The following is a 70,843-nucleotide window of genomic DNA, read 5'->3' on the forward strand; positions in this document are numbered from 1 at the left end:
CGGGAGGAAGGCAGGGTGTGCTGGTCTGGGTGGGAGAGCACACCAGGCAGTGGCCAAGCAGAGGCCCTGGGGCTGCCGAGGGGGCCACAAAGCAGGGGGGGAGGGCATGGGGTGACAGGGACTGTGGGTCAGTGGGGCCTGGGAGACCCCGTGGGCCGGGGCAAGGGGTGTGGATTTTATCCCAGGTGCTGTGGGAGCCTCTGCAGCGCTCGGCAAGGGAGTGACCAGCTCTGGGGTGGATCGGCCAGCATCCCTCCAGCGGCTGTGGGGACGGGCAGGAGGCTCCCAGGCAGGAGTAGAAGCAGGAGGCCAGTGGGCAGGGGACTCTGCCTGGATGGCAGGTCACCGAGGGGACCCTCCAACGGTGGGGCAGGGTCTGAGCAGGACGAGTAAGAGAGTCGGAGGTGCCGCACCTGGGGAGAAGGGCAAATGATGGGGCCGCGACAGCCATCCTGGGGCCGTGCTGTCCACTGACCCGGGAAGCCGGTGCCATCACCCCATGACCCGGCAGGCCGCGCTGGGGTACGGGATGTCCAGCAGGGCCAACCCACCTTGAGGTAGGGCCGGGAGGGTGACCAGGTCAGGCCACCGTGGACCTTGGACTTGGCTGGGGGCCCCGGGGGCAGAGTCCGGGTGGTTCCAGTGGGGAGTGCTGACGGCCCCTCCTCTCCCCCCCCTCCCCCTTCCCCTCTCCTCTCCCCTCCGCTGTCTTCCCCCCTTCCCTCCTCCCCTGCCCTCCCTGGCCTCTGGGGCCTCCCTTCTCTAGGGGTGTCTTCCAACATGCCTTTTACATCTGTCGCTTTTGCAGCCCACATGTTCACTGAAAGCAGATATTATCAACCCCATTTTACATCCGAGAAAATGGGAAATCAGAGAAATTAACTGACTTGCTCAGGGCCATGACCGGAGGAAGATACACCAGGCCTCGACAAGTTCAGGTGCGTGGGCGGGTGACACGCTCAGGGCTTCCTGGGTGGGGGGGGGGGGGGGGCCCGCGGCCCCCAGCCCCGCCCAGAGCTCCGGGAGCGGCCCGCCGCCCGGGGCCTGCACACGCTCGGAAGGCTGCGGGGCCGCAGGGCCGGGCGTCAGCAGGGGCGCAGCTGCGGGGCCGCTCCAGCGCCCTCCACGCGCGCCCCTGCGCCGCCGCATCCGTCTTCCCTCGCTTTTTTTTTTTTTTTTAAGAGAGAATGGAAAGGAATTTTGAAAACGAAAAAAGGGGGCGAAAGACGAAGGAGATGCAGGAGATAGAAGGCACACGTGGCGACAAAGAGACTATGACATAGTCAAATTTTATTAATGGCTCGCCCATATGCATTCGGAGGATAATTAACTATGCACAGGTGAAATTAGCTGATAGGAGTGGCTGTCTTGAGCAAATCGAATGAGCTCCGATTATATCAATAGTTTTCAACCAGTGTCCCTGGTTATCAAACCATCAAATAAATTTGTCCACTCTCTTCCTTTGGGGGGAAAAACTTTAATTATCCAGCCCTGGCGTATGGCAGGTCATTAATAAAACCTGTTATCAGGCTGCAGGTTCCCGAGTTTTACTGTTACCCATCTTTTATCTAAATAAACATTTGGGAAATGTCCTTAAAATTATTATAGATACTTTGCCCCTGCCCCACAATAGGAATTTCTAAGTGGAAGCCGGCTGCATTTGACTGCACAATGCATGGGTCCCACCTGCCCACGGCCCCCGGGACCGGGACCCAGAGCCGGGCTGCACCCGTATTGACGGATCTGGCGACCCTGCAAATGCAGATAAGGGAGCCGCTTCTCCTTAATGTATATTTACGCAGCCTTTATGTTATGCATGCGTTCTGTATTTTCATGCCACATATATCAATGACAAATGGAAGAACCGACCAGCCCGTGCAACACGGTAGGGGTCTCCTGGTCCTGCCTCCAAAGCTGCACGTCTACACAGTGTTCTTTTATTAAAAAAAAAAAAAAAAAAAATCCTTTAAAAAGTCTGTTTTTATTCATCTCCAATAAAGTGATGGTCGCTCTAGAGAGGCCGTTCCGACTCATCTATTCCCATCACTACGCACAGAGTGTGTCACAGCTGTGACAGGGCTTTGCCCTTGGGCCCTGGGCGTCCCAGAGGGGACTGACAGCCCAGACTAGGCCAGGAAGCAGGCACACCGCGCCCACGGCACCCCCCGCCCTGGCCCGGCACTCAGTTCCTAGTTCATGTCCACGGCAGCCACGGGGTTCCGCCACGAGTGAGTGCAGGCACCCCACTCCCTGTGCCACGCGCAAAGATTTTACCGCACCTGTGGCCTGTCCAGCACATTGGCTGGGGACCGAGCAGCACAGGCCACATGAGTCAAATGGTAAGAAGAGCGTGGCCCCCAGTGGGGGTGGAGGTTTGGGGTGACCAACCGCTGGACAGACCAGAGCAGTGGGCTCCGTGCAGGCCCGGGAAGGACGGGCACCTGCAGTGGCCGTGGTGACGCCTCCGCTTTTTCCGTCCGGCCCGGGGCTGCGTGCGGGGAACTCAGCTGTTGGGTTCCATCCCTCCCGCTGGCGCTCAGACTGTAAAGCGTCCAAATAAATGTCCTAGAACCACAAAGGTTCAGTCAGGACACGCGCGATAGGCAGAGTTTACAGCGCACGCTTCAGAGTAATTTTCAGTTTTCACCCCACCCTGGTAGGAAAGCTCCTCAAAAGTCCGAGCTGTCTCCCAGAGTTAACTTCTTTCTTGCCTCTGGAAAGGCCCCTGTCGTGGAATGTTTGCCGGCCTCGAAGGGCGGGGTAGATGTGGTCTCAGGATCTGAAGCGCTCGGGCCTCTGTGGGCCGAGCTCTCCCCGGAGTCCCGGCCGCCCCGTCGTGGTCCCCTGGGCCTGGGCCTCGGCCGCCGCGGCGCCCTGTCCTGAGAGAGGCCCGCAGAGCCGGGAGGCGGCTGCATCCGGAACCCCAAGGTGGAGCCTGGGGCTGGCCCCACACGGGATGTGAGGAGAAGGGAGGCAGGGCCCCGTATCCTGATGTAAACCGCTCTTCCGTGGGAAGTGCTGGACCAGAGAAGTTCATTTTCCTCCCCTTGACGCTGACCTCAAACCCTGCCCAGCTCAACCCTGAATATACCTAATTACCCAGGCGCTTCGGCAGCAGAGACCCCCTGCTTCTCGGGTTCTGGAGGCCGGGAGTCCCGGACCCAGGGGTCAGGATCCGATGCCGTTGCCGGCTACACGGCAGCCATGCTTAAACGTTTTCCTGCAAAACCTCGGGCTCACATCCCCCAGACGGAGAGAGAGGCCTTTGGGGGAGCGAGGGGCTGGGGTGGAGTCCGCGGATCATTTCAGACCCGTTTTGCTTGATCACAGCCTGATTTTCCTCCCCGAGGTTCTGGGGCTCCACCTCCAGCGTGACCCCCACCAGCCGCCTTCGCCCACCTCCCAGTGAGCAGACACTTCTCAGTAGGAACTGAACAGGAAAGCCTTGCTGAGGGCCCCCTGGGCACTCCCCCCTCCCCCTAGCCTTCCAGACCGGCTCGCTGCCCCGCTGCCCCGGGGCAGGTCTGGCAGGTCTGGGTGGGGCAGGAGAAGTCAGGCCGGCAGGTGAGTAAAGCCCTGGGATCTGGGGGCGGAGCCAGGCAGAAGGTCAGCGGAGCCTGCACCCCGAGGTGCCCCGAGCCCCGAGAGGGGAGTGAGTGAGGCTGGGAAGCACAGCGTGCACCTGCCGAGGGGCTCCAGGATGGGGAAGGGTCGGCGGGCCCCTCCCCATCCCCCCTGCCCCCCCCCCCCCGCCACAGGCGGGGTCAGGCGTGTGCAGAGTGAGGTGGAGGGGTCTCCAGCAGGATGAAATCGGAACAGTCCTGACCCCCCCTTCCCCCCCTCCCCCGCCACCCCGGGAGACCCTCATCCAGACCCTCACGCAGGGCGCATGAGCTCCACACCCAAACCACGAGGGTCACGAGGGTGCCTGCCTGCCTCCCCGGGAAATAGTCTGCTGTAGGTCCCATTTACTCAACCGGCTCGGGGTTGGTCTGAAGCCACTTGAGTCTGAAGCATCTGCAGCTCCCGGGTCTAGACCGGCACCATCAATATGGCAGCGGGAGCCCACGCTCCCTGGACCCTTTGAAACGCACCTGGTCCGAACCCAGAGGTGCCGCTCCGACCTCAGGCAGGAAAGAACGGAAGTAAACTCTCAGTAGTAGTTGTCTAGTCATTATGTGCCGAATACTTTGGATGCACTGGGTGATATAAAATGTATTACGCAATGACTTCGCCCGTTTCTTCTGGCTCAAGTTGCACACGTGGCTCACACCATGTTTCCCCTGGACTGCAGGGGGGGGGGGGGGCGTCTACACCCTGGGACACAGGACACCTCCCACTCAGCGAGCAGAGGAACCAGAGCCCAGTCGCCAGGGCGAAACCGCCATGGGGAACCTAGCCCAGGACTCGGTGGGCAAACCAGGAAAACTGCATACTTCCCAACATGGTACCCAAATGAGGGGGAAGGGAAAAGTGGGGTCGATAGAAACAGACAGAGAGAGACTGAGAAGTTGCACAAAACTCATCAGGGGGTCAGCAAGGCTTTCTCAGGCTCCTTACTCCCTTCCCCTCAGTCTGTGTCCCTAGAGGAGGATGCCAGTGGGAGGGGGAGCACACAGGTTTATGCAAATTTATCTTCCCATAATTCCCTAGGAGGCCTGGGGGCAGCTGCAGGCCACAGGTGATCTCCCATCACTGGACTCAGGACAGGGGACAGGGGAGGGCACAGGAGATCTCCATCACTGCACTCAGGACAGGGGACAGGGGACAGGGGGAGGGCACAGGAGGTCTCCATCACTGCACTCAGGGCAGGGGACAGAGGGAGGGCACAGGCGACCTCCCAACACTGCACTCAGGACAGGGGGCAGGGGGAGGGCACAGGCGACCTCCCATCACTGCACTCAGGACCGGGGACAGGGGAGGGCACAGGTGATCTCCCAACACTGCACTCAGGACAGGGGGCAGGGGGAGGGCACAGGCGACCTCCCATCACTGCGCTCAGGTCTGGCACGTGATCTATCCCAGAAGCCAAGAATGTGTGAGCCCTTCCGACATCCCCAAACAGAAATAACCCTCTGGCCCGGCCCTGTGGATGTGGCTCCTTTTGGTTAGAGGCCACTCCTTCTAGAATTCCGTCTCCCTCGTAACACTTCCTTTTTAATCAATTTGACAAAATTACGGCTGCTTGTGAATGCGGAGTCTACACATTTTGCTCCAGGCTCTACCTGCTATAACCTGGGCACTTACATGTTTACACTTAAGGTCTTGGCTATGTTCTGAGGCCAATCATTTTGTATTTTGCAATTATTTTGCTCTGCTCACTGCATGCTGTCTTTGGTGGTTATATAATTAAAGGGCAGAGATTTTTTTTTTCCCTTGGCTGCACAAGGTGAAAAATGTTAGCTATTTCCACACTTCAGAGAGCCAGCTGCTACAAGCATTAAAAATTACTTAAAACATAAAATTTATGGCATTGTGATCACAATGGATTGTGTCGTTGTAAATGAATTTCACTGTAAATTGCCATTTTAAATTAAAATATAGCTTATTAGGAATGGCAGGAGAGTAATACAGAAGGAAGTAAGGTTTTATGTAATTGTCCCCAAAAGCCTGTCCCTCCAATAAGTGATGGCAAAGGATACGCCAGAAGCAGCTACTGCCTCTCGGCTGAACCAGGTTTGCTGTTGGACGCTGGGGCTCGCGGATTTCTCTTCCCCTCCCCCAACTCCGCTCCCCTCCCAGCCCAGGATTTATTGAGGGTCTACGATGTGCCTCGCTCTGAGGCAGGCAGTGGACCTACAAAAATGAGTAAGACACAACAAGGGGTCTAAAGGAGGGCCGAACACCACATGGCAGACGGCGGGGGAGGGGTGGTGATGGCGGTGCATCTGGGGCTTTCTTTGAGCAACGGAGAAGGAGCTAGCACACTCAAGGATACACACACGAGACGGCAACCTGATTGGCCTACAGCAGCAGGTGTCTAAACCAACTGGAACTCAGCATCTTGGCAGTAGGAGGGGTTGGCACGAGGTCAAACACCGTTCTCTCAAGCACTTACGGAAAATGGTTGCCTATTCCCTACTTGGACACTTCCAGTCGTGGGGAACTTGCCACTTTGTAAAACATCCCCTTTCATTTGGGGACACATTCAAGTCTCCTCCCAGCTAAAGAGCCTGAACATCAAGTCTCCAATTTGCATCCTTCCCCCTGGACATCTCTGGATGAGTTCCAAGCAAAGCTCCAGAATGGACGAGGCACGTCCCACAGGGTCAGGGCAGCCAGAAGGCATGGGCACAGGGGCAGGGGACCCAGCAGGACCGGCTCCTGCACCAGTGATGGGGTGAGGCCGACCCGATGGAGGGCCTTCATGAAAGGGGCTTCGTTAGAAAGGCCCTGCAGCCTTCCTGGAGGTCTACGAGCAGTGGACGGAACAAGTCCCGGAAGCATCCAGTAACATTCATCCACTCTCGTCTTGGGTGGAGGCCTCAGAAGCCATCCAATCCACCGCGGCAGGCTAACAGCTCCGACCGGACTCCTGCTGAGAGACCGCATGAATGCTCACACCCCCAGTGACGTCCCACCAGAATCCGAGCAAGGCTCGCCAGCCACCTGGAGCACTCTTCGTCCGAAACAGCCCCAGCATCGTATCCTCCCTCGATGGAGTCTCCTGTTCCTTCCATACCCTCTCACACCCTGGTCCGAGTGCCCCATCACACATCAGTACAGAAACTTAGATGTAAGTAATCGAGGGGGAAATGCTCATTAACTTATCCCCACGTTCCCCGGACATCTAGTTAGTAACCAATCAATGTCAGACGTCGTGTGAGGCATCCAGGGTGCAGAGAAAAGCACGTGGTTCTTGTCCAAAGGAAGCCTCGACTGGCTGAGCTGAACGGACAGACGAGCAAAGGTACGCACGTAGATAGGAGCATAGAAGCCGCGACCCAGGTCTGCACAGGGGCAGTGGGTCCACAGTGTAGACACCATTCCAGCCTAAGGGGAGATGCTCCAAAAGCCGAGATAGGCAAATGGACCCTGAGAAGTAGTCTTGAAAGATGTGTAGGGCTTGACCGAGAAGACAGGAGCAGGAAAATCTCTAGAGGTAGAGGGAGAGGTGGGACTTCTGTCCCGAGAGAGAGGTGAGAAGTACAGGAGACAAGGAGGAGTACGTGTGAGGAAAGGAGATGCCGGCCTTAAACACATTTTGCAATTCTTCCTCTGAACTCAGAAGAAAGGGTGCAAACAGATGGAAAACAATTTGGGTGCATTTAGCACATCTGGGGGGATTAAGGGAGTCCCATTTTGATACCCTTAATTTTCCCTGGGGGGGGAAATGTTTCTCTAAGACACAGAAGTACTGAGGTAGAGGCTTCGGGAAGAACACTCACAATATCTAGCACATTCTTGAAATACTCCTCTCTTTTCATTCTTTACCCACAGATGATGCAAGTGAGATACATCAAGGAGTTCAGAGTGTAAGGTCTCTGGGGTGCACCGTATTAGGGAAGAAGGAAAAAGAGATACCAAGCAACACTGGGGGACTGAACAATGGTACAGCAACGGTGAACGTGGAGACTGAGAAAACCACCTCCAGGAAGGCAACTCGGGCTTTCACCTCATTACTCACATTTGTCTGAAAACATTTCTTACCCTTAAGATGAAACTTGAAAACTTCTTGAAAAGTTGTTTTTCTGGGTATACAAGAAAAGGCGACAATTATTTAGTGTCGGCACTTTGAAGATGTAGTTCCATTGTCTCCTGGCTTCCATATTTACTGTGGAGAAGTCAGGTGTCGGCCTCGCTCTTTGGTTTATAGCAGGTCAATTATGATAGGTCAATAGATCTTGAAAGTATTTGTCGTTGAAGATCTACTTGTCTTCAAATGTCACTGGATTACATTTACCTGCAGGGTTCTTTTTAGATACTTTGCTTCGAATTTGTGCTTCCTGTGCTAAGGATTCATGATTTTCACCAAATTTAGATAATTCTCCTCTATTAACCCTCTGCATACTGACTCTCCCTCATCCTGTCGGTGATCAATGATCTACTTTGTGAACTCCAACTAGGTAACATATTAGGCCTTCTTACCCCAGCTTCAACATCTGCCAAACTCTATTCCACATCTTTTTATTTATTTGACTCTGTTGGATTCTAGGTAATTTTTTCAGATTTGTCTTCTACTATTTCTTTATCTGTGTCTTCTCTGCTACTCAATTCACCTATCAAGGTTTTATATCTACTGTTACATTTCAACGTTTATAGAAGTATATATGGCTGTTTTGTTTCCAGTACACTTGTTGCTTTCAGTTTTTGTCCATAAAAATAAGCTTCACGCTATGTTTTATCTTACAGCAGCTTTACTGAAAAATAACTGACCTATGATAAACTGTATGTATTTAAGTGTACGATTTGCATGGTTTGACAGAAGAATGGGACCATGAAACCATTATCACAATCAAGATGATGACATATCCTCGGTTTGTGTGTGCCTTCACTTACTGATGGACATTTGGTGTGTTTCCAGTTCGGTCTACACAGATAAAGTTGTTCAGAATACTTACATACAAGTTTTTGTACGGACTTATGCTCTCGTTTCTCTGAGATAAATACCTAGAAATGAAATGATTGGATAAGTTGGTGGGTATACGTTTAACTTCTTAATAAACTTCCACAGTCTTCCAGAATGGCTTCCTTGGTGACTTCTATCAAGTCTTTAAGAAAGAAATTACACTATTTCTACACAAATTCTTTCAGAAAATTGAAGAGGAGAGAATTTTTCCCCAGCTCATCTCAGAGGCTTGTCATTACCCTGATCCTAAAACCACACAAAGCCTTATGAGAAAACTACAGAAAAAGGTTTCTCATGAACCTGGATGTAAAACTTCTAAACAAAATTTTAGCAAGTTAACCTCAGCAATATATAAAGGAGATAAAATGTCATGATGACCAAGTTCACGTCAGTATCACAAGATCGGTCTCCCATTAGAAATGCACCTAAGTCACCATATTAACAACAAAGAGAAACCACAGAAGTTCAACATATCAATTTTTAGGGACCCAATTCAATCCACAGTAGGATACCACTAGTTGAGAATTTTATTTTCTTGGGTGCCAAATATTTTTGTTTTTCTATAGATATTCTTGAGCGGTGTTCAAGATGAAGTTAAGTTGACACAGACTGATCCTTTTGGGTTCCGTGTTTAGGAAGAGTGAGGCAGGACCTGTGCTGTGCGCCGAGGGTCCGTTATTCCCGGCTACCAAGGAAACACTCCTCCCTGCGCTCTGCTTGATGCCCCATGAACCAGGAGTTTCCTCTCTGCCTGGCGGGAACGGGCAGTCTCCCTGGCCCCGCAGCACGTCGGACACTTTACGTCTGATGCCCTCGGAAGTTCTTCCTCTGGCCTCACGCGGTCTCCTCACGCCCACGAGCTGATCAGCACTCTGCTGGACACCAGTGCCGACTGGAGACGACCTGCAGGCTCGGTGCTTGCGCCTGCGTGGACGCTCAGCTCCGTGCCTCCCGCCAGCCGCCCGTGGAGCCCCCTCCCCGCATCTGGGCTTGGAAGCCGTCTCAGGGTGGTAAGCTAAGCTGGAGGGGTCTGTCTTCCCTCCCCGACGTCCAGTGCCCCGTACACCATTGCTCTGTGTACACGGTCGGGTTTTGTTGTTTCCATCTTAACCTCCTTCTTGTTACTCTGTGTTAGCCAGAATCAGTAATCTCTGTTTAGTGATTTTAAACATGGTTTTTGCGGTGACTTTTTGTTTTTCACATCTGCAAATCGTCTTTTATTTACTACACTTGATGTTAGCCAAAAGGCCGAGAAGCGATTGTCTTTTATTTACGTAAACATGTCACACCCACGCGTTCTCTCTGGTAATTCAGTATCTGTACCCTGCTTCTCTAATTCTGCTTCTCCATGCTGGCGATGCCTCTGTTATGTGCTTCCTTTCTATCGTGAGCTCATGACAGACAGAATTTTCCTGGGAGGCATGAGCTGAAGGTGCGTTCCTCGGGATTATTTTCCTTTGTTTGTACCAGGCTCCTGGGGGTGCTAACAGCCCACGACCACTTTAAGTTCAAAGCTTACAATTTTTAAAACACACATGTATAAGAATTCAAGTCACAAACTCGCATGAGTATTAGCATCTGGTTTAAAATTCCAACAGTGTCCTGGGACGCCTGGGTGGCTCAGTCGGTTGAGTGTCCGACTTCGGCTCAGGTCATGATCTCACACTCTGTGAGTTCGAGCCCCAGGTCGGGCTCTGTGCTAACAGCTCGGAGCCTGGAGCCTGTTTCAGATTCTGTGTCTCCCTCCCTCTCTGCCCCTCCCCCACCTGTGCTCTGTCTCTCTCTCAAAAATAAACAGTTAAAAATAAATAAATAAATAAAATTCCAAGGGTGTCTTGCTTCCCCAACATCAAGGTCAAGTCTGCAAATTGCCTCGTGGGACAACTTTTTCATCGGGTTCTCCCTCTTACTCGGGTGTAACCTTCCAGGCTCTCACTCCTGGCCTCTCACGCCACACGGCCATCAAAACGGAAGTTCCAGACCATGTAAGACACACGGATGCCTCAGGGCGGCCGCTAAATCAGACCAGCTTACCTCTCAGAGGATTGATTCATCCCGCATTTGGCTGCTGAGGATTTTCCTTCTTTTCTCACCAGTCTTATAAGTTGGCTGTTTGCAGATTAGTTGGCTGAAAGTAGGAAAGTGTATCAATTTATGTCGTCTTTCAAACTGTCGCAAGTAGAATGTCTACTACTTGGTCTTCCCAGGTGACCCAGAACAGCCTGCCTGCCCTCGAACTCCGGTCTCTCTCCGTCTTACGCTCCTTCTTTAGGAGCAGCATGCGAGCGAGCACCAACACATTTCAGCCAGTGGTCTTCACCAGAAAATTAACTACCGTGGCCACTCGGCCGCCGGATGCCACTGTTTGCAGCCGTGGCTACCGCACCCTTTAACCCCTCTGAACATCTCAACATTTGAAGCCCATGGAGTTTCCCAGGAGCACGTCGAGACCTACTCGTTCAGTAGGGCGGTTCAGTGGACCAAGTGCGTGTTGTGACATTCGCGCACTCTCCCTCCAAAGGAAGCAAGAGGTTCATTTCCAGCTGCACGGGACTCGCTTGTGTAGAACCAGTCCTTCTCCAGGGTTTTCTGTTGCTAAGTCATTACTGTAGTTATTCTACTGTTAAAAGTCTTTTTGGAATTCTGCCTGGTACGTCTACTAGTAAATAGAGTAAGTAGATAAAAGTGGCTAGAGGCACGCTGACACAACATTCCTTCTGACTCTGGGTCTGAGATCTGGTGCCAGTTTTCACGGCTATCTTTGGAAATCTTCTGTCTTCCCTGCAGAGCAACGACAAGGACCTCTGTTCCCGGTTTATCTGGCAGTGACATGGACGTGGCCAGTGTGGCCGTCGTGCGCCTCAGCGGAGGAGCCAGGTTGGCGGAATGAAGAAAGGACAGCAGACGAACTGCTCCACAAAGGCGCTGGATGACCGGGGGTCGCCTCCCCGGGACAGGGGACGTCCACCCTACTGCACTTGCCTGGGCGCTCACAGCCTCCCCGAGGGGCCAGAAGGTCCTCCAGTTGGGGCCCCAAGAGTGAACCCCGGGGGACACCGGGGCTGCCGTCACCACTGTGGCACACGAGCAAGACGAGTTCTGGGCCGACTCCTGTGTTACTTGCCTGACGCTCCTAGGGGCATTGTCAGTAGGTGGGAGTCTTGAGCTGTCCCTGAGCTGTCCCTGAGAGTGAGGACTGGAAGGGGGAGGCTCTTCCCTCTCCCTCGTCTGGGGGCCCCTCACGCCTGCCGCAGAGGACAAAGGGCTGTGACCGGCAGGTCCTCACCAGGCTTTTGGCAGAGGAGACCGTGAGCCGGGTGCGCGGCCACCCCCGCCGCCCCGCTGTCCTCTGCCGACCCTCCAGTGCCCCAGGCCCCCGCCTGCCCGGATGCAGCCGCCCCTGCGTGGGGCTCAGAGATGGCAGGGCTGGACCTGACGAGCACGGATGGATGATGCGACTCCACCTGACTCGGCCCTCCCTCCAGACGCGCATCGGCCTGTGCAGAGAAGCTGCCGAGTGCGTAACGGCCCTCGTAACGGCCCTCCGAGGAGGACGGGGAGCCGCGGTTATGTTAGAACAACAAACAACAGGAGACGAACCTACCAAGTGCCGCGAGCCTTTTGCTGACCCTGGATTTCATGCCTGAAGGACTCAGCCGAAACCACACGCCCAGCTCGCCGCCAGCACCGTGTTTCGTCCGCCAGCCGGCGAGGACCTGGGCAGAACCCAGCCGGGCCTTCACGCTCACTTCCCCACTGGCAGAAAGTTCTGGTTGCTCTTTGGCGATGAGAGACACCAGGTTAGCCTGGCCCTTTAGATCCCTGCCCAACTCCACACTCTGGCACACCACACACGCACACAGCACGCCTCACACACACAAGCCACACAGACTGCACGGACACACAGCGTGCACATAACACACAACAGGTGGACGCATGACACACGCAACCCATACGTGTAACACATGTGGAATAGGCACACGCGCTATCCACATGGAGACGTGATGAGACACACGACTGACACACGCGCCACGCAGAAAGACATGACACGCAGTTACCCTGACACGCCCACACACGCACTCACACACATGCACACACACGCACACATGCGCACGCACATGCACGCATATACACACTCACATGCACACACGCACACGCACATGCACGCATATACACACGCACACACGCACACACATGCACACACACGCACACACATGCACACATGTACACACTCACGCACCCATGCATACAACGCCCACATGCACACACACACATGCATACACGCGCATGCACACATATACACCCGCACGCACCCATGCACACACGCCCACACGCACGCACACACATGCACACACACGCACATGCACGCATATACACCCTCATGCACACGCACACACGTGCACGCACATGCACGCATATACACACGCACGCACGCACATGCCCCCACACACGTACACACATGCACATACGCACGTGCATTCACACGCAAGCAAGCCCTCAAACAGGCATTAGCCCTCAAACGTTTGTCTTCCAAAATGATTTCCCATGAGTCCTCTTAATGTAACGTATCGTTCTCTTGGTAAAGAGAAGAAAATAATGTCACCAGCGGTTAGGTGCCCCTCCTGAGGCAGGAGCAAGGGTGCTGAGATCGGGGGGGGGGGGCCCTGGGCCCCCTGTGTGGACAGCAGGTGCCTGGGGCAAGGGGCCTGTGGCCAGTGGCCGCTGTCCCGAGCGTGCTGGGCACGCCCCTGCCGCCCTTCGCACCCAGACAGGGGTGCCATCGCACAGGGCGTGGGGCCCTGGGACCAGCACACAGCCCCGGGAGATGCCTCCTTCCCCTTCCAGCACATGGCACTGGTCACGCCTCCCAGACTGCCTGTCACCTTTCCCAGCTTCCCTCCCACACCCTGCACCGGAGAGAGCCCCCCCCCCTTTCACGTGAGAGGTTCCGGCCTGTGAGGGGCTGGTCCCCATCTCCGAGTCTGCAGACCCGGCAGGACGAGCGACCCAGAGTGAGTGTTCCCCAGCTGCCCGGGCACAGCCCACGCTGCCGGCCAGGTTTAAACCACACCCGCTGTGCTCTGAACTCCCACTTACAATCAGCCGCGAGGGAAGAAAGGACATTCGCAGCAACACCAGGGTAAGTCAAAGGTGCCGCTAGTGCGTCTCTAGTCCTTCCGCAGCTTCTGCAGAGTCTCGCTCTATCAGGCCAGGCCGGCTTGTGTTGGGGCCGTGGGGCCTCCGGCCGCCTGCCGCAGGGGCATCTCCCTGTGGTGCCACCCCGGGGGCGCTGGCTTAGGGAGTGGCCCCCGGCTTCTCCCAGCACGTGGCCGCCTTTGGCTGAGGCGCAGCCCGTGGCCTCCCGCACACACTGACCCCCCCCCCCGGCAGCGGCCCCGAGCCTCGCTGCCCGCATCCCAGGGCTCCATGGGGCCCCGCGGCGAAAACCAGTGTTTCCAGCCCCTGTGTTCCGAAGCTCCCAGGGGACCTTCCTTTGCAGTGTCCTCATTTACACGCCCATAACAGCTGAGCAACATTTGGCTTTGCAGACGCACGGCCTGGAGTGAGAGAGTGAGCATTTCTCCAGACAGCTCGGAATCGGGGAGTCTGCTCTGCACGACAGGCCACGGGGTGTAAACGGGGGCCACCTGCATCGTTTCCCAGCGACAGCGAGGACCATCCAGAGGAAACCTGCTAAGACTGTTCACAAACAGGTAGATAGAGTGTGCATCCCCGATCACCGATTAAGCAAGCTTACGGACCATCGATGCCTGTCACTTCCCTGGGAAACTCCGGAGAGATCCACGGGAAGGAAATCTTTCTTACTGGCCATCTTATCAACACGGGCCCCGTCAAACTGCACAACGCGGAATGTGCTGGAACCCACTTGCACGTGCCTGGGAAAGGGGCCTGTGTGAGAAACAGGATGTCCTGTTTTTCTAGAAACGGCTGGCCTCACTTAGCGCCTGGCCTTCGCTTCTGGCTGGCAACAGAGGGGGCTCCGCCTGGTTCACTTTATTTCTGCAGACTTGGGGGGCGGGTATTTGGGGGTTCGTGTGCAGGTGTCTCCAAGACCATTGTCTTTGTGGAATTTATACATCAAACAAACGCCATGTACCTGCCAGCTAAGCTAAAACAGCGGAAAATTGGCATGGCCCTGGACATGCTTTCCTACGATCCTCTAACCGCCTGTGTGGGCATGCGTCTCCAAACCTAAATCGTTTCATTTTGAGTCAGCAAGCAGCAAGCAGGCATCCCGCCGTCCATGGCCAGGCTGAAGCTCCTTGCAAGACAAGGTACAGAGAAGGGCAGCTGACCACCTGGGCCCACGTGCCCCTGCGTGGCTTCCCTGAGGGCTGGTCAGAGCAGGTCCCGAGAGCACGAGGCAGAGACAGGACCTATGGGCACTGAACTCTCACAAGCTGGGGTGCTATCTCTCAGAAAGCAAACAAAAACCTCCCTTTTGGAATTGGTACAGAAACACACAAGAATGTGCACCTGCTTCTAGGCTCTTAAAGGGACCCACGACAGTGAGAGGGTCCTGTCTCCACAGCAGTGGAGTGCACGGATCTGTGCGGTGTGGTTTGTACAAGCACGGGGTTCGAGCGCGTCCTGTTTACTGTTGTGAGGTCAGGACCCAGTCCACACGAACCGTGGTGATTCGATGACGCTCATCAAGGCCCCAGAGGAGGCGCGGCTCCCGTGGCAAAGCCACACTTCGCGGGGAGAGCCGGGACGCGGCTCCCAGAGCAGCACGCGTCGAAACGGAACAGGGCTCGCGTGGAAGGGTTCCCAGGCCAGAAACACTCGCCTGTCTCCGTGAGCAACATTGCCCCTGCTTGGGCCAACTCACGACCAGAGTGTGCGAAGCATTCGAGGGGTCCGGCGTGCTCAGAGTAAAAAGCCACAGAAAGGCGGGTCCCGCTGCCCCTGCTGAGGGCAAGTCAGGGGATCTTAACCGAAGGGGCCCCACAGGGCTCCCCAGATGGGGGCTGCTTTGTCTGTAACCCTCTGGAGAAGGACACAGCCAGGTCCCTAAATCGTGGGCACAGCCCACTCATGGTCTCCCTCACCTCCGAGCATCAGAGTGCAGCTGGGGGCTCCCTGCCCCTCCCCGGCTGCTGTGTGGACAGGAGAGGGCCTTTGTTTTCCCCCTGCACTGGCCAGCATTCCACTTCCCCAAGCCTCCGACACACCTTTGGGATCAAAGAAATCTGATGTCAATCAGCCCCGTCATCCAGTCCCGCGGCTTTGATGTGCTTTTAGATCCCGTAACAGCCTCTGGATTCGGGCTTCTCATTCGGTTCCACGCTGCAGAGCTTAGAGCCACGATGCCGGCTTGCCTCACCCAGGAGAGCCCAGAGCGCGGCAGTGGGAATAAGCACATCCGTGCACTCCCGAGGGGCGTGGCCCGCCCTGCTGCACAAGCGTCTCGGAGTGGCCGTGGATGCTCTTAGCTGCTGCAGTCACAGAGCCTACTGGCGGGCCGGTGGTGGGACCCCGTGGCAGATACTAATAGCAACAGACTATTTTCATTTCTCAAGCCCATTTCAAATTAATAAGAATGTCCCTCTTCTGTTTTTCATCCACAAAGAGACTCCCTTTGCATATTCATTCAATATTAAATTGATGGATTAAATTATACCAAGCTCAAAATCAATCCCGCACATATCCATTAGAATGGACTGAATCCCCCCGTGGGGACAGAGCACAGAAAACGCATTCAGAGACACTGATAAGTCCAGGCCCATTATATGTCATTTTAAACAAAGAGCAAAAAAAAGCCCTTTGGAGACGCTCTATCAGCTATTAAACAGAGACACCGCATGCACAGGGAGATTGATGGTTAGCATTTCCATCCTCCAAATGGTTCTCCCCGGGCTGATGATTACAGGGAACTGCTTCTCCGTGTCTCTGTCACAGTTCACAGGCAAGCAGACGCCTGAGTGCTGAGCTCTGCCTTTGTCTTCCCAAGGCGCAGTCAGCTAACAGGTGCCAGGCGGGGACCTCCCACTCTGCACCCGCTTAGCAAGGAGATACACACGGCGTGTGGGAGAATCTTGTCTTTCCATCTCGGGAGGCACCGCACAGAACGTGCAGGTCAGCGGCTGCCTGCCCCGACGGCCCAGGACGGGCGTGCTCAGGCTGCGGGCAGAGCAAGGGGACCACGGTCAGTGTCACGGCGGTGGGGGGGGGGGTGGCTCTCGGGACTTCAGAGGCCGGAGGGACACCCCCGCTTCTATTCGGAGACACCGATTCTGAGTCTAGCTCTGGTGGTGAAAACACCCCGGCATCTCGTCACCTCTTCCTCGTTCCCCATTTGGAAGCCACCACCGTTGTCTTCCCAGACTTTCTCCCGCCCGCAGCTGAACACAACGCAAGAGAGCCAGTCAGGACTGGGACGCGTCACGGTGGCGTGGAGGAGGCAAAGGAAACCAGGACGTCTCCATCTCCCCCATGCTTTCCACGCGGCCCCCACCAGATTCCAGTGCCTCTCCACGAACACAGGGTTTTCGCCATCGGGTGATCCCACTGATTGGCTGCAAGCAATGCTCTCCATCAGAAGTCGCTATATCTAGAATAAGGTATATTTTTTAAAACATCATTGGGACTTTTACTCCCAAGTGAGATGTAGTAAATATCAGCAGGGTGGGGCGCCTGGGGGCTCAGTCAGTTAAGCACCTGACTTCTGCTCAGGTCATGACCCGACGGTTTGTGAGTTCAAGCCCTGCGTCAGACTCTGTGCTGACAGCTCAGGGCCTGGAGCCTGCTTCAGATTCTGTGTCTCTTTCTCTCTCTCTCCCTCTCACTCTCTGCCCCTCATCTGCTCGAACTCTGTCTCTGTCTCTCTCTCAAAAATAAGCAAAAACACTAAAAGAAAAAAATTTTTAATATAAGCAGGGTACATATCACCATAAATCTAGAAGGAAAAAAAACTGGACTAAATGACAAAAATCAGATTTAAAGATTTTAGAGAGCAGTAGAAGCACTTAGAAGCAGATGAACTAGAACTTCAGTGCCAGGCCAGTGAGGTAAAATGAAATTCCCTGTATTTGCACAGCACTTAGGAGAAAAAGTCGCAGTAAAGTGGGGGACTGCAGCTAACATGGCAGCTCTCCTTTTTAAAATGGCCCCCAGATTTCAAATTTTGTGATAAATGTAGAGAAGCAGAAAAAAAATAATAAAAAATTAATAGATAGAATAAAAAATAGAAACATATTTACAGATTATTCAGATTTGGAAGTTATCAAACAAAAACTTCAAAATAACTCTAGGGGCGCCTGGGTGGCTCAGTCGGTTGAGTGTCCGACTTCAGCTCAGGTCACGATCTCGTGGTTCGTGAGTTTGAGCCCCACACCGGGCTCTGTGCTGACAGCTCAATCTGGGGCCTGCTTCGGATTCTGTGTCTCCCTCTCTCTCTGCCCCTCCCCTGCTCTCTCTCTCTCTCTCTCTGTCTCTCTCTCAAAAATAAACATTAAAAAATTTTTTTAAATAACTCTAATAAAAATAATAAAGAAAACAGCCAAATAGATAATATGAGTTAGATACAGGATATTTCAACAGAAAATAGGAATCTATGCAAAAGTATCTAGTTGGCATTCTACAAATGAAAACTGAAATATCTGAATTTAAGAATTAATTAGGAGGGCTTGATAATAGACTGAATAGGGTTAAATACACAATTAATTTAATTAAAAGACAGGTCAATAAAAAATACCATAACTTAAACTCAAGAGACAAGAAATAACGAAAAGAACAGAGCAGAGTATAAAGGACAGTAAAGTGTGTTAAAATGGCTACTTATCAAGTAATCCCAATTCACATGGAGAAAGGGACAGAATGGAATTATATTTAAAGGTACAGTGGTTGAGATTTTTTCAAAATGAATGATACCAACATACAGATACAAGAAATCCCATGAACATAAATATAATAAGTAAAAAGAAGCCCTGGGTGCCTGGCTGGGTGAGCTGGTGGAACATGCAGGCTTGATCCTGGGGTTGTAAGTTCGAGCCCCACATTTGGGTGTAGAGATCACTTAAAGATAAAAATCTTAAAAAAGAGAGAGAGAGAGAAAGAAAAGAAAAAGAGAAAATCAAATCTGGACACGTTACACTCGAACTATTGAAAAACACTATATACTAACTAATTTGGATGTAAGTTTTAACAAATAAAATTAAAAAAAAAAACTGTTGAAACCAAATACAAAGGAAAAAAATCTAAAAATCAGCCAGAGAAAACTGATATGGTACTTTCAAAGAAGAAAAATAAGACTAATGAATGACTTTTCACCCCAAACTATGGAAGTCATGAAACAATGGAATGCCATCTTTCGGTCCTGAATGGAAACAAGAAAAATGACCTATAATTCCATACCCAACAAAATATTCTTTAAATAGTGGAGGCAAAATAAATATGTGGTCATACAAAAAATTTCAGAAAACTCATCTCCTACAGACGTGTATTACAAAGCATAATAAAGCAAAATTCGGGGCTGAAGGAAAGGAAAGGGATTATGAAAATACATGAAGCAATGAAGAGCACCAGAAAGGACGAATTTCAGGGCAGGAATCGATCGTTTACAGCAACAACAGTAAAGACATTTTGCAGTGTTTCTAACAAAGGAGGAAGTAAAATGCAACACCAATGGCCAAAAAGCAAGAGGGGAAACATGATAGAGATCTTTTGTGAGATTCCTCAATTGCTGAGAAAGTTATAAAAGTACTAATTTACGGTAACCTTTTATAAATCAACTATACATATTTTAAACCATTGGGAAATGAAAATTATATAACCACAAAGTCAGTAGAGGAGGGGAGGGAAAGGAAGTAATAAAACACTTGCTTAACACAAAAGCAGGAAAGAAGGAACAAAGAATAGACAGCATGAACAGAAAGCAAATCACAAAATATTAGACAAACCACCCAACTATGAATGTAGTTAAATTAAATATGAATGGACTAAATATTTCAATTATGACAAAGTTTGTCAAACTGATTTTAAAAAACTTTTAATGCTTTTATTTATTTTTGAGAGAGAGAGAGAGAGACAGAGCATGAACAGGAGAGGGGCAGAGAGAGAGAGGGAGACAGAGAATCCCAAGCAGGCTCCAGGCTCCGAGCTGTCAGTACGGAGCCCGATGTGGAGCTTGAACTCACGAACCGCAAGATCATGACCTGAGCTAAAGTCGGCTGCTTAATCGACTGAGCCACCCAGGCGTCCCTATCAGACTATTCTTTTTAAAAGAAAAAAATCCCAATATGTGCTCTTTATAAGGGACATATTGTAAGTACAATAACATAGATGAGTTGAAGTAAAACTCTGGGGAATAAGAAACACGAAAAAAAAGAAAGGCACGGAGACTATATTAGTATATGATTAAAATATGATCTAAGGTAAAAGTTATTGTTAGAAGTAAAGGGAGAGGGGCACCTGGGTGCCTCAGTCAGTTGAGCGTCCAACTTTGGCTCAAGTCATGATCCTGTAGTCTGTGAGTTTGAGCCCTGTGTCAGGCTCTGTGCTGACAGCTCAGAGCCCAGAGCCTGCTTCAGATTCTGTGTCTCCCTCTCTCTCTGCCCCTCCCCTGCTCTCTCTCTCTCTCTCTTTCTCTTTCAAAAACTGAATAAACATTTAAAAAAACTTAAGAGAAAGTAAAAGGAGATATTTCATAAAAATAAATGAGGATATAACAGGAAGATATTAAAAAAAACCTTAACGTGTATGCATAGATTAAAATATGAAAAGAAAATATACAAATAAAGAAACAGACCAATCTACAATCATGGGTAGAAGTTTTAAGGCATATGTCTCAATAACTTATTGGAAAAAAAGACCAAAAATCAGTGACACTGCAGATTATAAATACACAACTAACCAAGAACACAGCACAGACATATATTGAACATTTTACCCAATGACTTCAGAATATAGATTTTGTAAGCAGTGTAAATGGGACAATTGCTCAGACTGACCACATCTGGCCATTAAGTAAGTCTCAAGCTGTGTTTACAAATTGAATGCACACAGAGTATGTTCTCTGCTTGGTATAAGTAAACCAGGAATCCTAACAGTAACATACGGGTCAAAAGAGAAATCACAATGAAAATTAGAATATCTTTTCAATTGAAAGATCATTTTAAAAAGACACGTTGGCGTTTGAGATGCAGCGAAAATACTACCTAAAAAATGTATTTAAGTTTTAAATACATGTATTAAAAAATAGGAAAGAGTAAGAATCCATTATCTAAGATTCTTCCTAATAAAACTAGGGAAAAAACCTGAAAAATAACCCTAAGAAAATAATAGAAGAAAACAAATAATAAAATGAGTAGTACAGATCAATGACACAGAAAACAGATATGCAACAAGAAAAAATAAAAGTCAGAAATTGATTCTATAAAAAGATTTACAAAATTAATAAAACTTATAAAGAGTGGACAAGAAGGAAGAAATCACAAATTAGAAAGCTTGAAAGGGAAAAAAAAAACTATCACTATGGACCCTACAGACTTTAAGAAGTTAGCATAAAGATATTATGAACAAGTTTCTACCACTAATTTTGCAGCGTAGAAGTAAATAGATTGCTTAAAATCACTAACCAAGAGAGACAGACAACGTAGAAAATACCAAAAAACTTCTATCTATCAAAGGTGTTACACAGTTATTTTTCTTTAACAGAATTACTCCAGATCCAGATAACGTCACTGGTAAATTCCTCCAAACAATCTGGACAGAAATAATAACATAATACACAAACTTCTGCAGAGAATGCAGACAGAAAAAACATTTCCAACCCATTTTATGAAGCTGGGACAATCTGAATGCCATACCCTGACAAAGAGTAATACAAGAAAAGGAACCCTAAAAGACCAGTATGCCTCATAAACAAGTTATTAGCAAATCAAATCCAGCAGAGTATAAAGGATATACCAAGAAGGATCGATTTAACAGCAACATTTAATGTTAACACACCATGATGAAGAGGTTACTAGAAATGTAAGATGTTTAACATTTAAGATTCAACTAACTTGATTCACCATACTAGCACACTAGAAAAGAAAAAACAGATTATCGTTTTGCTAAGAAAATAAAAGGCAGGGGCGCCTGGGTGGCGCATTCGGTTAAGCGTCCGACTTCAGCCAGGTCATGATCTCGCGGTCCGTGAGTTCAAGCCCCGCGTCAGGCTCTGGGCTGATGGCTCAGAGCCTGGAGCCTGTTTCCGATTCTGTGTCTCCCTCTCTCTCTGCCCCTCCCCCGTTCATGCTCTGTCTCTCTCTGTCCCAAAAAAATAAATAAAAAAATAAAAAAAAAAAAAAAAGAAAAGAAAAGGCTTTTTTTTGGACAATTTGACAAAATTCTCCTTAAGTTCAGAAACAAGGCAAAGACATTTATCCTCAACACTTGTATTCAACATTATGTATTATTGTTCAAACAACCACTAGAAATTATAGGTGAACTTAGGATACAAGGTCAAAATACAGAATCAACTGTGTTTTTATATGCTAGCAGCAATTAGAAAATAAAATTTTTAAATTTCCATTTATAATAGCATCAAAAATCCCCCAAATACTAGGAATGTGTCTGTTTTATTTTATTTTATTTTATTTTATTTTATTTCATTTTTTTAACTGTTTATTCATCTTTGAGAGACAGAGAGAGACAGAGCATGGGCGGGGAAGGGGCAGAGAGAGGGAGACACAGAACCCGAAGCAGGCTCCAGGCTCTGAGCTGTCAGCACAGAGCCCGACGTGGGGCTTGAACTCACGGACCACGAGATCATGACCTGAGCCGAAGTCGGAGGCTCAACCGACTGAGCCACCCAGGCACTCCGGTATGTGTCTTTTTTAATGTGCAGAACTTCCACATTGTAAACTATAAAACATTTCTGAGACAAATTCAAGGAGACTCAAACAAATGGAGAGATAAGGAGTATTTCAGACAGGAAATTCAACATAACTAAGATGTGATTCTCCCCAAATATATCCATATTTTAAATACAACCCTTTCGGGGGTGCCTTGCCGGCTCTATCAGTTAAGCATCTGACTCTTGATCTCAGCGCAGATCTTGATCTCCGGGTCGTGAGTTCAAGCCCCACATTGGGCTCCATGCTGGGCATGAAGCCTACTTAAAAACAAAAAGATACATACATACATACCCTCTTAAAATTCCAGCAGTCTTCTTTGTAGAAATTGACTGGCTAATTACAAAACTTATATTTAAAAGGGCAAAGAACTTAGAGGAGCCAAAGTACTGAAAAAGACCGGAGTCCCAGGACTGCACTGCCTGCCTTCAAGACTTACCGAAGCCCACGGTAGTCAAGGAAGTGTGGTGCGGGCACAGAATAGCAAGTCGTTGAAGGAAGCTGGGGAAAGACACAGAAATGGCCCTACATTTCCTTGTACATTTGAGTTCTGACAAAGGACTAAAGCAATCTCACGGGGAGATAAAAGACTTTTCAACACATGGTTCAGGAGCAATTGTATATCCACACACACACAAAACGAACCCAGCCTGGCCTCACAGCGTACACAGAAATTAACTCAAGGTGCATCACAGACCTAAATGTAAAAGTGAAAGCCATAAAGCCTCTAGAAGACAGCATGGAATGCCTTCACATCCTGGGGACAGGCAAAGTACGGGAAGCAATAACCATTAAAAATGGATAGTTAGATGTAATCCAAACCTCAACTTTCAAATGAAGAGTCAACCTGTATTTTGGGAGGAAATGTTCACTACGTATATTTGACGATGAGTCGACATTCAGAATGTATAAAGAACAAACAGTATCTGCAGCTTGTAAACAAAGACCACAATGAACATGGCACCCAGTTAAACATCTGCATCACTGAAGCGTATATGAACGGATAACAAGCCAGTGTCATTACTCATCAAGGAGGTGCAAATTCAAACCACAACCAGTCCCCCTTCGGAATGGCTAAAACAAAAAAGTCCAACAATACCGAACATTCGTGAGGTTGGAGAGCAAAGGAATTGGCAGGAAAGTAGACTGGTACAATCGTTTTGGAAATGTCAGACCACATCTTATAAAAAAAACAGACAACGACCCTGTGACCCTGGAACGCACTCGGAGGTATTCACCAAAGAACAGTGACAGCACGTATCCACAAAAGGATGTGTCCACGAGTGTTTACGGTAGCTTCACTCATGAGGGCAACAAGTCACACGTAGCCTCGGTGTCCAGCAACGGGGGAATGGATCAACAGATTAATACACTAGGACAAGAAATACTGCCGGGCAACAAAAGTAATGAGTCACCAACAAACACAACCCCACAGATGCACATCAGACACATGACCTCAAATGACAGTGGCCAAACACAAAAAGCACATGCCGAAGGACGCTACCTAAGTCGATCCGCAGCACAACTTGAACCGTCCTATAGAGAAAACAAACCCCAACACTATTACTTGGGGCCCGTGGGGGGTGGCACTGACTGGAGGGGGAATGGAAGAATCCCCTGTGGTGGAGACAGGATTCTGACTCGTGATACAGGCCTGTTTTGTGCAGACATATGCATCTGCCAAAAATGACTACGTGTGCACTCAAAAATTGTGCATTTGACTCAAAACAAAACCGGACATGGAAATATTTGTACTTAGTTATATACACACCGAGATATTTAAGAACCCAGTGTATGCGTGTCAACTTCCTTCGAAACACATCAAGATTTACAATAAACTGATAGGTGGGATAAAGAGATGGAAATACATGTGACAGACCAAACGCAGAAAAATACCCTAGGCAGTGAGTGCTCATTATACAACTCTTTCTATTTTTTATGTTTGAAAATTTTTATAATAAAACGTTAGGAATATAAACAAAAGTTTTCATGTTAATAAAATAAAGGGGAAAATGATGTAATCAAGCCAACAGATGCAGAAAAATAAAACTCAATACTAGTTCATGTTTCAAACGCCTAGCAAACTAGGAATACAAAGAGAGCACTTCATTAATTAAAGAGCACCTTACACACACACGCACACACACACACACACACTACAGCAGCTAACGTCAGCCTTAATGGTGAAATATTGAACAGTTTCCCCCTGAGGTCAGGAACAGACAAGAATGTGCTCTCACTACTTCCATTAAAAAATTGCTCTATGGGCCCTATCCAGAACAATAAAAGAAAGCACAAATTTAAATTAAAAAATACATATATAAATGTAAAGTTGGAACGTAGCAAAATCGACATCGCTCACATGTTTATGTACATAAAAAATCTAAACCAGTCTACAATATTAGAATTAAATTTGCAAGACCACTGGATACAAGGCCAACATAGAAAATTCAATTAGGAATATTTCTATATGCTACCAACAAAATCACTGGAAAATGAAATTAAAACAATACCAATAGCATCAAAATATATGGCATATGTGCAAAACCTATTCATTTAAAACGAAACACTGCTGAGAGGCATTAAAGATGACCTAAATAAATGGAATCATATAACACAGTTACAGACTGCACAATGAAAGAAAAGTTAAGATATTAATTTTTCCCTATATTTCTCTATATACTGAATGGAATTTCCGTCAGAATCCAACAAATTCTTTTGTAGAAGCCGACAAACTGATTCTATACTTTACGTGGAAATGCGAAACGTCTGGAAAATCATGGCCATCTTAAAGAAAATGAACAAAGCTGGAGGTCTTGAGCTACTCGATTCGGAGACTTCCTACAAAGCTACGATAGTTAATTCAGGTACTGGCAGGAAGATGGGTGTGTAGTCCAATGGGACACAGAGAGAATGTAGGGATAAGAGCTGTCTGTAACATTCGCTTATTGTCCAGCTAACATTTGTAGGCTCTGTAGTGATGCCACCTGTCTCCTTCCCCGTTTCTCCCAGTCAGTCCTGGCCCTTGCTCTTCTCACGGATTATCTCAGTGGGTTGACAGCCTATTGACCTATGAATTGAGTAATAAATTGACAAAAGTTAGCAATGTCTTCGCTGGGCACCCAAAGATTCCAAAAGAGAAACTGAGGGTCCTGTCTTGACTGGTAATCACTCTTCTCGGTGGACTCACGACATACTAATTCTCAGGTGTCATGAAACAGATACATGTCGAAAGGACTCATTATAAAGATACAAGGCTGGGGGACACGGTGGTAGACAGGGGAGGAAAGCCGCCTACACCTGGTGACAGGATGTCCAGCCTCCCAGCGGGGTGAGGGTGGAGGCCGTCAGGACAGGTTGAGGACCCATCCGTATCATCTGTGAAGCACACACTCGAAAGCTGTAACAACACAGCTCACGGTGGCACGAGGCCGTGGTCTCAGCTCATCTGCCACGGGCATCTCTTGACTTGGAGGCGGGGTGAGCCCAGGTTTCTCAGGGCTTGAAACTTACACATTTTGGGCCCCTCTTCAAGAGGAAGCACTGAAAATTATGAACGGAACATTAGGGACTGCCTTGGAAGGGGCCGTGAGAGTGGGGGTCCTGAAGCCTGAACCAGACTGGAACCAGACTGGCTTCCCGGCAAATCCACGTGCAAGGGGAGCCAGGCGACCCCTCTCCCTCATGGCTACTGCACACACAGGCATGCACACGCACCCAGCCACGCCGCATGGGAGTGAATAAGGTCAGCCTCCCTGCCTCCACGGTAGAGCCGCAGTCATATTCTAGCATCTGGGCACGTCCACACCCTTCTCGAAGCCTGAGGAAAATACACATGCCAGGTTCTAACATCTTCCGGGACGCCCGACCCATTGAGACCAGCGGTTCTGCTCCCCCACGCTGCCCACACTGGGGGCCTTGCCAGCTGGGTTAGGGCTTCTCTACGGGTTGGTAGAAAGTGGACCGGAAAAGGGAATCGGAAGAAAGGAGACAGCCGAGGAGCAGTGGGAAGGCTGACTGGTTTTCCTCAAGTCCTTCCATGCGTCGTCACCCAGGGACCGGAGGGCTGGCCTCACGTGCGTCTCAGGGAGCCACCGCCCGGCCACCCCAGTCCCCGAGGCCGCTAGGCTTTGCAGTGTTGATGCAGTGAGTGTTTAGATCCCCAAACTGGATGGATCCCCAGGTTAGGACAACACATCCTACATCCTGCAGAGAAAATGGCCTCCTGGCTTTGCTCTGAGAGAAGTTTCCACGGAGGGACGGACGGAGAGAACGCAGAGCTCACAGACGAGCCAGGGGCCCCCAAGGGCTGACACGCTTCCCTCACTGAGCCTGTGGGTCCGTGGCTTCACAGGTCAGCCCAGATGCAGGGGCACCGCCTGGGCCACGGGGGCGCAGGCTTGGTCCCTGGGCTTCGGGGACCTGAGACCAGTGAGTGACCAGTGACCCCAGCAGACGGAGGTCAAGGCCCAAACCTTGCAGAGCCGTGTTCTGCTCTCTTGGCCAGTGTCTCTTCGTGAGGCTGCAGACACTCCCTCTAAGGGGCAGACTCCACGCACTGGGCTGCGGGCACGCGGCCACAGGGGGTGAGGGGCCCTTGGGGGACCGGTGTCACTTGCATGGGCCACCCTGGGTCCCCTCAAGGGAGGTTAAACACAGGTACAGTAAACCACACTGGAGGTGTGTGAGGAAAATCACTGCCCCCCAACAAAACGTTGTTCAGGGGCTGCACGGCGTGGCCCCACGTGTCACCTGCAGAACCAGAGGGGACACAGGTCTCCAGGCTCTCAGGGTGCCCCCCGGAAGCCGTGCCGCTAAAAGCTTCCTGCGCGGCTCCCGGCCGCTCGTCTGTGGTCTAGCTCGCCTGGGCTCCTAGGAGGAACGTCACCTCTCTGCTTGCGGCTGGGGTGATGGAGCAGAAGAGTGGCTGGTGGGTTATTTATGAGGCGCGGGCTGCACGGCAAGGCCATCTAAGAGAATGCGGTCACCCAGGCGGGCTCCCCGGAGAGCGGGCCAGGCCCGGAAACGGGGCTCGCTGCTGCCGGCTGCCGGGCTCTGCCCTCGTCCGTCCTGAGCTGTCAGAGAGCTGTGGTCCAGGGAGAAAGGAAAGCCCTCGGGGCTGAACGTGCAGTGTGGGGTCCAGTAGCACACCTGCTGAACCGGCCCGGCCCCAGCCCCGGGGGCCACCAGCCCTGTGACACCCCCACCCTGACGCCGAACAGCAGCTCTGGGCCCTGGAGCACTAGTTCATGCTAGACGTGGGCCGCGACGTGCCAGCTGGGCCTCTTCCACCGAGGCCTCCTCGCCCCGTCACCTTGAGTGCTATGAAAATGCCCTCTCGCGCCCTTGGCGACCACAGGCCCCACGGCCACCCTCCACCGCTCTGCTGCCAGCTTGGGGACGCACGCAACGCTCTCTTCCCACGGACGCTGCTCCCTTCCGGAGGCTGAGCCCTTGTCCTCTTCCCAATGGGCAGTTGGATGACCCCTGGGGACCACAGGGAGCCACCGCCCAAGGCTGGCCCACCGCTGTGGGCCGCCCGGCCCCGGGGCCTTGCTGCTCACCACCTGCCCACCCTGCCGTCTCCGGCCTCTCCATCCATCGACTGCTCCCCCCTCAACCAGAGGCTGAGCTGTGCAGGCCACGGGCAGACACAGGTGAGGCTCAGGGGCAGCCCGCAGGCCGCGTGGACGTGGGGTGACACGGTGTGTTGGCCGTGGCGTCGTGGGGCCATGATGGGGAAAGTAGGTTACTTCACTGAATCGCTTATTTCTAGTTCTGCACCAGACTTGCACACAACACCACACGCCTGCGCTCACGCGCACACACGCGCACACACGCACACACGTGCAGGTAGTCAGAGGCGGGAAGGCCCGCACGTTTGCTACAACATTCTATTTCTGGAAGCCCACATCGCTTCTCATTTGACATTCTCTTAATCTTAGTCATTTGTATGCAGTGCTTAAGGAAAACAGAATGTTTAGGATGTGAAATGTCACAGCCAAGAGCCTGCTGCAACGGAGCCTGTCACAAGAGGCCCTGGAACCATCCGGAATTTAAAAGAGGCATTGCTAATTACGTCTGGCAGTTTAACCTTCCCGTGGAGTGCCCAGGGTAACCCCCAAGAAACTCTGCGGCAAAACCACGTCCTCCAGTGGGCGGCTGCATATGGCTTCCTCCAGCTCTTCAGAGACGCACAAAATCAACGGAAGACGCCTTTGCAAATGGCCCAAAAACAGAGCAAACAGTGAAGTGAAAGACTGGGGCAGAACGGGTCTGTCCCCGGGCGCTTTCCTGCGAATTCTGTGAAGCTGTGAGTGGAGCCAGTGCCAGGAGACTTGCCTCTTGCCTTTGCACCTGGGCGTGAACAGGCCAGGTAACGACCCGCAGACGCCAGCCTCCTGTCCCCGTCGCGGCTGCTCCCCTCAAGCCCCCTGCTTTGCCCCCTCGGTTTCGCCAGGTTTTAAGAGATGGTGATAAATGGGTCGAAGCAGTCCTGGGCGCCACCGTGATCTCCCCTGGCCGGTCACAAGACGCCGCGGGCACCAGCCACGCTGTAGCAGTAACGCACATTGGCTCAGCCTGGTTTTCCTGGACGTTACCCTGAGAGTTCGTTTTTAAGCTCTCTGACGAGGGACACCGGGAAGAGAGAGCGTCCTCGTTTGATCTAACGCTCTTAGAGAAGGTGTGATCTAACAAGCTGGGTCTGACTGTGAGTCAGGATTCAGACAAATGGGAAAACGAGTCAGGCGGGGTCTGATCTCAAGCGTAGACACGAAGAACCGCGGCCAAGACGGTCGTTCGAGTCAGAGCAGCGGACTGTGAGCTACAGACCGCGATGAAAACACCTGAAAAGCGCGCACCTGTTCTGAGCCGCGGACGGCTCGTGTTTCCCGCTTCTCTCCGTCGGCTTTGGGGATTCGTGCCTGGCTGTGCATTTGTCCTTTTCACCGAAGCGGCTTAATTTATTGTCGTAATTTCCCACAGTGTGTCCTTATCGATTTAATTTATGAAACATTGTGGCGGTGGCCCCTCTCGCGTTCCTGAGATGGGTAACTTGTGTTCTCCACCTCTTTGCTTGATCAGTTTACCCGAGCCTTATCATTGCATTGACCTTTCCAAAGAACAACTTTTACGGCCATTAATTTTCTCTGGCTGTGTTATTGATTTCTGATTTTACCTTTATTATTTCTTCCTTCTACTTACTTTCAGTTCAATTTACCTTTCCTTTACTGAGTCTTCAGGTGGAAGCTCGGCATTGATTCGAATCTTTTCTTTTTTCCTAATATAGGTATTTAAGGTTATAAAATTCCATCTAAGCACTGCTTTCTTGCAGACCATGAACTGCTCATTACCACTCATACAAAATGTTTTTCATGCCCTTTGTGAGTTCTTCATTGAAACAATGGTTATTTAGAAACACATCACTTCATTCTCAACTGTCTGGGGATTCTCTGATGCCTGTTTGTTCTCGATTTCTAACTTCAGTATTTTGCGGTCAGAGGACACACACTGTGTGATTTCAATCCATTTAAATGTGTTGGGACCTGTCGCCAGGTGTCTGTGTCCCCTCCTCCACGGAGCGTGCCTGTGGACGGGGCAGGGCTGAGGTCTGAGCTCTGGAGTGCCGGGTAGACAACACCGCCCGCCAAACACGGACCTGCCACGGGGCGCTGCTGACCCCACCACAGCGAGAATGGCGGGACCTTCACCTGCAATTCTCTATTTGTCTAGTCTCCTTTTGTCTCCATGAGTTCACAGCTTATGTCGCTATGTACTCAATTTAGTTAAATTCAGTCACTATTTATTCAAATATTTCTGCCCTTCCTCTTTTCCTGGTATTCTAATTACACACACGCCAGGCTTCTTGATGTTAACCCACAAGTCAGCAAGGAGCCGCTCTTTTCTTAGCCCTGGTTTTCTTCTTTCCTTGCTTCAGTCTGGGGACTTTCTGTTCGTCAGGTCAAGTTCACTTTCCTTCTGCAATTTCCATGTTGGGGTTTCGTTGGGATTCTGAGGTTTCTAGACCAGTATCTCCGTGCTGTTCTGGGAAGCCCTGCCCCTCACACATTTCCTCTGCTCCAACCCCTCTGAGCCCTGCTTGAGAAGCTTTGATTAAATACATCTCTCATTTCCTCAGTCACGCAATGAAACTTACCTACTCTGTATTTCCCTTTTTTCTCTCTCTGCTCGGGGCATATTTGGGGCCTATTTTATAATTTACTAGTTCTCTCTTTCGCTGTGTTAATTTTATATTAAACCCATCTATTGGGTTTTTTATATACATCAGTTTTTTAAATCTATCATTTCCAAAAGTTCTACTTAATTCTTGTACAAATTAGCTATGCCACTTGAAAAATTTTCCTGATCCCTGCAAATATTTCCAACCCTGTTCTTGTTATTTTATAATCCATGGTCAATGATTCCAGTTTCCGAGTCCTTTATGGACCTTCTTCTATGGACTTTGGCTGAACAGAGATGTGTGTCTCAAGGTTCATGAGACTGTATGACTGTGGGATCGAGGAAGGACATTTTCCCCGGGTCAGTTCAGAAGAACTCCATTAGAAAGAAGGGAGAGTCCTAGGGCACCTGGGTGGCTCAGTCGGTTGAGCATCTGACTTCGGCTAAGCTCATGATCTCACAGTTTGTGGGTTCGAGGCCCATGTCTGGCTCTGTGCTGACAGCTCAGACTCTGGAGCCTGCTTCGGACTCTGTGTCTTCCTCTGTCTCTGCCCCTCCCCTGCTCACTCTGTCTCTCTCTGTCTCTCTCTCAAGAATAAATAAAACATTTAAAAAAGTTAAAAAAAAAAAAAGAAGAATGAGTCCTGACTCTATTTTTAGGGTCTAAAATGACAATATCAATAGTCGTTAACATTTATGTTGCACTTTTAAATGTCTACAACCATTTAAAATGTTTAATGTCCACAAAATCTCCCCGTGAGTTAGATTCTACTCTCTCTTTCTTGGACAAAGACACCAAGATCTGGGTAAGATGACGTCTTGCTAGATTCCTGCAGGGAAAGTGACAGAGCAGAGAGCAGGGAGAGAGCAGGAAACTCAGATGCGGTTGAGGAAACCAGGAAAGCCAGGTGTCAGCAACAGCAGAGAGCTGAGCCGGCGACGACCCAGGGAACAGGTGTGGCCGCACCGGATCCGGCTGGGCCCGAGCCCCGTCCCGGCCCCGAGTGTTTGACCTCAACACTCAACACTCAGCTACCGTCGACCTCAAATTACAGTGTGCCGCGGCGTTTGAATGATACAAAAATACATCTTCGAGACACAAAATACTGTTTTCTGATCTCAATTTTTTTAATGCTTACAATTTGAGGAACTCCTACCTAAGCTGCTTTTTATCTCCTACTTCGATGTGAAACAAATGGAAATAGGTTTTTCGTGGGAGCCTCTATACGACAAATGCCAAACCTCAAACCTCTCTCTGGAAAACAAACCTCACGATCTCTATCATGGCATAGTCTCCCCTCCACACATGACAACACCACCCCGTCTTCACGGCTGGCCGCACACATCACCCTCTTGGCCGATAAGACCCCCCCCCCGCCCCGCCCTGCAGAGTGCCCGTCCCCCTGAGCAGCCAGGCACTCGGCGCCTGCTTGCCTGAGTCACTCAACAGATGGCACCAGAACGCCTTCCCCGGACACCGCGGTGACCGTCACTTCCCTGCTGGACTATTAGCACCGGGAGGGTGAATTCACATTCCTTTTTAGATGTTCTGCAGGATTTCTACGGCTACTCCCTTGTGAAGAAAGCAGATTTCAGATACAAACTAGCTCTTACTGAGCGTGGAGTGTGCGACAGGCCCTGGGCGACGAGCTTTGCGTATGTTATCTCAGCAAACCCTCACAACGCCGAAAGAGGTGGCATTTCAGGCTCAGAACTCGCCTCACGTAATGTCCTCCAGGCCAAGGAGAGCTAGGATTTTAATCCTGGTGAGCACAATCCCTAGCGCTAGGTCCCGATGACCCAGCGTGTGGTTTTAAAACAACGCGTTTCCGGGGCGCCTGGGTGGCGCAGTCGGTTAAGCGTCCGACTTCAGCCAGGTCACGATCTCGCGGTCCGCGAGTTCGAGCCCCGCGTCGGGCTCTGGGCTGATGGCTCAGAGCCTGGAGCCTGTTTCCGATTCTGTGTCTCCCTCTCTCTCTGCCCCTCCCCCGTTCATGCTCTGTCTCTCTCTGTCCCAAAAATAAATAAATGTTGAAAAAAAAAAAAAAAAAAAAAAACAACAACGCGTTTCCATGACGGTGGATGAACTAAGGAAAGTTATACTATTTCTCAGCAATAGGTCACGGTTCATCACTCGCCACCACCAGCGTGGGGCGTCCCTCCGACCCCCAGGGGGACCCAGCCATACTTTCTAGGATCAGCACCTTCTTAGTAAACAAAGCCCAATACATAACCATCAACAAGAAAAGGTCATCGGTCCCTCGGAGGCGCAGTCACAGGCCAGGCCCTCAGCTGGAGGCTCACCCTCGAGCAGCAGCACAGTGGTGAACAGGTGCAACACGGCGGCTCCTGTGGGCTCTTGGGGGGCAGTGAGCCGCCTGCCCTCTGGGTGACGGCACGTGGGAGGCTTGGAATCAGCCTGGTGGGAGTATTTACACCACAGCATTCAGCAAAAACGACCAATCACGCTTCGACCCAAAGTCGAAGTCAAAGTCCAATTGCTGGAGATTTACAGGCACACTACCGGGGTAGACTAAGAAAAATACCGTGCTCATTTGGGTGATCTCCTTCATAAATTGGGGAAAAAGATAACCAGAGGGAACATATTTGACAAGAGTTGAGAAATGGATAGGGCACCTGGGAGGCTCAGTCAGTTCAGCGTCTGACTCTTGATCCCAGCTCAGGTCTTGATTCCAGGGTCATGAGTCCAAGCCCCACGTTGGGCTCTGTGCTGGATGTGAAGCCTACTTTAAAAAAAATGGGGCGTCCGGGTGGCTCAGTCGGTTAGGCCTCCGACTTCGGCTCAGCTCACGATCGCGTGGTTTGTGGGTTCGAGCCCCAGGTCAGGCTCTGTGCTGACAGCTCGGAGCCTGGAGTCTGTTTCGGATTCTGTGTCTCCCTCTCCCTCTGCCCCTCCCCTGCTCGTGCTCTGTCTCTCTCTCTCTCTCTTTCTCTCTGTCTCTCTCAAAAATAAACATTAAACATTTTTTTTAGTCGATAAACGGAAGAGCGAGAAGAGTAAGCCTCCTAGAAAGCAGAGCTTCAACTCTCAATGGCAGGAACACGCCCTCGGCCCTAGACGCCTGTCAGCGCTTTAACGCTGGGATCCACACGGCTCCAGCAGGGCCACCCGGACCACCGACCTGGGACACGCGGGGCTGCCCCTGGGACAAGGAAGGCTGGGTGATACACGTGAACTGACACCACCAGCCTGTCGAGCTTTCGCTTTAAGAGAAGCTCGATGAATGGTATTCTCTGGCCGCCCTACCTTTTTCCAGCTTGCTGCTGGCTCCGGGAAACAGAAATTTCCTCCAGTTCGACCCGCGAGGTATCAGAGCCTGTCTGGGCAGTCGCTGGAGCTTTGGGGGCCGGTGCCAAAGGCTGTGCCTGGTACTTCAAGCATGAAATCAGGAAAATCTTCTAGCTCGGGTCCGTGACATTATTGGTCAACACTATAGAAGAATTCAAAGCCTCTCTATCTTTTCTAACCACACGGCCCACGCTTGGGCGGTTCATTGAATAATATGGCGACGAAATGCCTTAGCCTCTATCTCTCCGCACCAAACACAGAGCGCTCTCTTGGCGCTAGGACAAGGCTGCTGCGGAGCCAAATCTCACCCGAGAGGGGGAGCCCCAAAGTGCTGCAGGAGAGCCCGTGTCCACCCCACGCGTGCCTTTGCCCATCTGCTCTCCGTCTCTCGGGGATCAGAGAGGCCTATTGACCCCAGGAACCCTTATCCTACCACCCGGCTCATCACGCTAGTCCCAGAGGGAACACACTCGGGTAGGATGAAGTCCGGCTCTGTTTCCCGACTGGGGAGGAACGTGCTTTGTTCTCCAACAGTTGGGCAACAGAGGTGTTGTTTGGAAGAGAGCGCCCCAGCACAACACAGGAAGGCTCTCCAGACGGAGTGTCTCTTCCTCACGAACAAACGACGCCAACCCTCGCTCCTCCCGGAGGGCGCGACGTCACGATTAACTCCGCAAGTGACACCGGGTTTGGAAATACGGCAAAGTATGTCACGAACGTTTCAACTGCCACCCAGTCGAGACTTCATCGTCTCTGAGCAGATTCACCATCACGCGCAGGGCCCCTTTCCGTACAAATAAGCCCCCGGGGGGCGGACTAGAAGCACCGGGTGCCAGGCTGGTGGGAGGGTGGGGACAGCACCTGCGTGGGGGCCGCGCACGTAGGTGAGGAGTTGCGCTCAGTATTATCTATCGTCTGCGTCCCTTTCCTTCAGGAACAGCATGAAAAAATGACGCCGGTTGTCCTCATTCCCGTCTCCCGCTTCCTCTCGCGCTCTGAGCCCGCGGCGAGCTCTCCTTCGGGCTGTCAGGCACCACCCGAGATAACGCGACGTCAAGGTGGGCACCTACGTTCTTACCTGGTGAACTTCCCACGTGACTCTGTGTGCTGGGTCAAAGCCATCTCCGCTTCGAGATCGACGGAAGCAGGCTGAGGATTTCCACAGGCTGTCCGCTTCCCCGCTACGTGCACCTGTCCCCGCTGAGCCTGCGTGTTCCAGCCTCCGGCCACACCGACTCTGCCTGCTCAAGGTGAAGGCAGACACCTGGGGTTGGAGGGGAGGGAAAGGGAGCCCGCTCATCACTTTGTCAGGCTGAGACCGTCGCACGGCCAAAGCCTCCGTAGGACTCAATCCCTACCCTTAAACCTGAAGGCCGAGCGAGGGCCAAGGCACAGAGGCTCCCACGTGGATGGGGGAGGGGAGCCGTGCATCACCTAAGACGTGCAGAGGTCACCCCCAAAGACCCCTCTGTGAGGGTGACCGCCCTAAGTGTGTGTGACTTATTTCCCTCAGTGCAAACCTGGAACAGCTTCCTGGGAAACGCGATATACCTTCGGGTACATCTTGCTCAGGATTACTGTTTACGGTACGCACACCCACTCTTCTGCTAAAAGGAGAAATGTCCGTGCTGTTGCGGGAGCTCCAGGCCTCAGGAGGGACCGGCAGAGTCACGTCCCGGGTGTGAGGCCAGCGCCCCGAGCGGGCTTTTCCTTTCTTCTACAAAGTCTCTTCTAACTGTTCACCCATGCTTCCACAGAACTCCACATCAAAAATAACACAAATTTTAAATACAATGTGGCACTCCAGATTAGATGCTGGAGCCAAAAACGGGGGAAAAAAGATACTCTGGAAAAACTGGCAAGATCAGAACAAAGAGGAGATCAGTTAGCGGATGTCCCAAGGCCGGTTCCCTAGTGGTGATAAGTGTGTACGGGGCCCTGAGAGAAGAGGCACGAGAAGTCTGTTCTTTTTCAAAGTTTTCTGTATATCTAAGACTATTCCAAAATAAAAGTTTACTTTAAAAAAAGGCAACCTAACCTGAAAGGTCAATGTAACTACTTTATTACTTATTTCCATAAAGGATTACGACATCAACGCGGTACTTCCCCTGAACAGATGGCTGTGTAAGTCTTCTGGCTTCAGTAAGCTTTGTACGAATTTATTTAATACAATTAATTATAATATAGAGCATCTTTTAAATAAATTCACACAAAACCAACTTCTCAGCTAATTGGCTACCTGAACACAGGAACCTAATCACCACCATGTACTAATTGAAAATACAGTATTAAATACACACACACACACACACACACACACGTTAAAATCCAACAAGTGAAACAACCAGGAAATGGTACTCAGGAAAGTTGCTAAGTATGTTGACCCAGATTTAAGGAAGTTACTAACACCTTCCAGAATGTTCCTCCTTGAAAAGCCAGCATATGTTGGCTAGATCCTTAGGACATTTCCATCCGTGAGGACAAGACCCATGGACAGGTGACGGGGCGTAATTCACCAGGCCAGCACACGGGAAAGCAGCTGAGCACAGAGGGCCAGGCGGGGACAGGATGTACAGGACAGGGGTTCTGACATGGCGGGAGAGGGCAGCTCCAGAAAGGAAGGGGGGAACAGGTGCACCCCGGAGAGCTGGCCTTCGCTCACCTGCAGAACGCTGTTCACCTGCAGAACGTGCCCGTGGCCTCGGCTCCCGTGCACGCTTGTTGGGCCGCACGAGGATCATCCAGCCTGAGCACAGCCAGTCCTCCTCAAGAGGGGCCACGGGAAAAGAGACACCGTCCTGCACTGTGTCCCAAAGGTAGCAATGAAGAAACTAGTGTGTGCTGGGGCGGGGCGGGCACTGTTCACAAGAACACACATGTGTCTCTGACAGGATCCTGCAATGTGACGATCCGGACACAGAACTCAAGATGCAGAATCAGAACATGTTTTTGGAAAAGAACGCCGTAAGAATCAGAGTCCCTTTCAGGCGGCTTCCACTCTTTGCTTACACATTTTGAGAAAACCAACTGCAAAACAGATAGATGCCCAGGGCCCTCCTTCAGGACAGGGCCCCCATGTCAGGGGCAACAGGAGGGACAGAGTCAGGCAGCCTCGGACCACTGTAGTTTTTTCAAACTGCAGGAAAACAGGAGACGGAATTCTGTGAAGTGAGGAGTGCTGGGCGTGCCTCCTTCCAGAAGTTGAGGAAGATCAGTTTCACACAAAACATAAGCAGCAGAGGATCAAGGTGAAATCAGTATGAAAATACCGAGTCATCACATGACAAAGGACACAGAACACAACAGCGTCCCTAGAGATGGTGAAGACACGCGTGAAGACGTGCCCACACCACAAACATAAACTATGACCTCCCGACTCCAAAACCAAGCAAATGCCACAGATGAACGTTATGCCACGTGGGGACGAGAGCGTTCAAAAGCAGACAATGCAGAAATGAGCTCATATTGCCGAGGATGTAAGAAATAAGGGAAAACATCCCAGAAGCGAGGAATGAGCTAAAATACAAGGAACACAAAAATGAGTGAGTAAAATAATGACAAGACAATTCACATTGGAAGGGGGAGCGTTTTCATAATAAAAATAGGTGAGGAGATGGAGAGAAATTGAAAGAAATAGAAAGAGGAATAAGGAAGGCAAAGACAACCCCACACGGGACAGCAGGTGCCAAAAACCAAGCAAGGGGAGGGCTAGGGGTCGTTGGCCACAGAGCCGGGCCCTCCTGGCCTACGGTGACTATGCCCTGGAGACCCAGGGATCCTTGCGGGGGCTACGGTTAGCCAAACTGCCTTGCGTATTTGGAAGTTGCCAAGAGTCCTCTCCACACACACACACACACACACACACACACACACACACACACTCACAGTGGCTATGTGGGTGGGTGGATGGTAGGCAACCTTACTATGGTCACCAGTTTGCAATACCGTCATCTGTGACTTGCTTAATGTTACTTGTCAACCACGGCCCAATAAATTCAGGCAGGGAGAGGGCACCAAATGCAAAGAATACTGCGTCCAACAAAGATTTCCCCAAATACCTTTTTTAAAGATTGGAAACATCACACAGCAACCACCTGGCTACGGCCTTTGGCAGGGCTCCCCCAACGACGTCCTCGCTCCCCTGGGCCACCCTCAGCTTCTTAGCTGAAGCTCTGACCGTCCAGCCACCCCAGGCCCCTCCAGATGGGCAGTGTCTCCCCTACAATGGCTGTGGCTCCTGTCTTCTTGGGCAGATGGGTGTCCTGTCGCCAGCCCGCAGGGTCCACAGTCCAGCCCGCAGGGCTCTGACCTGAGAGGCAGCTGTGGGACACACACTGCCCAGCGGACACCTGCCCAGGACTGCCTCGCTCACAGGGACCCGCAATCCCCTGTGGGGAGCAAAGGGCTGTGAGCCCCACTCTGCTTCCCCGGGACTGACCCTGACCCCTGAACCCCGGGGAACCCCCCCCACCAGACCACCCCCCCCCCACGACCCCACGTCCCCAGGACTGACCCTGACCCCTGACTCCAGGCGGACGCCCTGGACCGCAGGTCCGTTCTCCCCGCACGCGCTCTCTGACCTCACGCTCCCCCACCCTGGGGTCCCGTCTTTGCTGGAAACGACACCCCCAAAGTGGGGCTGTGCGGGTGGCCTGGTTCCAAGGGCAACGGCGACACCGCTGGGCTGACTCGAGGAGCGCACCCGGGGGGACAGGGGCGGCACGGGGGCGGGACTGTGCGGGGAGGAGGAGCCCGCGGAGGCGCAGGGTGGGGGGTGGGGGTCGGCGCAGGGCCATTGCGCAGCCGCGGAAGGGCGGTGCGGGGCGGGGGCGAAGGGGTCGCGGGGGAGGGGCGGGGTCTCCGAAGGTCTTAAGGAAGGTGAGGGCGCGGGGAGGGGAAGGGCCCTTCTCCGCCCCTCCCGGGGTCTGGGCAGCTGCTCCGGGATTCCTCCTTCCTCCGGGTCACCCGCTGCGCCCCTTCCCACCCCCCACTCCGTCCTGGAAAGGCCGGGAGCTGGCTCCCTTCTAGGAGGTGGCTCAGCAAGGCCTGACCTGGGGGCGCGGGGTCAGTGCCTGGCTGAGCAGAAGCCCCTCCAGCCCAGCCCCGCCCCTTCCAAAGGCTCCGGGCACAAGGCACCTGTCACCCCAGGTCCCTAGGGCAGCCCCTGGCCCGGGACGCAGGGTCCCTCACCTCCTCTCGGAGGCCTTTGGGGCCTCTCCCCCTTGGGGGTGAAGAGATCCTGACTCCCTGAATCCTGCCTCGGGTACCTCCCTCCAGGCACCTGGCCCTGAGCTGCCCCCTGGGGTCCTTGGATCCTAATGTAAAGGCAGCTCCGGAGAGCCCCCTGCCCAACCTCGCAGCTCCTCTCCCACTGACCTAATCTGCTCCGGAACCCCCTGAGGAGGCGCTCTGGGAACCCCAGGTGCAAACAGTTCCCCAGTTGCTCCTGAAGGGAAGGAATTACAGGTGAATACTTGGTTTCCTGAATCATGTTCTGAGATTTCAACCACCAAGGATTTTACGACTATTTTTGGTAAATTACGCTATTTTTGGTAAATTACCCTATTTGGGGTAAATTTTTAGAAGTCCCCTATTCTCTCCCAGCAACTATTGCTGCTATTCATTTGCACACTACTGTGTAGGGACATTTTGTGTCTGTGGCCCCGACCCTCACGGCGATCCTGAGAAAGCTCTGCTGTGACAAGGGTGGAGGCGGAAGCTCGTGGAGACCTAGCGTCTTTTCACAGCCGCGCGGCAGCCAAGTTGCAGAATGCAGATTCGAACCCAGGCCTACTTTGTTCAGAAGTCTGCTTTGAGGGGCGCCTGGGTGGCGCAGTCGGTTAAGCGTCCGACTTCAGCCAGGTCACGATCTCGTGGTCCGTGAGTTCGAGCCCCGCGTGGGGCTCTGGGCTGATGGCTCAGAGCCTGGAGCCTGTTTCCGATCCTGTGTCTCCCTCTCTCTCTGCCCCTCCCCCGTTCATGCTGTCTCTCTCTGTCCCAAAAATAAAAATAAAAACGTGGAAAAAAAAAATTAAAAAAAAAAAAAGAAGTCTGCTTTGATTCACCACACCCAGCCGCCCGTCACCATATGTCCCGGAGAGTGTTGGCAACTCAAAAGACAGACCTCCCGTCTCTGCATCACAAAACGGTTAAGATGCGGGAATCTGTTACTGCAGCACAAGGAGTGAGTGGAGGTCAGGCAGGACCTGGAGGTCAATTCTCTACCGACACCGCAGTTCAAAGCTTCTGGAAAGCAGAAGGGCCCAGCTCCCGCTCCAAGTAAAATGCTACCTTTGACTGGAGACACCGCATTCCAGGTGTGCCACGCAAAATGCAGTGACGGGTACCAAGGAAGCCAACAGAAGATTCAGTGCATCTGTGAAGCAGAAAAGCCGTGAGGAAGTAACCACTGGCATCTTTAGGGAGAGTCCAAAGAGCTCTTTGACTGGGGATGTCATCTATTCAACTCAAATTTTTCCTCTTTACAGATAAATAAACAAAATCGGACCTTATAATGAAAAGAAAATTGCCAGCAGAGAGGGGAATTGAGTGATCTATAAATTAGACTGTGATTTATATTTCACTGACACAAACTATCCATCAGCTGAATGACTTTTAAATCAATGCTATAACGCGTAAAATGGCACAGCTTCAATATCGGTCCCCAACTTCATAAATCAAAGGAGCAAGATGGGATCAGATGGTGACCACCCTTGTCAACCACTCAAATCATAAATTACATTCTCAGACGGCTCCTGCTGTGGTCGAGGGTGGCATCTTCGAGCACGGGAAGCCACGGAGGCAGGCGAGCCCTTCTTGTCACCACGGCCACCACGCTTGTTCTCCGGGGAAGCCCGCAGCCCCAACACGCCTTCTGCCTGGCCGGGGACGTCAACGGAAGGCCGTGGCAGGAAATGGATTTCCATCATGCTATTGAGAATGGGAAAGGTAGATTTGGTTACTGTACCCCCTGAAGATGTTGATTTGGAGCTGCTGGCCAGGCTGGCCACTTGCTGTGTCCATTGAGTCCAGAAGTCTGGGTCAGTGGACCTGGCCTACAGCTCGGCACCGTTGGCCAAGTCACCCAACCTGTCCAAGCCACAAGTTCCTCGTCATCAGAGAGGGCTGGTGATTTGTGTCTTACAAACAGGTGAGAATAAAATGGAATAAAAGTAGACAGGTGCTCAGGATGGCGCTTTGCATGTTACTGCCCTCGGCTCAATAATAATGCGCACCTGTACCCACGGGGGGGCCGGCGAGGGGGCGCAGAAGCAGAGACTCCCATGATTCCCACACACATCCACTCGGCTCAGTAATAATGTACACCTGTACCCGGGGGAGGGGGGAGAGGCAGAGACAGAAAGAGGGAGAGAAGGGACTTGCTCGATGAGCGTTTTGTGTTGTTTTCCTCGAACACAAATTGAATTCTGAGAAATATTTTTGTTGAATTTTTTTGCACTAGTAAGATGATCATAAGGTATTCCCTTTATTTGGTCAAGTTGGTGAGTTATATTGATTAATGGCATAAACCCTACTTTGGTTCCAACATGCTGTCATTTCTATATTTTGCTATAATTGGATTTGCAATAATTGTTCAGAATTTGGGGCCTATGTCCGTGAGTGAAATTGGTTTCTGATTCTCGCTTCTGATAATGTTCTTAGCAACTTGATACCAGAGTGGCACTACCTTCATCGTACAATTTAGGAAGTGCTCTGGATCCTTAGCTCTCCAAAGGCACGTGCGTAAGATCGGCATCCTGTATTTATTAGATATTTGGAAGAAATCACTAAAGTCAGTTGGCCTTACATTCTCCGGGTGTACAATATTAAGTTGCATATTTTATTAACAGATTAGAACTATTCATGTTTCCTATTTGTCCTCATGCAAGTCCTGACAGTTTGTGTTTTTCAAGATATTTTTTCCTTTCATCTCTACTCTATAGAATGTATTGACATAAAATTGTCAGTAATATCTTACTATCTTTTTAACGACTAAATCTATTGCACTGTTCCCTTTTTCATTCTTACTCATGGTGTTTCGTGTTTCCTCTCCATTTATTTTGTTTTCAGTGGCCGTGTTAGTGTTAGTAATTTTATTAATATGTGTAAAGAGGTAATTTTCAGGTTTGTTAAGTTTTTCTGTTGTGTAAATATTTTAAAATTTCATTGATTTTTCCTTTGGTCTCCATTATATCCTTTCTTTTGCTCTCTATGGATTTATTATCTTATCCTTTTCCTAGTTTCCTGAGATGGAAGTTTATACTGTTGAATATCTACTCTTCTTTTTTTTCCAAGATACGCATTTGGAGCTAGGAATTTCTTAGCTGTTCTCCACAGGTTTTTTATGTCTTATTTCTGTTATCATTCTGTTCAAAATGCTTTCTAATATTTTTACTTTGTTATTAACTTCATTATTCATTATATTAATCACTTTATTATTAATAATAATGAAATATTTAGAAGTATGTGGCTTAATTTCCACATTTTAGGGAATTTTTAATTATCTCTGAGTTTTTACTCTACTTTAATTCCAGATGGTCAGAGAATAAACTCTGGTATATTTTCAGTTACTTGAATATGGTCTGTTTCAATAAATGTTTCTTTTGGACTTAAAAAGAACGTGTGCTCTGCAGTGGTTAAGGGCAATGTTCTACATAAGTCAGTTGGGCCAACTTAGTTCATTATGCTGTTGAGATCTTCTCTAATTTTAGTGAGTTTTTGTCTCTTTGTTACTGAGAAGTGTGTTAAAATCTCCAAAGTGATTGTGATTTGCCTCTTTTCCTTTTAGTCCTGTCAGCTTCAGCTTTCTCTATTTTGATGTTGTATTATTAGGTGCATACAAGTTTAAGATCATTGTGTCTTTGTATAGAATTGACTTTTTTACCATAGTGAAATATTCCTTTTCATAGCTATAATACTTCCAACCTTAAAATCTATTGATTTAGCTACAACAGCTCTTTTTCATCAAGTGCTTGCAAGGCGTGTCTGAAAGTACTCATGTTCCCTGACAAGCACGAGATAAAACGAAACGGCTGGTTTTGAAACATGTTGCCAGGATCCCAGACAGTGGGTGCCTGGCTCTGTCAGCTTGTGTTCAAGCCCCGAGAGGAGCAGGGTGATAGGATTCACAGCCAGGCCAGCCCCACCTGCTCTACTGGGACTGATTAGAATCGGGAACAGTGTTCTGGCATGGGGATAGTGGCTTTGGGGAAAGTCTGAGGCCTGGGAACCACAGGCTGATTCTTATCTAATGTGTGGTCATTTCTTTCCAGTTTGTCCAGGAATGTCTGGGGTTCCTGAGGCACGGGACTCTCAGTGCTAAAACCAGGGCATTGCAGGAAAACCAACGTGAGTTGGCCGTCCTGCCTCTCAGCCCTGCTTGGATGGCCTTGCCCCTCCTGTCAGGCTGCACTGGGCTTCCTACAGTCATGGCCACTGGCCTACCCGGAGCGGATTTCTCCGCCCAGCATGCCCCATCTGGGTGGTATAGACGCACGTACGTGTGTTTGCTCGTTCACAGGCCCTTCCACACTGAGAGGGGAGCGGTGGTGTTTCCCTTCTGGAAGAGCTGAGCCAAGAGGCGGCCCCGTGGGCACCCACCTTGGAAGCCCCTGGGTGCCCCGCTGGAGGGAGCAGGGCTGGCCGTGGTGCAGGCTGGGGGGCAGGGGACCGCAGGTGCGCCCCTGTCTCCGGACCGGAAGGCACCGCTGGACGAAGACATTCCCTGTTTGTTGCCCGCTCTTCCTCAGACTCTGGCCCCAGCCGCCAGTGCCGCTTCATCAGGCTCTGCGGAAGCCCCCCTGGGAGCAGCGCACAGGAGCCTGGGTGTCCCTGCTGCAGGCCCCGCCTGCTTCTGGCACCCCGTGAACTTTGGCTGGGAGGCATCAAGAAAAGCTCGCGCACACGTTGTGAGTCTTGCACGCCTCCTGCTGCCTTCTCCCTGATCTAAAAACTCCCACGAGGCCGACAGGGCAGAAACCGCGCCTCTGAGTGTCTCCGGAGCCACAGGGACTCTCCGGGGCAGAAGGGACGCCCCTGCCGGCGCCTCCCTGGCCGTCCCCGGGCTCGGGGCCCAGCGGCCGCCGCGACAGCCCAGCCGGCTCTATGCCGAGCTCCGCACAGACGCGGCGCCACGCGGCCCGTGGAGGGCGGGTCCTGTCTCTGCTCGGGCGCTGGCAGGCGTGGTCGGGTTAGTCGCCAGACAAGTGTTTTCTGCCACGAGCATTCCGAAGTGGTTCCAGCGAAGGTGGCAGAGAAGGTGGGAGGTTAAGGGGAAACGGTGGCAGCCGAAAGCCACGGGTCGGGTCAGCGCGTGTCCCCGAACAACCGCGGCCGCTTCCCAGGGCAGGCGAGTCCGTTGCGGCGAAGGGGCCAGAGGTGTGCGGCCGACGCGCGATGGCAGGACAAAGCCGCGGCCGAGTGTGAGGAGCCCCGCGGCGGCTGTGAGCGGTGCGGGGACGTTTCCCCGCGGGGGCCGCGCCCGCCCACACAGCGATCCGGGCGGCGGGACACGCCTGTGCCCTCGCATGGCACGCGTCTGCGGCCCTATCTCAAGAATGGAAGTAAGAACTGAGAGCCCTCAATGCTGCTCCCGGAAGCCGGAGGCAGGCAGGGACTCGGTCCGGATCAGAGCAAAGTGGTGGCCTCGGTGACACAGCAGCCCCAGAGCCGACCCGATCGGAGCAGCGGGCACCCGAGGCGAAGGGCACCTGACCTACATTCCATCATTTCGGCCGGGTCATTGAAAACGTCGCTCGCCGGCTGTGGCTTCCCAAAGTCCGTCAGGAGTAGAGCACCGTCGTGGAGGCGGGCGACCACGCTCCATCCAGTCCCTGTTCCAATCCCTGCGGCATCGCGCCGGCTCCGCCTGGGGCCTGCAGCACGGGGGCCCCCAGGCGCTGCCTGCGCAAACCCTGCACACTCGCAGAGGCCGCGAGCTCAGCGTCCCCGTCGCGTCCAGACAGCGGGGAGGGGAGGCTTGGCGGGGAAGAGACACCTCTGTGTCTGGCCCCAGAGGGAGAATGGGGAACACCGCCGTGCCCACAGTTGGGCAGGGCCCCCCACCTCAATCAGGGTCCCCCCACCTTGAGCATGGGTCCCCCACCTCAGGCAGGGCCCCCATTTCAGACAGCGTCCCCCCCACCTTGGGCATGGGTCCTTCCACTTCAGGCAGGGCCCCCCACCTCAATCAGGGTCCCCCCACCTCGGGCATGGGTCCCCCCCACTATGGGCAGGGCTCCCCACCTCAATCAGGGTCCCCCCACCTTGAGCATAGGTCCCCCACCTTGAGCATGGGTCCCCAGTTCAGACAGCGTCCCCCCCACCTTGGGCATGGGTCCCTCCACTTCAGGCAGGGCCCCCCACCTCAATCAGGGTCCCCCCACCTTGAGCATGGGTCCCCCACCTCAGGCAGGGCCCCCAGTTCAGACAGCATCCCCCCCACCTTGGGCATGGGTCCCTCCACTTCAGGCAGGGCCCCCCCACCTCAATCAGGGTCCCCCCACCTCGGGCATGGGTCCCTCCACTTCAGGCAAGGCCCCCCACCTCAATCAGGGTCCCCCCACCTCGGGCATGGGTCCCCCACCTCAGGCAGGACCCCCCCACTTCAGACAGGGTCCCCCCCCACCTTGGGCATGGGTCCCTCCACCTCAGGCGGCAGGGCCCCTCCACTTCAGACAGGGTCCCCCCCACCTTGGGCATGGGTCCCTCCACTTCAGGCAAGGCCCCCCACCTCAATCAGGGTCCCCCCACCTCGGGCATGGGTCCCCCACCTCAGGCAGGGCCCCCCCACTTCAGACAGGGTCCCCCCCACCTTGGGCATGGGTCCCTCCACTTCAGGCAAGGCCCCCCACCTCAATCAGGGTCCCCCCACCTCGGGCATGGGTCCCGCCCACTATGGGCAGGGCCCCCCACCTCAATCAGGGTCCCCCCCACCTCGGGCATGCGTCCCCCACCTCAGGCAGGGCCCCCCCACTTCAGACAGGGTCCCCCCCACCTTGGGCATGGGTCCCTCCACTTCAGGTAGGGCCCCCCCACTTCAGACAGGGTCCCCCCACCTCAGGCAGGGCCCCTCACCTCAATCAAGGTCCCCCCACCTCGGGCATGGGTCCCCCCCACTATGGGCAGGGCCCCCCACCTCAATCAGGGTCCCCCCACCTTGGGCATGGGTCCCCCACCTCGGGCAGGGCCCCCCCCACTTCAGACAGGGTCCCCCCCCACCTTGGGCATGGGTCCCTCCACCTCAGGCAGGGCCCCCCCACTTCAGACAGGGTCCCCCCCCACCTTGGGCATGGGTCCCTCCACTTCAGGCAGGGCCCCCCACCTCAATCAGGGTCCCCTCACCTCGGGCATGGATCCCCCCACTTCGGGCAGGGCACCCCGCCTCGGGCAGGGACCGCTCACAGCCCCCACCCTTCCCAGGGCTCCTGTCCTATCTGCGTGCACGCATTTCAGAACCACGGTGCTCGTGAAGATTCAAGTCTGTTTCTGTGTCATCCGGTGGCATCTAAGGAGAGCAGGGTGGGTGGCTCGGGATCCTGCCAGGGCCCCTGAAATCACCACGGGGTCTCACCTGTGTCTTTGGGGAAGCTTGAAGGTCAAGACCCTTCGTGCTGGGCCTGGACTCTGGGCTGCTCACTGGGGGCCGGTGAGCTGCCCGTGGGGCTGTCTGGATGAGGTGGGGACAGAGAGCGGCCGTCCCAAAGCATGAAATAAGGCAGAGTGGGGGGCATCTGTCTCAATGCCCAACGTGAGCATAAAGGGAGAGCCACACTTCCCTCAGCCTTGGAGCTGAGGCCCCACAGTGGTTCCAGTTGGGTGTCGGGCCCTGAGGCCACAGGCGTGTGCAGGGACCACCATGGGGCCGTGTGGGCATCAGGCAGCTGGGCCTTCACGGTGGCTCCTTGGCCATCTGTTTCCCCGATGAGAAGGTGGGGGCCTTGAGAAGGGGGACACAGGACAGGGAGGGCTGCTGGGAACTCGGGGCAGGATGACATATGACAAACCCAGCCCTCATCCCCACGGCGCGTCAGTGAGGAGGGGCTCCACCTGTGGCGTGCACTTGCTTATTGATTGACTTTTTCCGAGCACGCACAGCCCTTCTGTGACTTTGAAAGGAGGTTTTATAATGATTTTTAAGTTTATTTATCTTGAGAGAGAGAGCGTGAGCAGGGGAGGGGCAGAGAGAGACAGACAGACAGACAGACAGAGAGGATCCCAAGCAGGCTCCACACTGTACTCAGAGCCCAGCGTGGGGCTCGATCCCACAAACCGCAAGATCGCGACCTGAGCCGAAACCAGGAGTCAGACACTCAACCGACCGAGGGGGCACCCGGTGCCCCTAAAAGGACGTTCTAAACGTTCTGGACAAAGCAGTGCCACACCGTGCTCACAGTGCTTTGGGGTAAAAGTCACGTGATGCTGAGGGGTACCTGGCCACCTCGGCACAGTCCGCCAGGGACTGAATTTACAAAATTCTGCTCCTGCCAGAAATGTCTACGACTCTCCATCCAGGGGTTCCCTGGCTGCTCAGGCAGCCCACCGAGGGCAAGGGGACGAGCCCCCTAAGCTGGGGTGGCCTCGCTGAGGGCTGGACACGAGCCCCCTGACCAGGAGTGGCCTCACCAAGGGCTGGAGATGAGCCCCCTGACCTGAGGTGTCCTCGTCAAGGGCTGGGGATGAGCCCCCTGACCTGCGGTGGCCCCACTGTGGGCTGGAGACAAGCCCCCTGACCTGAGGTGGCCCCACTATGGCCTGGAGACGAGCCCCCTGACCTGGGGTGGCCTCGCCAAGGGCTGCCCACCAGTCCCGTCCCACGGAGGGTGCCCCGGGCGACAAGGGGCCCACCGCGCAGGAACGAGGGGTAAGCACGCCTCCCCTGGCGCCTGGAGCAGGGCTGTGCCCACAGAGCCCGATGAGCAAGCCGCCGTGGAACAGGATTAGGCAGTGGAAGGGGACCTTCTCCCCGACCAGCTCCATAGGGGCCGGAAGGGAGGGGCCGCAGGGACAGGGAGGGCAGATGGACACCATGTGGGTGGCCCCAAAAGGCTACGCTTCGCCCCTGCCCTCTCTGCAGGAGGCCACACCAAAACCAAAGGAGCAACAGGGCGAAACCCAGCCCTGCTTCCTCAGCCGCCGAACCTTTCATGCTCCGAGGTCGGGGCCTGGGATTTCCCGCTGCGGTGGGTCCCGTGTCCCCTTATTCCTGCTCTTCCCTACGTCTCCCAGACCCCTCGGGTGCTGGTGGCCCCCCCACCTCGGCCCCCTTCACTGCCCACTTGGTCCCCTAAAGAGCCCGCAGGAGGCAGGTGCCTTGGCCGTTGGGCGCAGGGTTGCTGGATCCACGGAGGGATCACCGATCATTTAACCGCAAGATGCGAAGATTCAAGAAGACGTCATCAGCCCTACTGTGTCCCCGCAAAATTCATACGTTGACTCTCTAGCCCCCGGCACCTCAGAACGGGCTCTATTTGGAGACAGTCCTTAAAGAGGTGATTAAGGCAAAACGAGGTCGCTAGGGCAGCCCTGATCCCACAGGACGGGTGTCCTTGTAGGAGAGGCGGTCAGGACACAAGGGCAGGAGCCAGTCTATGCCCCCAGGAGAGGAGCCTCAGGAACCAGCCTGCCCACCCTCCCCCCCCCCCCCCCCCGCCAAGCCTGCCTCTGGACATCCCACCCAGGGACCACGGGACCACCGGGTGAAAGACAATGACTTCCTACTGTTGAGGGCGCCCACTGCGGTGTTCCTACCCCCGCCCTCCGGGACTAATGTGGGGAACAAGTGGCCATTTCCAAGTATCTGGGGAGCCCCCACGTGGAGATGAGTAGACTCGTCGCTGCCGGGTCCCACGGGCAGGACTGACGGGAAGGAAGGCGTCCGAGCCGCGGCTCATCCCCTGAGCGCTGGCTCCGTGCCCGGCCCAGAGGCCCTGGGCACATGGGTTAACCAGCCCCACTCCTCCTTGAGAGCCACCCGCCAGGCAGGGCACGGGCAGCCCAGGGCCAGACATCACCCACCCCCGTGAACGTGAGCTGCCGCCATCGGGCCCGGGAGGGGACGCTGACCCCGCGGGGGGATGGCCCCGGGCAGGAGGAGACGTCAGGGGGGCACTGGGGCTGTGGGAAGGTCGCCAGCAGCTTACGGGGTTTCGATGGGGCCAGACTGTCACGGGCCTTACTGACCTCTACCCTGCAGGCCCTGGGGTGGCTCCAGTGCAGGGGAGGCCCACAGGAAGCCAGCCGGGGTGCCGGTGAGGGGCGTGCAGGGGCCGCTCTCCCTGAAATGGAGCACCCCTGCCGGCTGCAGCCTCTCGCGGGGGTGCCCCGAGGGAGCCGGCCTCTGAGGTCCCGGCCACCTGGGCCACAGGTCCCGTATTAGAGAATCTCGGAGCGAAGGCCTCGCCTCAAATGGGAACGGAGGGCAGAGTTGAGCACAAGACGTGGCGGCCGAGAGCCCGAGCTGCCGGGAGACCATCTCCCTCCGTCCAGCTGCTCCGGACCGAGACGCTGTGCAAGGCACCGCGCGGGCAAAGTGCCCAGACGGACGCGCTGTTCCCTGCACACGCAGAGCGGGGCATCCGGACGGCACGGAGGGCAGGACTGTGGGTGCGGACCCGGGAGGAGCCGGCTCCAGCTCGCGGGCCTGGGAATCTCAGACCACGTCGCCCTCTGATCACTCAGCTTTGTAAGGCGGGTCGTCTGGGCTGGCGCTCGCCTGCAGGGTGGGAGATCCGGGCGTGTGAGAACACCGCGTGGGCGCTGGCAGACGGAGCGGTATGGCGGTGGTGGCCGAGGGCTGGCGCGGGAGGGGGTCACAGGCCCCGATACCCACCGTCCTCCGGTCCTCCCCCCTCGAGTCTGCAAACATCACAGCTGAAACGTTACACCTGATGATCCCAGGGAGGCGCCAGCCACCCCCCCCCCCAGCATTTGAATTTGTGCTACTTGCCCGGTTTCGCCTGGGTTGTTGCCAAAAGTAACAATGTTTCCCGCCCTATTCCTCGATACAAGCGACTATACACGCCCGCACACACGCACACACCTGTACACGCCTGCACACGCACGCATACACACGCACCTGCACACGTGTACACACCCAGTACCTATACCTGCACACACCTGCACCTGCACGCACGGACACGCTTACACACGCCTGCACACACGCGTCTGCACACACGTGCACAGGCACACAGGGTCCAGAGCGTGGCCGAGGCCCTGGGTGTGAACCTGCCCGTCCCTGGGTCCCCCCCCCCCCGCCCCGTAAGCCTGCTGGGGCTCGGCCCCAGCTGAGGCTTTCCGTCCACAGCCCGGCCACAACTGTGGCTGGAGAGTCTGCGTGAGCAGGGGAAGGACACGGATGTCAGACTGTCCTCAAACTGGGGCCACTTGTGTTCGCCAACTTCTAACTCCCTTCCCTGGTTGCGGCCCTAGCTCCACGTGGCCTTTCCCGCTGACCTGGGCGTGCTCTCGCTGCCCCCATGTCCCAGATGGCAGTGCCCGCCTCCGTCAGACGCCTGGCCCGAGGGCAGGACCTGGGTGGTGACGGCCCCCACCCAGCCAGGGTCAGACGGGACGAGCAGGCCTGGTACCAAAGCCCCCAGGCCGCCCAAGTGTCTCCAATATTCACCTAACTGCCAAGTAGCTGCTGGGAACTGAACCGCGTCCCCCCGTTTGGAGATAGGAGGTCACCCAGGTTCGATGAGGCCCTGAGGCTGTGGCCCTGACACGAAGGGGCACCATGGCACGCTCTCTCCCTCTCTCTGTCTCTCTTCGCCTGGCTCTCCCTCTGTCTCTCCCCCGGACTCTCTCCCTCTCTCCTCCTCTGTCTCCCCATCTCTCCCTCTCTCCCCCTGACTCTCTGTCTCTTTCCCCCTCCTTCTCTCTCCCTCTGTCTCCTTCTCTCTTTCCCTCTCCCTCTCTCTCCCTCTGTCTCCTTCTCTCTTCCCCCTCCCTCTCTCTCCCTCTCCTTCTCTCTTTCCCCCTCCCTCTCTCTCCCTCTGTCTCCTTGCCCCTTTCCCCCTCCCTCTCTCTCCCTCTGTCTCCTTCTCTCTTTCCCTCCCTCTCTCTCCCTCTGTCTCCTTCTGTCTTTCCCCCTCCCTCTCTCTGTCTCCCTCTGTCTCCCTCTCTGTGTCTCCGTCTCCTTCTCCGTCTCTCTCTCTCTGCCAGGTGAGGGCCCAGCAAGCTGGCAGCCGTCCAGGGCCAGAACAGCCTTCACCAGAGCTCGATGCTGCTAACACCATGATCTTGGACGTCCGGCTACAGAACCTGGACGAAGTGTCTGTTGGCCAGGCGCCGGGTCTGTGGGTTCTGTTCCGGCGGCCCAAGCGGAAGGAGGCGGAGGTCATGTCTCAAACCCACCAAATCCTGCCACCACACTCTGCCTCCCCTGTTTAGACGGGGGGTGGGGGGGGGGGCGGGGAACTCTGGCCTCCTGGGTGGCCACGAGGGGAGGCCGCAAGAAAACGGCCACGGAAGGGAGCCCGGCTGCGGGGTCGCCCTGCCCGCGGGAAGGCCGCCCGTGTGAAGCAGACACCTGCCCGGCCGGCGGGGCAGGGGGGAAGCGGCAGAGACCCTGTGCCCGCGTGGCCGCCGTGTCCCCGAGTGTCTGTGGGCACGTCCGCGCTTCCTGACCGGGCCTCGCGACAAGCCCCGCCCCCTTGGAGAGAGAAGCGCTCTTGCTGGACCGTCCCTTTGGTGGCCGGAGCCGCGGCCCCCGTTTGGAAGCAATCAAGCCCGTCCTCCGGGAGAAAGACGCTTCAAAGACAAAAATCCTCAATGTGCGGGGAAGAAACCAGCAAGCTGGGACCCCCTGAGGGAGGAGAGAGGAGAGAGGGGAGAAACGCCCTCTCCCTGGCTCTCGGGAGCATTTTAAAAGTTAAAAAACGGAATTTTGTTTTGTTTCTAAGACTCACGTTCGTCAAAAAGATCTCATTTAAGGCCTCGCGGTTTTGAAGGTCAACACTGCGTCGCAGTCGAAATTCACTGCCCTGAGCCACGGATGAAATCAGGCGGCCGTAATCGGGGGACAGCAGGGGGCCGGCCCTGTGTCCGCAAATTGCATTTCTCTCCCCGAGAAATCCCTCTGTTGTGATGCGGCCGGCCGAGGCCCCGCACCATCCACGCCACCCACCCGGCGCCCGGGGCCTTTGCCCTCGGCTCCCGCCAGGCCCCCACGCCAGCCGCCAGGAGCTGGGGCGCGCTTGCCTCCTTCTAAATTAAGATTGTAACTCGCTCGGTCCCATTTACACAAAGCCTCTGCTTTGACACATGCAATTACTACGAACACGGGGCCACATGATCGCTAAGGGCTCCAGAAAGAGAGTTTAATCAGAAAACAGGGAGTCGTTCCGGCCGATGTATAATTTCACTGCTCGCTCTTCCTTTATGTTCGTGTGTTCAGATAATTAGATACACTGGTTCTTGCCTCCCGAGAGGCCAGAAAGGGCAAAATTCCTATTCTTTTTACATTAAAAAGATTAAATTATAATATAGAAAATCTGTAACGTTGGGTGGAAATGACAAATTCACGCTACATTAATTTCAGTGGTTACAAAATGTTACAAATAATTTGTGCGTTCTTTCTTCTCTGGTAGGTGCGTGTGAATTAATTACCTACCCGATTTCAGTGTCTTTCAATGTCTTCTCACAGACAACCCGAAACGAAAAGAAAATAGGGTTTGAGCTCCATTCACTGAGATGTGTTTTAGCCGTGTGACCGTTTACGTCTCTGTTCACAAACACGAGCACACGGGCAGTAACAGCCCCACGCACGAACACAAGCACTGCAGGGACAGCACGGTCCACGGGAACAGCAGCATCCACAGGAACAGCCCAGTCCACGGGAACAGCACGGTCCACGGGGACAGCACGGTCTCAGAGACCCCCGATTGTGAACCAAAAGTGGCAAGCTTCAGTCTGGATATTTTGCAGACAGGAGCCAACTCACCGTGCACCCCAGGTCAGCAGACTCCACAGGAAAGCATCTTCCCGAGGGCTCTGGTGTGCAAGATGCACGTGAGGAGGGGTCTGGCTGGGCGTGAGCGGCATCAGGCACCAAAATCTAAGCCGAGATTGCAATGGGAATCCTGTGAAGATTTCGTTTACTTTTCAGAGTCACATTCCTGTCGCACAAGAAATTGATCTTTAGGATGGCTCCTAAAAAATGGTGGCTCCAAGGGGCACCTGGGTGGCTCAGTTGGTTAAACATCCAAGTCTCGACACTGGCTCAGGTTGTGATCTCAAGGTTGTGGGACTGAGCCCTGCCGTTGGGCTCCTTGCTGCGCGTGGAGACCGCTTGGGATTCTTTCTCTCCCTCCCTCTGCTCCTCCCCCACTGGCGCTTTCCCTCTCTCAAAATAAATAAACATTTTTTTAATGGCGGTTCCAAAATGCCAAGTTCAAATGAATTTTCACAGAAGTCACCAAAGTATAAAAAAAATGAATACACATCCCAAGAGGGTTAAAATGCCAGGAAAATAGGCAAAGAACTGAGCCGATCCTTGGAAAGAGACGGCTGATGCCTGACAAGCCGCTTACCTTCGGAGCCGTCAGGGTCGTGCAGGAGGAGCACCCTGCCCGCCACAGGCTGGGTGACCCTCGCGGCCACCGGGACGCCACATGGTGGAACCAAAGTGAGACCCGCCCACCTGTGACCCCGCAGTAACCACCCCAAACCTGGACGCCCCAAATGACACAGGCTTGTCCCCTCACCGTTCCGGAGGCCAGAGTCTGAAATCGGAGGGTGTCGAGGTTTGGTCCCTTGAGCTCGGAGGGGAATCTGCTCCGGCTGTCTCTCCTCCGGCTTCTCGCGCTGCTGCCTGGCCCCGCCCCTTGGCTCGTAGATGCGAAGCCCCCCATCTCTGCCTGTGTCTGGGTCTGTCTTCCTGTGGCGCTCTCTGCCCTTCCTGTAAGGACACCAGTCACTGGATTTAGGGCTCACCTCCCTCCAGGATGGCCTTATCTTAACCAATTACATCCGTGAGGGTGTCTTTCTCCCAAAGAAGGTCACATTCCAAGGTCTGGAAAAGGATATGAATCTGGGGGGACTAGCATTCGGGACCCATTTAGACAATCCAGGGCGATCTGCCCGTCTCTACAGCTTTAACTTACTGCCATCTGCAAAGTCCCAAACCATGTAAGGGAACGTAAGACTTCCGGGATTAGGACGCAGGCCCCTTCGGGGGCCGTGACTCAGACAACCACACGGTGTATTCCCAGCAAATACGCCCCCGTGTCCGGCCACAGACGTGCTAGAAAGTTCATGGCAGCGCCTGTCTTCAGCCAAGAGCAGAAACTCCCCAATGCCCATCCACAGCAGAGGAGTGACAGTGGTTCACTCACGTGGCAGTGGACAATCTGTGCTCACGTGGCTCGAAGAAAGACCCTCACGAACTCTGTGTCACGCCAAAGCCAGATACAAGGGAGCAATCACTGTAAGACCCCACGTGTGTGTTTGAGTCTGAGATACGAGAGGAGGGACAGCTGAGCGAGGGTGGTAGGCTCAGGGTAAGAGCTGTCCCCACCCCCAGACTGGGAGGGAGCAGGGGATTCCTGGGGTGCCAGTGACGTTCTGTGTCTTCCCCTGGCCACTGGCTTCACGGGTGCAACAGAGTGAGTGTTTATCCCTACGATAAACCCAAAACGTTGCCAGCCGTGTCCCGTCGTGCCGAGGACAGCACCGGCCTTCCCCTGTCGGCACACAGGACCCTGCTTGACTCCAGCCCCCCCTCACCGAGCCCCCCACTGCTCTCTGCCGGGTCTCACGGCTCCTGGGGGCTGGGTGGCCTGTCCCCCGCTCGGCTCTCTTGGGACTCGCCGGTCTGGGGCAGCCTCTGGCCGGTCCTCCCAGGGGAGAGCTTGGCTGACCGGCAGGCCCCGAGGCTAAGAAGTCTTCGGGGACACAGAGGGTCTTTTGAGGTAAAAACTGCGGCCAGTGGTCTGCCCGCTGCTGGGTGTGCTTGTTCCTCGTCCTTCCATGGACCTGGCCAGGCACGCTGGGGGTGGGGGGTAAAGGGCCCGGCCGCCTCCCCGGCGCTCTCTGAGACACACATCAGCTGCTTCCCAAACCGGCGCCTCAGCGGGGCCCGTGTGCAGGTGAGGCGTCACCAGGGGGCGCTGCCGGCTCAATCACGGCCAGAGCCTGGAACTTGACCCGCGGAGCCCTGTGCAGAAGCTGTCAGAATTCCAGAAACCACGCCGGACTGCACGTGGACCCGCCAGGGCTGCAGCCCGGGTTCGGCAACAGCCTGGGAAGAAGGCAGCGTGGTCTTCAGTCACTCCGCACCCCAGAGGCTGGCCCTCCCGGAGAAGCCCCACACCTTCTCGTGTACACTCGTCCCCCCAGCATGCACACTCTCGTGCATACGCCCGCGAACACACTCACACAGGTGCACACGCTCACAAACACACTCGCACACATGCACACGCCCGCGAGCACACTCACACGTGCACACGCCCGCAAACACACTCACACGTGCACACGCCCGTGAACACACTCACACAGGTGCACACGCTCACGGACACACTCGCACACATGCACACGCCCGCGAGCACACTCACACGTGCACACGCCCGCGAACACACTCAGGTGCACACGCCCGTGAACACACTCACACAGGTGCATATGCCCGCGAACACTCACACGTGCACACGCCCGTGAACACACTCACACACGTGCATGCACAGACAGACACGTGGATGCATGCGTGGACACACAAACATGTACATACTCGATGCACGCACAGCCACACATGACCCCAGACACACACTCATGCTTGCACATGCGCACACTCAGGTGTGTGCACACTTGCTCACACGCACTCCAGGTGCAGATACCCCGCCGTGGAGGATGGGGCTCTGCTGGGGATGAAGGCTGGGTCAGGAAAGCCGGAGGAGGCGGCGCCCCACTCGTGTCCTGTCCCGTGTCCCCTTGGTGCGGACGTCTGCTTCGGGCGGCCTTCTCCTGGAGCCTGAGGAAGAGGGCGCCCTGTGCCCGTGTCCTGGTCCCTCCTGACGGAGCCCGAGCATCCCAGCTCCATGCAGCACCCACACTGTCCACTAGAGGGGAGTGTTGGCTGCGGCTCCAGGGACGGGGCTCCGAGCCAGGCCGGCAACGTCCTAACTCTGGAAACACAGCCCGCCTTTTCAGGCCTGGGAAGGCCGGGAGCCCACCGTCCACGTTGGCCTCCCCAGTGAACCACGTCCTGCCCCCCATAACCTTCTCATTCACTGTTATTCAAAGGTGGTCCCCACACATCCCAGCAGGGACCCCGGGCCTTTCGAGGACACAGCTTCCTGGGCCCGGGCTGACCAAAGGGGCCTCTTAGGCACGGGACGGGGAAGCCGCGGTGACCTGGGGAGGTCGGGGGTGGGCACGGGGGCGCCTTCCCTGTCCCGGCACATCCCACCTACAGGGCCCCTCATCCCGTGGACAAGCGGTCTAACTGGCCGCACGGGCCCGGTTGTGGAGAGGAGGAAAGGGCCCGAGGTTCCCCGCCCGGTGTCCCCACTCCTGCACCGGAGCCTCCAGGCCCGTGTCTGCCCCAGCCAGACCGCAGATGACCAGGAGCCGTGGGGACACGAGGCCCTTCTCTCCTTCTGCAGAAAAAGCTGGGGCGTCAGCACCTCCCTCAGGAGCCTGCAGACCCACGCGAGTGGGAGTCACGCTAGGAGCAGCTGGCAGGTCCACGACCGGGCGGTGGCCATCGCGGGCCACGGCCGGTGCCAGGCGGGCCTTCTAGGTCGGCGTGCCGACCCCACGCAGGCCGCTGTGGCCCGAGGGTTGTTGGAGCGGAGGCCGCGGGAAGAAGCAGACGGGCCAGCTCCCACAAGGGGCCCCCTTTCGGTACCGGGGGTGGGGGACTCACTGAGCCCAGAGCCACCAAACCCCCGTGGGCTGCCCTCGCGAGGTGGAGGGAGAGGGCGTCGTGTGTGCTCGGCCAGGCTGCTGTGGGAGGCCGACTTTGCCAAGGCCGCGGGCTCGGCCGACAAGGGCTCCGGGGCCAGCCGGCCAGAGAGGGCTCGGCCCCCGGAGAGGACACGCCGGACCCCCCCCCCCCCGCCCCCGCACACGTGTCCTGGTGTGCCCAGACCTGGCACATGGCCCTGGGGGACCTACCTGGTCAGAGAGCCCTTTCCTCAAGGAATAACCGAGAAACCAGGATTGGGTTGAAAATGTCCCAATAAGCAGCACGATTAATGGCTTCTCACACTGCTTCCTAACTTTCTGCTGCCATGTAGCCTTCAGAATAAAACTGGAATAAAGCTGTGTCTGTAATTCAAATATATGTTCACACTCAGCGTTAATTACAACGTGGTGTTTATCCAAGTTATTGGAATGTCTTCAAAAACACTATTTTTGATGCTTGTCAAATATTGCAGGGTTCGGATTTGCCAAAATTCATTGAACTGTTTGAAAGACGATGCACGATGTTTGAAAGACACATTTGAGTTCCTGTTCTGCTGCGGTGACACCGGCGGCCTGGTCCGGACACCGGTCCTCTCACCGCGTCCGTCAGGGACTGGAAATGCTCTGCGTAAAGGGCCACACGGCACGTGGTTTAGGCTTTGTGGCCACATGTGGTTCCCGTCACACACCAGGGTTGTCTGTTCCCGCCAGCCTTCACGGCTGTGAGACGTTCTTGGGCCCCGAGGCATCCGACTACTGCCAGTGTGTGTCCAGCCTGCCCGCCCCAGGGCGTCCCAACAGCAGATTACCAGCAGGCCCAGAGGCAGGCACTCTTCAGGCGCTCGGTCCACACTGCCAAATTCCTTCCAGGAAAAGCACAGTTCCGGGGACTCTCACCGCAACCCCTGAGTATTCGCGATCCTGAGTGGTCCGGTTTGCTATCGTGTTGCTAATTCCCAAGGCAAAAGCCAATCCTGTCTTGCGTCTCGTCCGACGGCCGTGACTCTACTTGTCCGTGTGAAGGATGCAAAGGGTGACGTGTGTCTGCCCCGGGCACGGAGCACCACGCCTGTTAAGGGTACCGGCCCCTGGGCCACGGAGGTCGTGCCGTTTCCAGTTTCTGTTGGCTTGGGGCCGTTGTGTTGCAGTGTTTTTAAACTGTCAAAGGTCTTAGCACCTGTTGCTAAATCTAAATATTTTCATCTTCCTGTTTCTTTTTTACTTTATGCTTCAAGCGATGGTTGGAGCCCCAGAAATCCCTGACAAAGACCCTCCAGGTGGGCTCGGGAGCCCGGACAGCCTGAGCCCCCCACCGAAGGTCCAAAGGGAACGGAAATTCTCACCTGTTGCGCAAAGCAAACGGTCCCACGGTAAACGTCACACCCAGGCGGAGACGTCCTGATCCAAAGCACGTTAAACATTTAGCCATTTGTCACGGCTGCATTTTCGGCCTTTACCTGCCCCCACCACGCTCACGTCTGGGCTGCATGCCCGGAAGCCTGGGGTGTCGGAGGCTGCCGGGCCGGCCGGCCCACTGCTCCCGATTCTGATCCCCCAGGAGAGAGGAGGCAGAGCTGGGTCCGCGGCAGGGGCGCTGGGGCCGGGGCCGCGGCAGGGGGCTGCCTGCCACGGCCCACGTGCAACATCTGCCCAAGTCAGGGAGGCTTTGCGGGACCTAGCGAGGCAGAGGCAGGCCAGGAGCGGACTGCGGACGGGCAGGATGCTTCTGGCTGGCGGCTGGCGTGGAGTCAGTTTTCGTGTAAGGGGGTTTGACGACGTTTGCTCTGTTAACGTGGCTTCGCATAAAATCCACTTTGAACCCCACAAGAGGCGGAGAAATGAAATAAACCGAGACGTGAGGGGCCCCTTGTCCCGGCCCCCCCACCGCCACCCCGGGCTTCCTTCTGGTGCCGAACGTAGCCCCTCCCGGTGTGAAAGGCGCTGCCGGCCCCCCGTCCACCCACGTCCCCACCCTGCAAGCCGAGCAGCTTTACTGACGGGTGGGGTCTCCCTCCTCTGCCGGCCGCCCCTCCCTCCCGGCCATTCCTGAAGAAGCTGTTCTGTGATCCAGAGCTCTGTCCAGCCGGGCGGCCCGTCCCCCGGGGATCGCCTGCCTGTGCACCGGTCACCCCGCAGCTAAGGCTCCCGGGTCTTCTGTGGGGACGGCAGCCCTTGGGGGACGGCCTTGCCCAGAGGAACACGCCGTATGCGACCGTGAGATTCGGGCTCCCCAGGCGGTCCGAGCTCAGGGGCCCCAGGACGGAAACGGGCTCACACGGACGCCTGGCGGTGGTCGTCAGAGGTGATGCCTACTTGTACCCACACGACAGTCTCCCCAGCCTTATGAGAGGCCAGCTGGCCACGGGGACCCAGCGCGTGGCCAGGTCTGCTGGGGACGATTAGCCCCAGGAGCCCGGGACCTGGCGTGGGTAGAGCGGACTGGGGCATCCTGTCACCGTTGACGTCCAGGGACACCCGTGCCTCCACCCCTCGGGCCTGGGGGGCCGCTGCTCTGAAGCCATCGAGGGGCCGGGGACTGAGGGCCACCAGTGCCCACGCCAACCGACCGGGTCTGCCTCAGGCCTGAGGCCCGTGTGCCCTCTGCCCAGACGGGGGTCCCTCCCGGCTCCGCGTCCACAGGACAGAATAGGCATGGACCCGCCCTGGCCGAACTGACGGACAGGGAGCGCTCAGAACCGGCCGGAATTTACGGTCCCGGAAGCCTGCCGGGGCCCTTCCATTAATTCAACCAAGTTGTGTCCCGCTCCTGCCACGGAGGTGCCGGAGGCCCGGCCACAATGTGCTCGCCGCCATCGGACGTCCCTCCTCAGCTCAGCGTGTGTGGCAGGCTGAGCCAGAAAAGTTAAATCCTGTGCCGATCGCCGGCCCAGGAGACGGGGGACAGCTCAGTGGGGCCCCCCGAAGGTCGTTGGCGGACCCACCCCGGTGCCCAGAGGCAGGCGGGCTCTAAAGTCACCTTCTCGTTCACCCAGAAGAGGGGCGAAGCTGAGGGGGGCAGTCCGGTGAGTCCCAGGAGCTCCCCCCAACCGAGGAGGTAAGACGTCCTCTCCAGCCCTGGATGACACGGCTGAAACGTCAGGAAACCGCGGTGGGACAAGGTGCGGGTGGCAGGAGAGCTCCGGAGACCTGCGGGCGGGGAGCAGGGGTGAAGGCAGGGCCCCGTCAGCCTCCCCAACAGCCACTCCCCTGCTCTGGGCCCGCAGGGTGCCTCCGTCCCACCTCATTCCCCACCCCCCCCCCCAGCTCTGGCCCTGCAGCAGCTGTGCCCCGTGGGGGCGGGCTCTTGGCCGGGGCCTCGTTGACTTGGCAACGAGAACAGAACAGTCCCTGGTCTCGTGCTCACAGAGACCATCAGGGGTCAGTCGTGCTTAGACTTAGACTCACTGCCAGCAGAGCCTGCTTCACCAGGATGTGGAGAGCGCCTGCCAGGGCTCAGGTCCACCCTGGTGCTCGTAGGTGAGACATCTCCTGGGGGCCCAGGATCCAGGCGGGGCCGAGCTCCCCGTCGAGCGGACGGAGGCACGCAGCGTGTTGGGGTGCCCCCCACCCCAGGTCTGGGATATCGCTGGACACTCAGGGTCCAGGTGGGGCGAGCCCAGAGGCCTACAGGGGACCTTCCGGGAAGCAGAAAAGCCATGATCACACGCAGGGTTTCCAGGGGGCCGGCGGCCCCTCCCTCGCCTTCCCGCACACTCTGACGGCCACCGAGCCGGCCCCAGGTCACTGCTGGCCTGAGATGGTCGCAGCAGAGTGGAGACCGTGCTACCCCACCCCCACAGGTGTGAGATGGAAGGAGGTCTGGGGCCGGGGAGGCGGGCGGGCGTCCGCTCAGTGGGTGTGGGTGGTTGTCCGCAGGCTGGGCCGATGTCACAGCAGCCCCTCTGAGCCCGTCGGTCCTCCCTCCTCATCAGCACGGAGCCGGCTCCAGCCGTGACTCAGACTTGCCAGCCCATGTCTGTCCCGCCTCTCTGTTCCCCAGGCAGTGTCTCTGAGGTCAGGAGCGTCCCCAACGTCCGTTCTCCAAGCGGCTGAAGGACTACCCATCGACATCTGAGTAATCTAAAAAGTTCAGCGTGACAACAGGCAGGCAAGTCAAAACTAAAGACGCGGGGGGCTCGGAAACAGAACTCGTAGAGCCTTGGGGGAGTGACGTCTACTCTCAAAACTCCCACAGATCGATGAGGGACACGCGGCAGGCAGAAGGAATGAACCAGTCGCTCAAAGGAGGAGACGGGCCCGCAAGCACGAGACGCTGCCTGGACCGCGCGAGCCGCCAGGAAACACACATGAAAGAACGAGCCGCCGTGGGGGGTGGTCTCCAGGCCGCGGGACCCAGGGTGAAACGCTGTCCTGGGTGTGGGGTCAGCGGGGTCGGCCACCTCCAGGAGGCAAGGTGAGCCACCTGTGAGAGCACGCTGACCCAGCTCCAGAGGAAACTCCCGTCTGGGCACCACAGCCCGTCTGAGACCCCACCAGGCCCCCGGGACCGGGCAGGACAGGTGCACGCCGCAGGAGCCAGCCTGAGGCAGGAGGGGCCAGGAAGTTTTCTCTGAAAAGAGAGCGACGGAGCTCCCCATCAGGGGGTGGTGACTCAGGTGAGCGTCTTGGGAGCTCGGAGGGACAGAGGCACTAGGACCCACGGACGATAGACAGGTGCAGGCGCAGGGCCCTCCAAGAAGGCTGACAGAAAAGGGACACGCCTCAGGGGCCACAGCCCTAGGCGGGTGACACCAGCACCGCGTGCTCACGTTCACATGTGCGCCGGCCACGCCCTCAGCCTGGGGCACAGGGGTGGAAACTTCCAAAGTCGCCCTTCTTCTGGGAGCTTTTTGGACACCGGCTCCTGCATAGTCTCTGGACAAAGCCACGGGGCAGGCTCACTGCTCTGGGACAAGGGGCAGCAGACACTCCCCGGGTCTACCCGCCGGCTGGACCCACGCAGCCCAACCAGGGAAAGCGGGGAAGGAAGAGGGTCCCCCAAAGAGCCACTCTGGGGCCCCAGGGAGACAGCAAGCCCTCCCGCCCTCTTCACCCACACGTTAGGAGACGCCAGCAGCCTTCGTGCTGTCGGGACATCCCACCCGCGCAGGTGATTGCCTGCCTCCTTCCAGGTAACCCTCACGACCGCCCCGGTGGGCACCCCTGTCACCTGGGCGACAGATGATGGACTGAGTCCGAGACATCGGGAGGCTTGGGACGGCTGACCCCTCCCAGACCCAGGACCCGAAGCAGGCGGGCTTCCGGTCCTCCCAGAAGGAGATCTGATGTTTCCTCTGGTGGTCACACAAGGGACAGAGGAGAGAGCGTACCAGCCAGAGTCCCCAGGGGAGCATCAGGACGTACACCCAGGAAGAGACTCCTGGTGACGAACTGGCATCTGTGGAAGCTGACAAGTCCCACGATCGTCAGGTGGCCGGCTGGAGGCCAGGGGAGCCGATGAGCCAGTCTGAGAGCCAGCAGGCTCCAGACCCAGGAACACCTGCTGTCTTAGCTCGAGTCCGAAGGCCAGAAGGACCCACGTCCCAGGTCCAGGCAGTCAGGCAGGAGCAACTCTGGCTCACGGCCTTTCTGTTCTTTTTCTTTCTTTTTTTTTTTTATTTTTGAGAGAGACAGAGACAGTGTACGGGGGAGGGGCAGAGAGAGAAGGGGGAGAGAGAGAGTGAGAGAGAGAGAATCCCGAGCAGGCTCCGTGCTGTCAGGGAGGAGCCTGATGTGAGACTTGACGTCATGACCATGAGATCATGATCTGAGCTGAAACCAGGAGTCAGATGCAACCGACTGAGCCATCCAGGTGACCTCATAGCCTTTCTGTTCTAGTCGACCTTCAACTGATTGGATGAGGCCCACCAACACTGGGGAGACCAATGTGCTTCATTAAGTCCACTGAGTCAAGCGCGGTCATGGCCCAGCGTCACTCCTGGAAGACCGGGGAGCAGGCCTCTCCCTCTGGAGGAGACCTTGAGCGGGACAGGGGGGCAGAGAGGCTCCGCCGACGCGGTTGACAGGCACTTCGCTGGCGGCGGAGGGCGGGCCCACCGGCTCCTTGGAAGCAGGGGGCGTGGCCACCGTGCCGTGGCGGCTGGGGGCGGGGCCAGCGGCTCCATGGCGGTGGCGGTGGCGGCGGCGGAGGGGGGTGGACCGTTCAGTGGCGGCCGGGGGCGGGCCCACCGGCTCCTCGGCAGCAGGGGGCGTGGCCAGTGGCTCCGTGTCGGTGGCGGCGGGGCGGGGGTGGGGGGGGCCACCGTTCAGTGGCGGCCGGGGGCGGGCCCACCGTCTCCTCGGCAGCAGGGGGCGTGGCCAGCGGCTCCGTGGTAGTGGCGGCGGGGGGGGGCACCGTTCAGTGGCGGCCGGGGGCGGGCCCACCGTCTCCTTGGCAGCAGGGGGCGTGGCCAGTGGCTCCGTGTCGGTGGCGGCGGGGCGGGGGTGGGGGGTGGGGGGGGCCACCGTTCAGTGGCGGCCGGGGGCGGGCCCACCGTCTCCTTGGCAGCAGGGGGCGTGGCCAGCGGCTCCGTGGTAGTGGCGGCGGGGGGGGGGGGCACCGTTCAGTGGCGGCCGGGGGCGGGCCCACCGTCTCCTTGGCAGCAGGGGGCGTGGCCAGTGGCTCCGTGGCAGTGGCAGCGGGGGGGGGGGCACCGTTCAGTGGCGGCCGGGGGCGGGCCCACCGGCTCCTCGGCAGCAGGGGGCGTGGCCAGTGGCTCCGTGGCGGCCCCGGCAGCTGCCACCTAGGCACAGGTGCGCCGTTCACTCGCTGTGGCTTCTGGCTCCTCTGCTGGGTCCACGCCCCTCTCTCCGCCCGCCCGGCCCCCTGGGTGGGGTCGGGACCCTCACAAAGCGAGCGTGGACTCCAGCACGGGAGGAACTGGGGGAGGCAGCTTGGGGGCTCTGCTTCGTGAGCAGAACCGACCCAGCACAGAGACAGGGGCCTGGGCTCAGGATGAGCCGAGGCCACGGGAGCCACGGGGGAGTCGGGGGTGGGCGTTACTGTCCCAGCTTCACCGCGAGGAAGGCAGACAGCAGTGTGGGCTGCGAGCCCCTCCCAGAGACCCGACAGGGAGCGAGGGCAGGTGGGCAGAAAGGTCGGCGGACCCCGGGGCGGGACAGCGCCGGCCCCTCCGTGGTTATTGTCTAGCCCCGCAGGGACCACGCCGTACGTGCGTAGCGCGCGGGTCCGGATCCACGACCTCCTCCCCACCAGGCGCCGGACCGCGCGGGGTACTCGCTGCTGTACGTCCTCGCGCCGCACCGGGGTCCGTGGCTGGACAGGTCAGTCACTGACCAGTCGGCCCAGAGCCGGCTCGGGACTCGGGCCTCCTGCCGCACACCGTGCCCGACTCCAGGCGCGTCACTCCGTGCGGTTAAAGGCGTTAGTGCGACTAGAGCAACGTCACGCCCAGGCCAGGTCTCTGCCTTGTCCCGGCTGTGACCTCGGCCCTGGAGAGCTGTACTCACCAGACGGTCCTGACCTTTGTGATCTGCCGGTGGTGCTCCTGCTCTCGGATAAACCAGAACGAGGTGACATTGTTGGCCGGGGGCGGAGGGCGGGCGGAGACACAGGCGCCCAGAGTAGAACCAACCGTTGGAAAGTCAAGCTGAGACAGGTTCTGGATCGTTCTGGATTCCCGCAGTCGGTTGTCAGATGGTCACCACGAGCGCGTCGCGGCCTCACCTGGCCCCCGCAGCCTCGTCCCCCCTCGGGGACCGTCGTCTGTGCTGCCCCGTCCCTGCTGACTGTGGACGCGGGTGGCTGGGGTCTGGCCCGGCGGGTGACAGAGCCACGGAACCGTGCAGGCTGAGGAACGGCCTCTGGAGTCATTTCCGGGACTCACATCCTGAAATGTGTCCAAAATGCCCGAAACCAGCGAGGGCGTGCTCGTGGAGTCCGCTGAGCAGATTAAACACAGAACAGTGGAGCTGTCGGTCTGTCCAGGCCTGGGTGGTGGGTGCAGGTGGGTTCACGCAAGGAGAGCTGGGTGGGGGTGAAGAGAAAAGCACCGGGGGCGGGGGGGGGGGCAGGTCCCGGGACCCCCCCGAGGTGGGAGCAGGGAGGCTGGCTTTGGCGAGCAGCAGGTCCGGGGACAGTGGCGGCAGAGGCTCCCGTGCGCACCCAGGACCCCCCGCCCCCGCCCATGATCCTGTGGCTCCCACCGCCCTGGGTGCGGGACCGCCCAAACCGATCACGTGTCGGGAAAAGTCAGGAGAGAACCTGAAACGGAAGAACAGACCGCCGTCTATACCTTTCCGGCCGCGTCTCTGAGCCGCCTCGCGTCGCTCGTCTCTGGAGAAGCAGAACCACGGCGTCGGCTGAACTGGCACTTGACGGTCGCCCTCCGGGTGGGGGTCACTGGTTCACTTTTTAATACCTTTATTTCGCTGTTCCTAACTGGGTTCTCCTTTGGACCAGATCTTGACACCTTATCGGTTCTCTTGGTGATCAGTGAGTCGAACGAATTCTTTGACAGTCGGCACTTTTTTAAAACAGGTTTTAACGCGCTCTTCTCTGTACATAATTCTGCACGTTTAGAAATGACGCAGTGGCAGACGGGCCAATGCAGCACACGAGTCACTGACAGAGGCCGGTGTGACCAGGGAGTTTAGTCCGAGAGCCAGCGGGGCTTTTCTAACACCAGACCCAGCGTCCGACACACTTACCTTCCCAGTGACACCTGTGTGGACCCAGCCGCACCCCCCCCCAGAGGGGCCTGGGGGTTCTCGTTCCCTGGAGAGAGGTCCCTCCCAAGACCACAAGTATAGAGCGTCTTTTCCGAATTCCTGGCCGACAAGCCTCTCTGTGGCTCCCAGGGGAGCAGGTTAGGGGCGCCAGAGGCAGGAACGGCTCCGGTGGCCCCATCTACCTGGAAGCAACACCTTGGAGGGCCGACACAGGAGACTCATTCCCGCAGCATTGCTGCGGGGGGGAAGGGTGGTAAGCAGCCGTAATGAGGGCGGAGACTTCCAAAATTGTCAAGCTTACCATGGGTGGGACCGGAGTCTGCTAAACGCCACCCAAAATGCCACCACGGGCCCTCGAGAACGGCTACGAGCTGGTCACATTCAGGGACCCTGACCGATGTTCCCGCTAACCTCCCCGAGACCCAGAGCCCTCCCCCAGCCCCCGTGCCCGGAGCGCCTCCCGCTCTCGGATGGTTTTCTCCCAACAGGTGTGAGTCAGACGAAACCTAAGAGATGGTGGAGGGATCCGTGTGGAATTGGTCACAGGTGACCTTGGTGTGGCCTCAGGATCACCGCCCGCTGCTGCGGGAGCGCCGATCCCACCAGGGTGACGGTGGCCAGGGAAGACGCGCCCCCCACGGGACGCCCAAGTGCCTCACGCGCTTTAGATGCCGCAAAGACGCTGCCACAAACCCTTTGTCTTAGTGATTAAAGCACAAACCTGTTTCATCGACAGCCGAAGTTTTTGGGAACCCAGCTGAGCATCTCTGCTGAGTCCCTTTGTCCGGTGTCCCTGAAGGGTCCCAAGGCCCTATGTCCCAAGGAAGAAGGAACCCTTCTGGGTTAGCCTTGGACTGCTGGATGCCCGCCAGACAGAAGGGGGTCCCCGCTGGCTGTCCATGTGAGCCCGCCCTACGGCGCCCACCTCACACCCGCCCTCCGAGGGGCAGAGGGGCCCTTTGCTCGCTCACAGCCCTCCTGGCCCCATGCAGGAGCCCGCACTCCGCTCTCGAGGACCACGGAACCCGCGGGGCCACTGTAAGTAGGCACCACAGACCTGTGGACAACAGGCCTGTTTCTCAGCAGTCCGGGAGCGGGGCGTCAAGATTGGGGTGCTCGCCCATGGAGCGAGGGGCCCGTCCCGCCGCAGGTGCGCGCCGTGTCCCCTCCCGTGTCCCCTACAAGGACCGCAATCGCCAATCCCACTCACAAGGGCTCCCCCTGGCCGTCCGGAGCCCCAGCCCCCGAAACCGTCACCACGGGGGCTGGGTTGCGAGTTGTGAGGAGACCCCCGCATTCAGGGCACAGCCACCACTGACAACGCCAACCAGGAGGGGTTCACGGACCCGTGGCCTCCCACTGGGGAGCCGGGACCGGAACCAGCTCGGGACCGCGGCTGCGCAGACCACGGGAGGTGCCGGAGCGTGACGACCCCGCGCCAGGCGGGCTGAGGGGCGGGGATGTCTCTCGTCACCCCAAACCTGGAAGTTCCCCGCCCCGGTCTCTGCAGATGCCGGTCCTGTGCTCTCCCCGTGGCTCTGGAGTCCCCCGCCCCCACGAGCGCCTGTGTGTCTTCCGTGTCTGTGACTCACTCTGGGTATTTCCCGCTGGCCCGTCTCCAGCCCACGCGCTGTCTGCTCGGCTGTGTCTAAACTGTGTCACACCCATTCACTGGGCCCGTGATTTGTGCTTATTGTAACGGTTGGGGGATGTACTTAGTCGTCACTGCTATTTCTTTGCTGCAATTCTGAATCTCGCCTTTTTTTGTCTTCTGTGTCCTTCAGCAATGTCACAAATGTTGAACTCTGCCTCCGGGAGCCCCTGTGTCTGGACCCAGCGTGTAGACGCTCCATTGCCTGTCCCCTCTCTCGCTGACGCGTATGCACATCTCCCCGTGCGCCTGGTAACTTCTTACTTTGGGCCCCAAATTCTATTTGTAAGGTTTTAGAAAGAGAATCCACGGCCAGACCAATGTCCTGGTCCCGCAGGGAAGACACCAGCTGTGCGTGCGGCCGCCAGCCGAGGGCTCGATGTGATTGCTGTTGGCTTTCTCTCCACTCATTACATTCACTGGGAGACAACAGTGCGGGGGGGATTTCTCGGGGGAGGGGGGCGCAGGCTTCTCTTCTGACACTTTAATATCACACATTGATTGCCAAGAGTCTGTAAACATCAAATCAATGGCGATGTCTCTATAATATAGGGTTTTGGGTGAGAAGTGTGAAATCGCCCATCAGTGGAACAGTCGTCCCTGGAGTTCTGGGTCACGTGTGCTTGGGGCGGCCTCCCGGGGACGGAGTGGGCCGGGGGAAGGGGGTCTCTCACACACCAGTGCCCTGGGCTCCTCCCCTTCCCAGAGTCCTGGGGGAGGGGGCGGGGGATGTGCGCTCTTGCCCTTAGGAACGACCCGCCCTGCAGCCAGCATGACCCCCAGTAGAGAATCCTTCCCTCAGAAGAAATGGGGACTGTCCCCCAAGTGAGGCCACTTGGGTTACAGAGCATCTGGCATAGTCAGCGACTCCCTCGTGGTTTGGGGCTGATGAAAAGCCACTCAGCTCTAGTTCCAGGATTTGTCCTTTCTAAGGCGTCTCGCAGAAGGCCCGTCGTGATCGCCTCACCAGCGTCGAGGCTGAGGAAATGCCGTTCTCACCCCTCAGACGGGAGCCGGTTCTGCGCTGTGGGGACCCACCATCCCGGGACGCGGGACTCCCTGCACAGACCCGCACAGCCCAGGGCAGAAGGGGCCGCCCGTATCCATGAGGAGCGTTCAGGCTCGGGCCTCGCCGTCCAGGGGTGCAGGGCGCGGGGGTGGGGTGCGGCTCCCACATCCCGTCCAGGCTGCTTTCTGTCACCTGCCTTGTTACTCACAACCACTGCTCGTTCGTCCCAGGGACTGTCGGAGTGGAATTCTCACTGTCTCTCTCTCTCTCCTTTGAAATTAACCCGTTCGACCGGAAAGTATCACCCTGGACTAGGTCTGCTCAAAAAGCCACTACCTGGCTCCGAATCTCTCTAAATACTTGTTACTTAGAAACATCAGATATTTGTGGAGAGCAGGCAGGTGTCAGGGACCCGAAGACGGGGGTGAGCGCGTCAGGGGACCGAGGGCATCCTTGCCTTGCAGGGAGAATCCTGGCAGTTTTTGAATTTACGCTAAAAGTCTTACGCTTTTCCGATGCCCTCAACAGTTCTAGCCCAAACGCATGAATGGCGTCAAATAGCCACTTGGTGGAAGTGTCTCTGTGCGTTAGATCCAGCACTCTGTGATGCCTGCGACGGCCAAGCGGGAGGCAAGGAAAGGTCGCAGCCGCGGGCGTCAACACCTCCTAACACGACTGCCCTCTGGCTCCTGGAAGAGACGCCCTGGACAATCAACACAACGTCCTCTGCAAAGACACGGCTTCCGAACCTTCCGGCCTCGCTTCTGTCCACCCCCTGCGGAACAGAACCGCCCCTGGACCGGGGCCTCAGGGGCCCCTCCCACGTGGGGCTCGGCTGACGGTGACGGGAAGGTCTCTCGGCTGAACCGTCGCCGTAAGGACCCTATGAGTCTAACCGTCTCCCGTCATTAACCACAGGCCGTGAAACCCGTCTGTTCGAAGCCCCAAACGTTTGCACACTCTGGTTCACAACTCCTCCTCCCGAATTAGTGTACAAGTAATCGGGAGTGCCCACTGGGTTCAAGCAGAAAGACGTTCATTGCCAAGTTCACAGTGATGAAGAAAACTCACGACCTCTCCCGCCGAGCTTCGTAATAAAACGCACACCGTGAAATAGCATCGCCGTACTTAGCACTTAGCAAACCTCAGCGCTTCATAAACAATTCAGTAGAAATTTTCCTTCTGCTTCCTACACACAATAATTACCGAATGAGTCCAAGCAATCAAGAGAACGGCCGGATGCTTCAGAGCATAATTTTGTTGTGATTCTGTGAACTCTCACCAAAATGCGATGTTTCCTCTCCTTCCTCTGAGACGAGTCTGTCTTTAACTGGCCCGTCGGTGCCAGTTACACTGTCGCCGGGTGTTCTCAGGGCTGCCGGGAATTAAGGACGCCCAGCACCCGGTGCCCCGTTCTCCACGTGCCCCCTGCCTTCGTGCCGCACCCCACAGCCAGCCTCGCGGGACGAGGGGGCGCGGTGATTAGAACTGAATTCTCACGAAGAGACTCCCAGGGCCAAGTCCCTGCTCCACTCAGCCCCGGACGAGGTCCGAGGCCTCAGGCACGTCCCAGGTCACACCCTGTCTGTCCACCAAGCACCTGATTCAACTCGGTCATGGCCCCCGATCCACGGACCCTACACTGTTTTCCTGTCCCACACCCTCCCAAGGCACCGACCTGGCCGGCCCAGCGGGGAATTTCAGTCTCAAACGTAGCAGGAGCCCTGTGGCTGTGTGGGTGTGGTGCCTCGGGCACCCGGGCGTGGCCTCCACAGCCTCCTGAACTGCCCCCTCGGCCCCTCCCAAGCACCGCTCCTCCCCACGCACGCCCCACAGATTGGCCACAACTCGAGGCCGACAACACCACGCATCGACAGGTCCACCAATCGGAACTCTCCAGGACCACGGGAGGCCTGCCTGGTGGGCTGTAGCTGGGTGTCCCCTGCGAGGCTGCAGGACAGATGCTGCTCAGGGGCGTGGTCAGCGCGAGGCCTGCCGGGGCTGGCAGACCAGGACGGCTCGCCCCTGTGTCCGGGGCAGGGCCCTCGGGGCTGCGGGAGGCAGGGACTCGGTGGCCCCCGCGGGGGCGGCTACGGGTGCGTGCCACGGGATTCCAGCTGGTGGGGCTCGTGGGCGGCCACTGCTCTAGGGCCATCGAGGCCACAACAGCGGCTACTCTGGGGTGAGGTGGGGTGACCCGGGGGGTGAGCGCGGAGGCCCGGATGCACACGGGAAGTGAGTGACCACGCACGATCTGTGCTCTGTACTGTCTGGACGCCAGTTCACCTCAGCGTCACGTAGGAGTGAAAGCATACGGCTGTCGCGTGTCGTGACGAGTCCCTGTGAAGGGACACTGGACCGGAGACCGGGCGCCGAGGAAGCCAGCCTCAGGGGGAGCGCGGAGGCTCGCAGGGGCGTTTGGCAAGTGCACTGTCCGAGGGGAGACTGGACACCGGGCCGTGAGCCCAGCGGCCGTCCGGGTGGGTGGCGCTTGGGAGGTCCTCCCCCGGGAGACCCCGCGAGGGAGCCCCCGGCGGCTCCCGTCCGCCTCCCCGTCTTCCAGCTCGGCTGACATCTGGCCTCCACCGCAGACACCCTGAGCCAGATCCAGCCCAAACCTTCCGGAACCCCAGGCCCACGGAGCACGAGTGACGTGACGTGGCTGAAA

At 55.7% G+C, this 70,843-nt stretch overlaps 1 protein-coding gene across 1 annotated transcript; it reads right to left on the bottom strand.

Moving 5' to 3' along the window:
• Positions 1 to 1,270: 1,270 nt before the first annotated feature.
• On the bottom strand, positions 1,271 to 40,945 carry LOC123583899. Its single transcript, XM_045451119.1, has 4 exons — positions 40,890 to 40,945; positions 38,436 to 38,790; positions 35,001 to 35,186; positions 1,271 to 2,565 (listed from the first exon to the last, which is right to left on the bottom strand). Exons 1-4 carry the CDS (start codon positions 40,943 to 40,945, stop codon positions 2,047 to 2,049), a joined length of 1,116 nt encoding a protein of 371 aa, XP_045307075.1. The 3' UTR covers positions 1,271 to 2,046.
• Positions 40,946 to 70,843: the final 29,898 nt, after the last annotated feature.

This window comes from Leopardus geoffroyi, chromosome A1 (genome assembly GCF_018350155.1).
Source record: "Leopardus geoffroyi isolate Oge1 chromosome A1, O.geoffroyi_Oge1_pat1.0, whole genome shotgun sequence".
Lineage (NCBI taxonomy): Eukaryota > Metazoa > Chordata > Mammalia > Carnivora > Felidae > Leopardus > Leopardus geoffroyi.

Excerpts from the sequence above, each read along its gene's own strand:
- LOC123583899 (XM_045451119.1), bottom strand. The coding sequence starts at position 40,945 with ATGGACACAGCAAGTGGCCAGCCTGGCCAGCAGCTCCAAATCAACATC. Across the intron at positions 35,187-38,435 it reads GCCTGGAGTCAGGGGTCAGG|GTGTCTGCCTTCACCTTGAG; the intron begins GTCAGTCCTGGG and ends CTCCAACCCCAG. Across the intron at positions 2,566-35,000 it reads TCACGTGGGAAGTTCACCAG|GACATTTATTTGGACGCTTT; the intron begins GTAAGAACGTAG and ends TTGTGGTTCTAG.